The sequence below is a fragment of the Somniosus microcephalus genome, chromosome 21 (assembly GCF_052327205.1).
Source record: "Somniosus microcephalus isolate GS21.2 chromosome 21, FLI_Smic_1.0, whole genome shotgun sequence".
In the NCBI taxonomy this organism is placed as follows: Eukaryota; Metazoa; Chordata; class Chondrichthyes; order Squaliformes; family Somniosidae; genus Somniosus; species Somniosus microcephalus.
In genome coordinates this window covers 55,750,086-55,816,573 of record NC_141007.1, presented here as the reverse complement: position 1 = coordinate 55,816,573, position 66,488 = coordinate 55,750,086, and the positions used below count along the sequence as shown (strand labels likewise).

The window sequence follows — 66,488 nt, the reverse complement described above, 5'->3', positions numbered from 1 at the left end:
AAGCAGTCACTCTAGCTCTAAGGACCAAAGGCCTCCCTATCTCCCGCTGGCAGGAAGTCCTCCCAGATGTGCTCCATTCGATACGGTCGCTATTGTGTACTGCCACTAATGCCACGCCTCACGAGCGAATGTTTGTCTTTCCCCGGAAATCCACCTCAGGCGTATCCATGCCGTCATGGCTCTCCACCCCAGGTCCGGTATTCGTGCGAAGGCATGTGAGGGGCCACAAGACGGACCCTCTCGTGGAGTCAGTGCACCTACTCCACGCCAACCCCCAATACGCGTATGTCCGGCACGCCGACGGAAGGGAGGACACCGTGTCCATAAAAGACGTCGCCCCAGCCGGTAACGACAACAACCACGACAACAATGATCACAGCAACTCTTACCCACCCACTACTCTTTCATCACCCCCAGAAGAACATCGACCAACGGTACCCCCACCAACTACCCCTTCAACAACCCTGGCGGCACCCCCGGCAGAGACCCAGGAGGCCACCGGGGACACCCAGCCGACACCCGCGGCACCACAACAGCCACGTCGGTCGCAGAGGACTATCAAACCCCCGAACAGACTAAATCTATAGAAGGGGTGAATGTGATGAAATATTCCATTCATCACTCATCAGTATTTCTCTGCCTGTGACTGTGATTGGTTTCAGTTTCATTTCCATTGTATTGTACTGTGTGTAGGGCTCCGCCCATACCTGGCTCCTATGTAAGCTGGCCCAGCCTGCAGCACATCCAGTACGGCAGACCTCTGGATGGAAGATACATTCTCCTCTGTGTGTTACCTTCTAAGTCAATAAAAGCCTTGTTTTGTTTCGCTAACATCGAGTCTCGGATTTATTGAGGCACATCATTACCTTTATGTGCTTTTTTAAAGAGTGCAATCTCCTCCAGACCACTAGACAGGTTCTCTGAGTAGTTGAGACAGAGTCCACTCTACCAGTGAAATATTGCCATGCTTGGTGCCTTGGCATATTTGGGGGTTGTCCGCCCCCATCTAAAATGTGTTTGTGCTATCAGCACTTGCCAGGCCTTGTTGTTAAATCAGCATCTTCTTGTTTGTCATTTTCACCCTAAATTGCATACTCCATAGCTGGATTAATATACTTTTTGATATTTATATCAGTTAAGTGGATCATTAGCTGCTTGAGAAATATTTTTGTATTATAGAAGCATCATGATTGGCTGTTAGCTTTCCATTGCCACTAACAAAATTTCTTTCTCAGGAATTGCAGAAACTGTTCCTTCAAGTTCCTGCCTGCATTGTTAATTATTATGTTGAAATATAGGCATTTCTCCAAATTTTAATTAGAAGATGAATATCAAGCTTTTTGTTAGTAACAAGATCATACCACGGAACCTTGGTTTATCTGAAATGATAGGCTTTATAAAAATTCTATTCCAGATTTTTGATCTAAAATGTTATACTGGAGTATATTTTATGGGGATTTTGCAGATTATCAGGAATGTTTTGATGCTACATTGTGATATAGTAATAATGAATGTTGCAACCTGTCTGATACGGAGGGTGTTAGCTAATTAAAGCCAGAGGCAGCCAAATGCTTGTTTAATTCCCATGCAAAATATGGTGCAATAATCATTATTGCCATTAGTAGAATATGGGCATTTAAGGTGCCTTACTGTCTCATCCAACTAGGTCTGCTAATTGATAATAATCATAGCATTCTTTACATAATTAAACAAAATCTAATCTAAGTTTTCGTGGTCTGATTTACTAGTTTAGCTATTAGTTTTTCCATTGTATATCGTAGTGAGTAAACCAGAATTTGTTCTCATAGAGTATCACTTTGCACAATGTGCTTCAAATTGGTCTCATATACCTATATATCAGACTACGTCTTACATTAGCGAACATTTAAACCCTGATTTTAACTTGGGGCATGAATTGATTGAGCAGCAAGCCCCCATGACATTTTCGGCATGATGCTCAGGAAATGTTTACTTCCGAGTCTCATTTTAATATGAGCAAGACACGCACAATTTCCAGAGCGACTCCCGAGGCCTACTTAAGGTGAGGACGCACCTCTTAAAGCAAGGTCGCATTCCCTGCTTGAATTTTGAACTGGACAACTGTTGAACATATTTTTCTCGCAGAGATGAGTAGAAAGATTGCCCTTTTCTTTTCTGCTGCCTTCTTGGAGGTCCTAGTGGAGGAAGCGAAGGCAACGAGCGAGCAACTATTCCCCAGAAGCCACAAGAGTGTTCCCAAGACCACAATGAAACTGGCCTGGATAGAGATGGTTAAAAGGGTCATTGCCACCAGCATCACCCCCAGGACCAGGGTTCAATACAGAAAGAGGTTCAATGATCTCACAAGAGCAACAAGGGTGAATTCAGCTCTTCATCTCTCCACCTTTCTCCACAGCACCTGTCAACACTCCTGTCACCCCTTTCCCCCATCCCTCTCAACAATTCCCTCCCCTCCATCACATCCTTCAGCATACAATCACAACGGCACATTGCAACACCTCTCTTTCTCATTCCAAACTCACTCACCTTTTCCTTAGCTCTCTTCACACCACACACTAACACTATTCTCATTTCACATCCTATCATTTGCACAACCACCAATTGCTCCCAGCACTCCTTCCTCACTTCACATGCCACAAACTTCCCTTTACATTCAGAACCTCCCCATGCTCATTCCATCTTGCTTCTTCTCCACCTCTCAACACATGCACTATCTGCACAAGCCCTGCACATCTCCACTTACCTTTTCAACAGCCACTCAACAGTGCCATGGAGAGGAACAAGATGGAAAAAGAGTTGCCAACATTATTGCCCTCACCCAAGCAGAGCAGGATGCCATAGAGATTTGTGGACGAGGGTGAGCCAGCAACATTGGGGAAGGCGAAGCTGGTGGCATATCAGAGCAGGATGTCTGTATATTACTTTAAACCCTTCATCCACCTCAGCAAATATGGTGCAGCTTCACAACTTCAAGCTCTATTTTTGATTATCAGCTACAAATATTTCACTTCCATCTGCCATCTTAACTCTTGTCCCTTTTCTCTTTTAGGTTCCTGCACAACAAGAGGAGGTGAATCCTCCTGTGGATGCACTGTCACTTGCTCCATCCCCCCCAGGCACCAGCTCAGACATTGGCACTCCGTGTGGGTTAGATAGTGAGCCAGATAGGCCTGCACATGGAAAAAAAAACCAGCATCAGTGAGCAGCAGCAATTATTGGTGGCAGGGACAGTAAAAGGTCCTCTCCCAGACCTGCTCAGGAGGATAGAGGATAGAGATAGAGATGGAGCAGCCATGAAAAGAAAGCTGCTGGCCTCACACAAGCAGTTATATAAGGTGTTGGAAGGCCTGCCAAGGATTTTCAGCACAATGGCTGAGAATGTGGAGGAGTCCACTTTCAGCCTCTGTGGCATCAGCACTCTGCAGTCTACCCTGGCGAGTGTGGTCAATAGGAGTCCATGTTTGCATGCTTTTCAGCTTTAGTGGAAGTTCAAATGGGTGCCACGCTCTAGGCTCTAGGTTCCAGCTCCAGCTTGGAGAGACAAACTGGTGGACTGAATGGATAGGGGCTTGGGAGAAGTTCTCCGTCTTCTGCAGTCTGCTCTTCTGCAGATTAGTGGAAGTGATGAGCCTCAGCCCCACTGCCACAGTGACCAGTGATGTACCTGAGAAAATATCTAGCGCAGACCCAAAATTTGAAACATGCTCATTCAATCTCCTCCAGTGGTTCCGTGTTTCTCCAGGGAGTAACTGAGCCATATAGAGCTGGAGTGTCCCAGGTTCTCTTCTTAGTCTGTGCTGAGTCAGCTGGTCATAGCTGGGGCACTACAGATGGGTGCTACAATTGGCTTCAGTGCCCCTGGGTTAAGGAGCAGAATATCAGCCAAGTTTTCCACTCTCCATCACTTGCAGCTGTAAGTGCATTAATTTGGACACAGGGTGACAGGATCAGGCTTAGTTGTACTGGTCACCTCCATCCCCACCTATTGTGGCCAAATATCCTTCTGACATTCACTGTCAAGGCTCACAGATGCATAATGACCACTTGGGCTACTTACTAGAGAGCGATCATTATTCAGGGCATCGTATTCTTACAGGGAGGAGGGGAGAAAAATTGATGGAAAAAATTGCAAAGAAACAAATTCTCATTTGCACCCGCTCATTTCATACAGTTGGCTCAGATTAATCTCATATTTCTACAGTTTGGGATTTTCTTATCGTCTCTATTTACTGTTATTTGCAAACCTGAGCACTTATCATTTCCACTGTGATCTGCTTTGTGAATAACTGCAAACACCTCAGACTCTCTGTAAAGAGGTGCAAAGCAATTTACCACAGATCTGTGTGATTAGTAATCTGCTGGAAACTAGCTCGGGTAGAACGGAAATAAAACTGGAATGGTTTTAGACCACCCACATATAGAACTAATATGAACAGGCATAAGCTGTTACCATAATTGGGTTTCCTCACATCCTTTCAAGTAGGAATACTTGTGGCTTCAGAATACAAATTCTGATGGCCCTTTCAGTTCCATGTACATTGAACTGGTGTAAATGTTATATATCTATCAGGTTTAACAGTAAGTTATTGCTTTATAAAAATACCTGAGTAGTGACACACCATTTCCAACAATAAATGTTGATATCTGTGATTGTGTTTGAAAGTTCCATTGCATATGGGGAAATGTTGCTCATATTGAAAAGGCAGAGCAGTACTAACCTTAGTATTCATTTACCGAATAAAATTGGTTGAAAATTAAGGGGGAAAAATTCAGTTGTTTGCGCCTCCCGTTAGCGCCTTAAGAGGGCGCTAATGGGGCGCAAATTAACTAGCGCCCGGGTGCAGCGATGTTTGCGTGGCTTGCGAAATTAACTAGACATTTTGCGGCGGCGCTAAACACTACCGCCACGATCTCCTGCGCCGGCAGATTGTGACGTCAGTCGAGTGCGCAACGACCCGTTAGCGCCCCGGACCGGAAATTAAGTGGCGCCCCCTGCCTTACCGCCTGCCGCTAGCAACAACAGGTTGAGGGGAGCGTTATGCTGTCAGAAAGGGACTAGGGGAGCGCTATTTAAAGGCGGCCGCTTCCTGCCTATTTTTGTCGGTGACATTTTTGCACTGCACTCTGAGCTCTTTCCCTGGATCTCTCCATTGTTCTTTCCAGCAGATTTGATGTACAGGTCTCTCCAGGCTGAGATTCAGGCCGAGATTCAAGACTGCAATGAGCAGGATGTGGATGGAGAGCAAGATCAGCCCTCCCCTTTAAGATAAAAACAGAAAATGCAGGAGAAACTCAGCAGGTCAAGCAGTATCTGTGAAGAGAGAAACAGAGTTAACGTTTCAGGTCAATGCCCATTCGTCAGAACTCCCCTTTAAGAATTGGACGGTGCCAGTGTGTCTGTGTTCCATTGCTGACTGACATCACATGAGCTTCGCCAGCGCTGTGAGGTAGTGCCTCGCTCCTCAGCCTTAGTGCCTTAAGAGAGGTGTGGAGCGCCTGATTTAGCGCGCCAATCACCTTCAGGGGCGATAAAAGCCAAGTTTGCCGTCGGAGGCGATAATTAGCGCCAAGCGCTAAACTTTGCGCACGGCCGTTAATGGCGCCCCAATCAGGGCTATACCAAATTTTTCCCCCTAAAAGTTTCATTATTGTTGAACGGCCATACCTTAAATTAAGAACTATTTAAAAATAGTTGGTGTGATTAAAGATTTGACTGTGAATTATTGAAAATAAACAGTTGTTGCAAAATAGGAGGCCACAAATATAAGTAATCGTTTATAAAAAATAATAAAAACAGTAACAAATTAATTTCTCAAAAGAACATTGAAAAATATTAGGCCTCTGTATAGAAGCTACTTCACTTTAGCAGGGAATATAACTTAAGATGAAGCTTAGTCTATGAATGTTCCCCCCAATTTGTTTCTACAACATTAAACCCATCAGTAAATTGCTTCAGAAGTGCCTATGAATAAGTCTTTGTTGTTTTTTCAGCAACATTACATCCCAGTAATGTAAGGTAATTGATCTTAAACCCTCATAATATGTGCCCCATTAATCTTTCATTAGTGATATGTTTTCACATTACAGATGGTTCAATAGTGCTTCTTTGATTTTTGTGTATTAGGTGCCATACCATTAGGGTGCAGTTTGAGACAACTGTAAAAAGGGCAGACGTCACACAAAGTTAAAAAAGATTTGGAGCAATTGTAGAAGGGTTTCAGCAGCTTCCCTTGAGCTAAAGAAACTCCAACATCCCTGTTTCAGCAAGTGGATTTTATCAATACGTGGATATAAGCCTTGTAGATCACTTGTTGATGGTGAGAAGTAGACCCAATCTTTATTGAAGACTCTACTGCTTTAACAACTTTTCCAGCCATCATTACCACTTAGTTGTCCCAACATAAATCAGACACAGGGAAAAGAATTCCTCTGTGCATGAGGTATAGCAAAATTGTAACTGCACTCATAAAGAAATGAATTTGCTGCACCTGGCTCACAGTCTTCCCCATGATTACCAAACCAAGGGACTGAATATTTCTAATGTAAGGGTATAGACATTTTAAAAGGTAATACTGGGCATTGATTTAATTATTTCACATCAGGTCCATGAAATTCAGAATGCCACAAATTGAGCATTTGCTCTGAAGCCAAATTAGCAATCAGCCAACAAATAATATCTTCTCATTCGCCATGGTTAATAACCAGTTCTTAATAGATGAGGTTATGATGCATCATCTTAATTTGGAAATAAACTTGCCTCATATTCTTCCCAGTGAGTTGATTTATGTCAGTTATTAATGTAAAGCTTTGATATTATATTTGTTCACCATAGGATTGATGTTTACATGCATTGCCAGGTAGCACAAGAAATGGTGCCATATCTGCAAATTTCAGACTGAGTAGGGCTCGGAATGCCATAAAGTTTATATTTTTAAAAGTAGCAACAATCTGTAATTGACATTTCCATTGTAATAACAGTCACCAGTGGCAACTTCCTTTTAGCATGAGGAGAGTTTTTCTTTATGGGATCGAAAGTAAAGCCTATTTATTTTGGTGAATTTGGTAGATCTGCATTTAAGACCTATTTCCATCAAAAATAAGTTGAGACTGTACAAAATAATTCTACATAGGACTCACACCCATCATAATGAAGTGTTTCGAGAGACTGGTCCTGGCTCACATCAAAGCCAGTGTTCCCGCCTCTCTTGACCAACACCAGTTTGCCTATCGTGCAAACAGATCAATGGAGGATGCAATCACAACTGCTCTACACTCGGCACTGAATCACTTAGATGGTAAAGAGACCTACATCAGAATGCTGTTCACAGACTACAGCTCAGCATTCAACACTATCGTCCCCAACAAGCTGGCCATCAAACTCCACACTCTTGGCCTGAACACTTCCCTCTGCAACTGGGCCCTGGACTTCCTAACAAACAGACCCCAGTCTGTCAAATTAGGTAACCACACCTCCCCCCCCCCCCCGACCCTGAACACGGGGGGCCCACAAGGATGTGTGCTGAGCCCCCTCCTCTACTCCCTCTTCACCCACGACTGCGTGGCTGTTCATGGTTCCAACACCATCATCAAGTTTGCGGATGATACCACGGTAGTAGGCCAGATCACCAACAACGATGAGTCAGCCTACAGGGAGGAGGTCCAGCATCTCGTGAAGTGGTGCGCCGATAACAACCTGGCCCTTAACATCAAGAAAACCAAAGAAATCATTGTGGACTTCAGGAAGTCTAAAGGCGGAAGTCACACCCCCATCCACATCCATGGGGCTGTGGTGGAAAGGGTGGACAGCTTTAAGTTCCTCGGAGTCCACATCACGGAAGACCTCTCCTGGTCCCTCGATACCTCCTCTCTGGTGAAGAAGGCCCAGCAGCGCCTATATTTCTTAAGGAGGCTGAAGGGATGTAACCTGTCACCCCTGATCCTCTCTAACTTTTACCGCTGCACAATAGAGAGCATCCTGACGAACTGTATCACAGTATGGTATGGCAGCTGTAGCTACTATGACCGGAAAGCCCTGCAGCGGGTAGTCAAAACTGCCCAACACATTACCGGCACCCGGCTACCGACCATAGAGCACATATACCAGAAACGCTGTTTACGGAGGTCACGGACCATCATCAAAGACCCTACCCACCCCAGCCACAGTCTGTTCACCCTCCTGCCATCTGGGAGACGCTACAGATGCATTCGCACCCGAACGACCAGATTTAGGAACAGCTTCTTTCCCAGGGCTGTCATCCTACTGAACTCCACAAATAAACTCTAAAGCCTGCACATCTGCCAATGCACTTTATTATGGTTATGTTTATGTTAATGTATTACAAGCCAAATGAATGTTGAATGTTTAAATGTCTTAATCCAAATGTACACTCTCGGGAGCCGCAAGCCTACATTTCGTTGTACTGCACTTGTGCACTAACAATGACAATAAAGTTGATTATGATTATTATGATTATGATTTACAGCCAACAAAAAGAAACTTCATCCCCTCAGTTTTGGATCAATTTGAACCTAAATCCCAGAAGTGAAAGCTTGTGATAACTCAATCCACCTCCCAATTCCATCATGAAAATTATATCTATCTCACATTTTACTCCGGAAATGAAATCCATCATACATCATATGGTCCACCTATATATGTACCTTCCTGTCCCCCCCATTGCACACAAAAATGTCTGGGTAAAACTTGTGACTTAGTTCAAATCAATCGTCATGTGTTACTGATAGCCAAATCAAACCGGTGTATCAATGCAACCTGTGACAATGGCAGGCAAGTGTGAAAAGATGGCTTAGCTGTGTAACAGGTAACTGAAGGATGAGCCCATTTTGTGGCATCCCCCTATATAATCACGGGTTCCTGATTTGTCATCTTAACAGATACCCCAACTTTCAAAGTCCCATTCCAGGGATATACTACGAGAGCTGCCATTTCCACTGCTCCACTTCTTCCACCTCTGCTGTATGAAATATTCTGCCCACGCAGAGATTCTCAAGGTATGTTTGTGCATATATGTGAAACATTTACTACCTAGAAGCTTAACTATCCTCTTAATGCTGAAACCTGTTTTTCTCCAAAATTTAGGAACTGCATTTGAAATTGCAGGAATATGCAGGTTTCAAATATGCCATTTCTGAGAATGCATTTTTTTTTTTACTGGCAATGAGAAAGCAACAAATCATGATGCACCTGCAATTATGATTCCTCAATGTTTCTCGAGCAGCTAACTAGCCACTTAATTGGCATAAATGTCGTAAAGCTCAACAATCCAGCTATGGAGAGTGCAATTGTTGAAAAAAATTGTGTTGAGTGCCAACAGTGAAAAAGTTGATTTAGGGAAAATGCCCCGAAGATGCTGGTAAGCATAATAAACATACATAGAAACATAGAAGATAGGAGCAGGAGTAGGCCATTCGGCCCTTCGAGCCTGCTCCGCCATTCAATGTGATCATGGCTGATCATCCAAATTCAGTACCCTGTCCCTGCCTTCTCCCCATATCCCTTGATCCCTTTAGCCTTAAGAAATATATCCAACTCCTTCTTGAATATATTTAATGAACTGGCCTCCACCGCCCTCTGTGGCAGAGAATTCCACAGGTTTACCACTCTCTGGGTGAAGAAATTCCTCCTCATTTCAGTCCTAAATGGCTTACCCCTTATCCTTAGACTATGACCCCTGGTTCTGGACTCCCCGGCCATCGGAAACATCCTTCCTGCATCTAGTCTGTCCAGGCCTGACAGAATTTTATAGGTTTCGATGAGATCCCCTCTCAATCTTCTAAACTCCAGTGAGTATAAGCCCAATCGAAACAATCTCTCCTCATACGTCATTCCTGCCATCCCAGGTATCAGCCTGGTGAATCTTCACTGCACTCCTTCCATGGCAAGAACGTCCTTCCTCAGATAAGGCGACCAAAACTGCACACAATACTCAAGGTGCGGTCTCACCAAGGCCCTGTACAACTGCAGCAAGACATCCTTGTTCCTGTACTCGAACCCTCTTGCTACGAAGGCCAACATACCATTTGCCTTCTTAACCGCCTGCTGCACCTGCATGCTTACCTTCAGTGACTGGTGCACAAGGACACCCAGGTCTCATTGCACTTCCCCTTCTCCCAATCTATTGCCATTCAAATAATAATCTGCCTTCCTGTTTTTGCCACCAAAGTGGATAACCTCACATTTATGCACATTATAGTGCATTTACCATGTTTCTGCCCAATCACCCAACCTGTCCAAATCGTACTGGAGTTTCATGACATCCTCCTCACAGCATACCCTCCCACCTAGCTTTGTGTCATCTGCAAATTTGGAGATATTACATCCAATTCCCTCGTCCAGATCATTAATGTATATTGTGAACCGATCCTTGCGGTACCCCAGTAGTCACTGCCTGCCACTCAGAAAACGACCTGTTTATTCCAACTCTCTGCTTTCTATCCGCCAACCAGTTCTCTATCCAAGTCAATACCTTGCCCCCAATCCCATGTGCCTTAATTTTGCACGCTAATCTCTTATGCGGGACCTTATCGAAAGCCTTCTGAAAGTCTAAATACACCACATCCACTGGTTCTCCCTTATCTATTTTACCAGTTACATCCTCAAAAAATTCCAGTAGATTAGTCAAGCACGATTTACCTTTTGTAAATCCATGTTGACTTTGTCCGATCCTGTTGCTGCTTTGCAAGTGCTCTGCTATTACATCTTTTATAATGAACTCTAGCATTTTCCCCAGTACTGATGTCAGGCTTACCGGTCTATAATTCCCCGCTTTTTCTCTACCACCTTTTTTGAATAGTGGGGTAACATTAGCCACCCTCCAATCCATGGGTACTGTTCCAGAGTCTATCGAGTTCTGGAAGATGACCAGCAATGCATCTACTATTTCTAGGGCCACTTCCTTAAGTACCCTAGGATGTAGATTATCAGGCCCTGGGGATTTATCGGCCTTCAGTCCCATCAATTTTCCTAACACCATTTCCCTACAAATATTGATTTCTTAAAGCAGTGATGCTGAGGGAGAACAACCTGTTAACATTCAAAGGGCCAGATTTTGCGAGGGCAGGGCATCTCGCAGCGAGCCCCGTTAATTAGAATTGTTTGTGCACGTTTAGATCTTGAAATTTTTTGCGCACAAAGTTGATGGATGTGCGAGCTTACAACGGCTCAGCGATGGCAACAGAGCATCTGGAACCTTGATGAACAACGGAACAGACAGTGTATCTCTTTAACCAATGAGATTTAAGGATTGAGAAATAAGCAGAGGAAGGACTGAGAAGGAGAGTTAATTAGAGTGAGTGAATTCAATGTCAAATCAGGTACAGAAAGAGAAATAAAGAGAGGGAAAGAAACATTGGAGAAAAAAATAGACAGAAAGGAAAAGTAACAAAACAAAGTAAAATCTGACATTTTTAAAATCTCCCAAAACACAACCCGGAGTAATGAGACTCCACACTTATCATTGTTCACTTTTGGAGCAAGAGAGGTCGATTGGCAGTCATCAACAATTACCCAGTCGTTAAAAGAGTACTTACGCTACTAATAACTAGACTTAACTTTCCGCAGCGAGTTTAATGAGCAAATGCAGCAACTTCATGAAAATCACAGGGAGGTTAAGCATGAAATGGAGGAGCAGCAACTTGTGGCAATTCACAATTCACGGGGTATCACTTCCTCTCGACAATTTGCTGGCTGATTTGCGCATTAGTAACGGCATGTGTCATTCAGACGCCGTTATTGTTTCAGCAAAATCTGGCCCACTGAAAAGCTGGAAGCATGGCAATAAAGCAGCAGACAAGGCCAAGCCTGTCTAGATCACTCGGATGATTTGGCAGAAAGTCCAGGAATTGGAAACTCAATCCTTATAGACAGGTTCATGATTTTGTTACGCATAGTGGACAGAGGAAGCTATTATTGATTGGCATTTTGACTGTAGAAATGGGAGTATGTAAGGGACAGCTGTGTGTTACACATAACAAAATAAGAATCTCCTTTATAAATGGATTTATGATTTTTATAATTGGCATTTTTCTCACTTTTTACTAGCCATTTTAACTCTATTTGTGGAGTGGCAGAATAGTTCACAGCAGCTGTCACCTGACATCCTATCACACTTTTTCAATGTTTGTATTTTTACTATGGTTGGGGAACTCAGCAAGTTTGGGCTCTACATTGACTTCGAGCAGAAAATCTGGCCCAGTTCATGGTGCAGGACAATCAGGGAAATTCAGGAACTATTCTAAACATTTAAAAGTGCTATTAAGTAAACAAAATAACAGTTCGGAGTTGCCCTACCAATGAATACAGCCAATGAAAGAGGTCAGCCACCTGCTGAAAAGTGGCAGTGTGACTTTGTTCCCATGGGTTACCAACATAACATAAATCCTGATTATGCCAGCTGAACTTCCATATTAGTAGATAACCATGTGCAACAGGAATATCATTAGAGTAGATAGCACCCGTTGAGGAGCTTGCACTGGCACAGGTGCAATCGACTGAATAGCCACCTTCCGTGCTATCATTTTGCTGATTACATTTTCAATACTCCCATATGATTTGTTTTATAGTAATCCAGTCTGACCTGCTGAGTCCACTCTAAGTATTTCCCCTTTAATCTGTTTTACTGTCCAGTTTTAAGTAATATTTTTCAGCTTCCATCCTGGTTTTTGTTCACTTGTGTCTTTTGAAAGATCACCCAAGCTTCCAATTATGTCAGCTTTTGCAGTTGAGCTTATGTTTAATGTATTTCACATTCATTTTCCTTTCTTTTATTTCTTTGACTCCTTATTTTATTAATATTTTTTCTTTCTCTGTCCATTCCTGGTTGACTTTTAACTGGTAACTTTGACATTTCTTTGCCTTACCCTGATCCAAACTGGCTAATTAAAACAACAGTTCTCCCACTTCTCAATCATTGTGTTTAAACCCTTCCCATACTAATAGGTGGTTATAAGTATATTTTTTGTGCTGGTTTCCTTTGATCCAGTGCTCCCCTGAAATTTGTACTCTTATGTAAGGTTCTGAATCCTTAAAACATAACCAGAATAGGTTCACTCTATAGACCATCTCATTTCCTTTAGTAGGTCCAAGAACAATACTATATTCCATGACGTAAGAAAACTACTAGGCACTTGGTCTGAGTATTAAACAAGGCTTTAATCAACTGTTTTTCAACATGGAGATCTAGTTGTGTCCTTCACTAGTTCCTGTTAAAGAATGTCCTGAGCAAGCTGGGCCCATGCCTGAGTATTTATACTCTCCCTGGACAGCGCCACCAGCAGGCCGCCCAGTATTATTTCATAAGTCATTTCCACATGAATGACAAGATTCATGTCATTCCATATAATCCATTGGGCAAAACAGAACAGAGTCTGAGGATGCACCACTGAAGTCAATGTTTAAACATAGTTTTCCTCAGGATGGTCGAACTGTCAGGGGGAAGCTGGGAACCCAAGCAGCACAAAGATGGGTTTGTGAAAAAATAGGACTTTTAAATCCGAAAGCCCTTACATTCATTGCTGTAGACACACTTGGATCAGAAGTTCAAAAGGCACTAGAAAGGACTAAGAGAAACAAGCAGACCATGGATTTGACCATATTTCTTTTTATAAAAATTCTGCATACTATTATTTTTAGAGGATCAAACCTTTTCATATATTGCAGTTACTTAAATCTAGTAAATGCCAGTCATTCAGATTTTCATATCAAACGACTGAAGATTATTTAAAAGTAGAGATACTGAAGAACTGTGGATGCTTGATGTGGATAAAAAGGAACTGTAGGTAATTGAGTATTGTATGGAGGGACTGATGAGCATGTCTTTAAGCATAGCTCCTGCATTGCCACTTCTGTACTCAACACAGATGCAGTAATGGCTCAGGTAATGGTTGAATCCACAGTGCATAGGGAAAGGCTTGGCAACACTGCTACACTACTAATACTGCATTTTGTGTGGAATAAATGTGTTTAGGATATTGCTTGTTTGTTTATTTGCCTGCTTGTTAGTTTGTCTTCTTGTATATCCAACTAGAGATTCATAAGATCCCTGTCTAGTTTTAAACTAAAGAAACATTTTATGCAACCGTAACCATATTTTGATCTCTTTATGTGTTTAATGTGAGGGCATACTTCTCTATTCTCAACAGTGAATTAATTCATATACATGAATCTGTATCCCAATTGCCAAACTGAACTCACTCTCTCTTCTTCCCCTCTATGTGTGTGTGTGTGGTATAAGTGTGCATGATCCTGGATTATCAGAATAGCATCCCATGTCTCGGTGTTTGTATATATATAATTTGTGTAGTGTGTTTACCTGCATGTGTCTATGTATGCATACCTATATACATTTTTATTTATAATATTTAAAATATATCTATATATTATGAAATAATCATCTGTATTCATGCACTTCCTGTCATCATGATTCCTGGTCATGCTTTTATGTCAACATTTAACATTAATTTGCTTATGTAAACATTTAGGGGGAGAAATTGGGTGAGTAGCGCCAGCTGTTAGCGCATAAAGAGGCAGTCAGTGGCTGTAGCGCCACTGGCTGCGTCTGCGGCGATATTCAGTAGGGGCGCTAATGGTGGCGTTAGGCATTTGCGCTGCGCCGCCACCAATGACGTCATCGGTGTGCGCAGTGCCCCATTTGTGCCCCGTTCGCGATATTTGGTAGCGAACGCCGCAGTTGCGCCGCTCGCTACCCGCGCCCGGTTCACGGGGCCTTACTGTGCCGGCAGCGGTGCAAGTTAAGGTGGAGGTGCGGGGCGGCCGCTTTTTCGGCGGCCGCCTGCCAGCACCTCCGTCCCCGGCCTCCTAACCGCCCACCCGCAGCATTGCCAGCTGTTTCCCGAGAGCCCGGCACTTCTCCTTGGTGCCGGGCTCATTTGCCGGCACTCGCGATCGGGGATCGCGCTGTTGCAGGCACCTCCCCCTTAACAGTGGGAGGAAGGCCTGCAGTACCGCAGCGTGCCGTGCCGCAGCATGTGGCGCTGCGGCACGTTGCGCTGCGATAATCAGTTTCAGCGCCCTAAGAGGGACGCAGAGCGCCTCGAGCCTCGCCCCGTGTCCCTCGAGGGGCACTGAAACTGAATTTCTGGCGATCGGTATCACTCCGATCGCTGCGCTAAATCCTGCGCTCCGCCGACTTTTGCACCACTTTGGCGCCCCAACCCAATTTCTAGGCCTCAGAATTAAAACCTGGCTGTAAACATTCGCCCGTAACAACTGGCTCTTGCCAGTAGGTGGCTCTGTGAAATAAGAACTCACTGAGCAGCTCCACAGGCCATTCATTACTACAACAACAACTTGCATTTATATAGCTTTTCTAACATTGAAAAACATCTCAACATGCTTCACAGTGGTGTGATCATAAATAAATGGATTTGAGATTGCTGAAAAAGGTGGGTTTTACAGAGGATCTTAAAGGAGGAGATGGCAGGGAGGCAGAGGGGCTTAGGCAGCTGAAGGCCACCAATGGTGGGCTGAAGGTAGGGGAGGGACAAAATGCTAGTGTCGGAGAAACTGGAGTTTGGGGGTGGGGTTATGAGGCTGGAGGAGGTTTCAGAGATAGGGAGGGGCAAGACCATGAAGGGATGAGAATTTAAAATTGGAGGCTGCTCAGCAAGGGTGAGGTTGATAAGTGAGCAGGACTTGGTGTGAGATATTTTGGATGAGCTGAAATTTACGGAGAGTGAAGGATGGGAACCGGCCAGGAGCACATTGGAATAGAATCATAGACTGGTTACAGCACAGAAGGAGGCCATTTGGCCTGCCGGCTCTCGGCAAGAGCACTTCAGCTAGTCCCACTCCCCCGCCCTTTCCCCGTAGCCCTGCAATTTTTTTCCCTTCATATACTTATCCAATTCCATTTTGAAGGCCACGATTGAGTCTGCATCCACCACCCTTTCAGACAGTGCATTCCAGATCCTAACCACTCGCTGCGTAAATAAGTTTTTCCTCATGTCGCTTTGGTTCTTTTGCCAAACACTTTGATGTGCCTCAATGAATCCAAGACTCAACGTTAACGGAGCAAAGCAAGGCTTTTATTAACTCAGAAAGTAATACACAGTGGAGAAGTGTCTCTCATCCAGAGATCTGCTGTACTGCCTGTGAGACACGCTGGGGCCTGCTTAAGTAGGGGCCAGGTATGGGCGGAGCCCTACACACAATACAATACAGGTAAGGAAATGAAACTGAAACTAAACTCCCCTGCTTGTCACAGTCACAGGCACAATCAAACACAGAGAATACAGAGTGCCTGATGAATGGCATATTTCATCACACACTTTAAATCTGTGTCCTCTGGTTCTCGACCTTTCCGCCGATGGGAGCAGTTTCTCTCTATCTACTCTGTCTAGACCCCTCACGATTTTGAACACCTCTATCAAATCTCCTCTCAACCTTCGCTGCTCTAAGGAGAATAACCCCAGCTTCTCTAGTATATCCACATAAGTGAAGTCCCTCATCCCTGGAATCATTCTCGTTAATCTTTTCTGCCCCCTCTCTAAGGCCTTCACATCCTTCCTAAAGTGCGGTGCCCAGAATTGGACACAGTACTCCAGTTGAGGTCGAACCAGTGTTTTATAAAGGTTCATCATACTTTTGTACTCTATGCCTCTATTTATGAAGCCCAGTATCCTGTATGCTTTTTTAACCGTTTTCTCAACTTGCCCTGCCACCATCAACGATTTGTGGACTTATACCCCCAGGTCTCTCTGTTCATGCACCCCCTTTAGGATTGTACCCTTTAGTTTATATTACTTCTTCTTGTTCTTCCTACCAAAATGTATCACTTTGCACTTTTCTGTGTTAAATTTCATCTGCCATGTGTCCACCCATTTTACCAGCCTATGTCTTCCTGAAGTCTGTCACTGTCCTCCTCACTGTTCACAAAAGTGAATAGTCAAGTCTGGAGGCGACAAAGGCTTTGGTGAGGGTTTCAGAAGCAGGCGGCTTGAGGTGAAGGTGGAGGCCAGTGATGCTAGGAAGGTCCATAAGTTCTTTGCTGCTGTGGTTGGAGGTGAGGGTTTGGAGGTAGGGGAGAGGGGTTTAAAGAGATACTTGATAGTGAAGAAGTCAGGGGGTTTCATTGCTCTCCGGAATTATCTTGGAGCAGTTGGTGGTTTTGGCAGAGGAGAGGCCCGGTAGCACTTAATGTAGTCTAGCCAGATCTGATGATGGCTAAATAAAACAGTTGTGCGTCAGATACACTTTAGTCTGTGCCCCTTGGAGTTGAGGGAGCGAAGATGGTGGCCATTCCAGGGAAAAGGAGTAGGATGTGAGAGAGTAAAGGCTTTGCTGGGGACAAGAGCAGCAAAACTGGAGATGAGGGAGTGGTTGAATACCTATATAGTATAGTATGTGTGTGTAATAGTTGAAACCCTAAGTTATCTCTGTGAATTTGTACGTATGCTCTGAGGTCAGTCGTGGCTCAGTTGGTAGCACCCTTGCCTCTAAATCAGCAGGCTGTGAGTTTAAGTCCCATTCCAGACATTTAAACTCAAAAATCTCGGGTGACACTCCTAGTGCCCTACTGAGGGAGCGCTGCACTGTCGGAGGTGCTGTCTTTTGGATGAGATGTTAAACCGAGGCCCCGTCTGCCCTCTCAGCTGGACGTAAAAGATTCCATGGCATTATTTTGAAGAAGAGCAGGGGAGTTATCCCCGGTGTCCTGGCCAATGTTTATCCCTCAATCAACATCACTAAAACAGGTTATCTGATTATTATCACATTGCTGTTTATGGGAGCTTGCTGTGTGCAAATTGGCTGCCGTGTTTCTTACATTACAACAGTGACTACACGTCAAAAAGTATTTCATCGGCTGTAAAGCGCTTTTGGACGTCCGGTGGTTGTGAAAGGCGCTATATAAATGCAAGACTTTCTTTCTCGCCTAAATTTTTTTGCTGTTTTAGTGAAAACCTTATTAAGATATCAGATTTTTCAGGTACTGAGTTGGGCGGGAGGAAGTGAACATACTTTTTTCAAAGCATTTTGAATGATTTGATTGGTTTCACCTTTCTAGCCAAGATATATTATAGATGTATGAAAGCCAAATTTTGAATTATGAATTAACAGACACAAATGTTGAAAGGCACTATTTAAATGCAAGTCTTTTTTTTATATACATATGTATTTGTAGTGCAGGTATGTACGTGAAATGTATGTTTATGTAGAATCATAGAATGGTTACAGCACGGAAGGCGGCCATTCGGCCTGTCGAGCCTATGCTGGCTCTCTGCAAGAGCCCTTCAGCGAGCCCCACTCCCCCGCCCTTTCCCCATAGCCCTGCAAATTTTTTTCCTTCGGGTACTTATCCAATTCCCTTTTAAAAGCCATGATTAAATCTGCCTCCACCACTCTTTCAGGCAGTGCATTCCAGATCCTAACCACCCGCTGCGTAAAAAAGTTTTTCCTCATCTAAAAACAGGTAATGCTGGAAATGCTCAGCAGGTCAGGCAGCATCTGTGGAGAGAAAAACAGAGTTAACGTTTCATCAGAACCAGTTCGCTCCACAGATGCTGCCTGACCCACTGAACATTTCCAGCATTTTCTGTTTTGATTTCAGATTTCCAGCATCCGTAGCATTTTGCTTTTTGTATTACAGTTTTTTCCTCATGCTGCCTTTGGATCATCTGACAATCACCTTAAATCTGTGCCCTCTGGTCCTCGACCCTTCCGCCAATGGGTACATTTTCTCTCTATCTACACTGCCTAGGCCACTTATTATGTAGTGTATGCATATATGCTGAGTGTGCAGCTGTTGAGAGTTCACAGATGTGTGGAATGCATATATGGTGTGTGTGCATAAATGTGCATGCTGCATGTGGTGCCCAGTTATATGTGTGTGTGTGTGTTTGTGAGTTCATAGATGTGTGGAATAGAAACATAGAAGATAGGAGCAGGAGTAGGCCATTCGGCCCCTCGAGCCTGCTCCGCCATTCAATGAGATCATGGCTGATCATCCAAATTCAGTACCCTGTCCCTGCCTTCTCCCCATATCCCTTGATCCCTTTAGCCTTAAGAAATATATCCAACTCTTTCTTGAATATACTTAATGAACTGGCCTCCACCGCCCTCTGTGGCAGAGAATTCCACAGGTTCACCACTCTCTGGGTGAAGAAATTCCTCCTCATTTCAGTGCTAAATGGCTTACCCCTTATCCTTAGACTATGACCCCTGGTTCTGGGCTCCCCGGCCATCAGAAACATCCTTCCTGCATCTAGTCTGTCCAGGCCTGACAGAATTTTATAGGTTTCGATGAGATCCCCTCTCAATCTTCTAAACTCCAGTGAGTATAAGCCCAATCGACACAATTGCTCCTCATACGTCATTCCTGCCATCCCAGGTATCAGCCTGGTGAATCTTCGCTGCACTCCTTCCATGGCAAGAACGTCCTTCCTCAGGTAAGGCGACCAAAACTGCACACAATACTCAAGGTGTGGTCTCACCAAGGCCCTGTACAACTGCTGCAAGACATCCTTGTTCTTGTACTCAAACCCTCTTGCTACGAAGGCCAACATACCATTTGCCTTCTTAACCGCCTGCTGCACCTGCATGCTTACCTTCAGCGACTGGTGCACAAGAACACCCAGGTCTCTTTGCACTTCCCCTTCTCCTAATCTATTGCCATTCAAATAATAATCTGCCTTCCTGTTTTTGTCACCAAAGTGGATAACCTCACATTTATTCACATTATAGTGCATTTGCCATGTTTCTGCCCAATCACCCAACCTGTCCAAATCGTACTGGAGTTTCACGACATCCTCCTCACAGCATACCCTCCCACCCAGCTTTGTGTCATCTGCAAATTTGGAGATATTACATCCAATTCCCTTGTCCAGATCATTAATATATATTGTGAACAGCTGGGGTCCTAGGACCGATCCTTGCGGTACCCCACTAGTCACTGCCTGCCACTCGGAAAACGACCCGTTTATTCCAACTTTTTGCTTTCTGTCCGCCAACCAGTTCTCTATCCAAGTCAATACCTTGCCCCCAATCCCATCTGCCTTCATTTTGCACGCTAATCCCTTATGCGGGACCTTATCGAAAGCCTTCTGAAAGTCCAAATACACCACATCCACTGGTTCTCCCTTATCTATTTTACCAGTTACATCCTCAAAAAATTCCAGTAGATTAGTCAAGCATGATTTACCTTTTGTAAATCCATGTTGACTTTGTCCGATCCAGTCACTGCTTTCCAAGTGCTCTGCTATTACATCTTTTGTAATGGACTCTAGCATTTTCCCCACTACCGATGTCAAGCTTACCGGTCTATAATTCCCCGCCTTTTCTCTACCACCTTTTTTGAATAGTGGGGTAACATTAGCTACCCGCCAATCCATGGGTACCGTTCCAGAGTCTATCGAGTTCTGGAAGATGACCAGCAATGCATCTACTATTTCTAGGGCCACTTCCTTAAGTACCCTGGGATGTAGATTATCAGGCCCTGGGGATTTATCGGCCTTCAGTCCCATCAATTTTCCTAACACCATTTCCCTACAAATACTGGTTTCTTTCAGTTCCACCCTTTCATCAGACCCTATGTTCCCCAGCATCTCTGGGAGGTTATTTGTGTCCTCCTTTGTGAAGACAGAACCAAAATATGTATTTAGTTGGCCTGCCATTTCTTTGTTCCCCATTATAAATTCCCCCGATTCTGACTGCAAGGGACCTACGCTTGACTTCACCAATCTTTTTCTCTTCACATATCTATAAAAGCTTTTACAGTCAGTTTTTATGTTCCCTGCAAGCTTACTCTCATATTCTATTTTCCCTTTCTTAATTAATCCCTTTGTCCTCCTTTGTTGAATCCTAAACTGCTCCCAGTCCTCAGGATTATTGCTTTTTCTGGCCAATTTATATGCCCTCTCCTTGGACCTTAGCCTATCCCTAATTTCCCTTGTTAGCCACGGTTGGGTCACCTTTTTTGTTTTATTTTTATGCCAAACTGGGATGAACAAATTCTGTAGTTCATCCATTCGGTCTTTGAATGTTTGCCATTGCCTATCCACCGTCAACCCTTTGAATGCCATTCCCCAATCAATCCTACCCAACTCGCTCCTCAGACCATCGTAGTTTCCTTTATTTAAATTGAGGACCCTAGTCTCCGAGTCAACTACTTCATTCTCCATCTTAATGAAGAATTCGATCATAATATGATCACTCCGACCCAAGGGGCCTCGTACAACAAGATTGCTAATTAATCCTTTCTCGTTACATAATACCCAGTCTAAGATGGCCTGATCTCTGGTTGGTTCCTCGACATATTGGTCCAGGAAACCATCCCGTAAACACTCCAGGAATTTCTTCTCCACAGTATTGTTACTAATTTGGTTGGCCCAATCTATATGTAGATTAAAGTCACCCATGATGACTGCTGTGCCCTTATTGCACGCTTCCCTTTTAATGCCATCCCCAACCTCTGCCTTACTGTTTGATGGTCTATAAACCACTCCCACTAACGTTTTTTTCCCCTTAGTATTTCTCAATTCTACCCATACAGATTCCACCTCATCAGAGCTAATATCCTTCATTACAATTGTGTTAATCCCTTCTTTAACCAGTAATGCTACCCCACCTCCCTTTCCTTTTTGCCTATCTTTCCTGAATATCGAATACCCCTGGATGTTGAGTTCCCAATCCTGGCCTTCATCCAAATTCAGTACCCGGTCCCTGCTTTTTCCCCATACCCCTTGATCCCTTTAGCCTTAAGAAATATATCCAACTCCTTCTTGAATATATTTAATGAATTGGCCTCTACTGCCTTCTGTGGTAGAGAATTCCACAGGTTCACCACGCTCTGGGTGAAGAAATTCCTCCTCATTTCTGTCCTAAATGGCATACCCTTTATCCTTAGGCTGTGACCCCTGGTTCTGGACTCCCTCGCCATTGGGAACATCCTTCCTGCATCTAGTCTGTCCAGTCCTGTCAGAATTTTATAAGTTTCAATGAGATCCCCTCATTCTTCTAAACTCCAGCGAGTACAAGCCCAATCGACCCAATCTCTCCTCATACGTCATACCTGCCATCCAGGTATCAGCCATCGCAGGAATGCATATATGGTGTGTGCATAAATGTGCATGCTGCATGTGGTGCACAGTTATGTGTGTATGTAGTGGTGATAAGCATGCAGCGTACGTGTACAAGGTTCCGTGCAGCGCCAGCCTGCGCTTCCTCCCCTCCCCCTGCTGGCGGCTGGGGTGGCGCTGCCGAGAGCGAGGCGGATTGACGTCAGTCGGCGCGGCTGGTTTCCGGTGAGAGGTGACAGTGACGGTGACTGCAAGCACTCGTCCCCCCCCCCCCACCCCCTTTCCTCTCCTGTCCAGTCGCACAAACAGACCCCCGTCTTTTCAGTCAGCCAGCCAGCCGGACGGACGAAGGAAGACTCGCCGAGCTGTGTTTCGGGCGGCTGGGCGCCGAGTAAAGCTCGCCGTAGTCCTCGGTGTGCGAGTCAGTCAGCCAAGCCAGCTCGGTGCTAAGATGGCGGCCGCGGGGAGCGGGGAAGAAGAGCGCAGCCTGCGAGAATGCGAGCAGTATGTCCACAAACACAACATCCAGCAGCTCCTCAAGGACTGCATCGTCCAGCTCTGCATCGCCAGGCCCGAGAAACCCATCACCTACCTCAGGGAGTACTTCGAGAAACTCGAGAAAGTGAGTTAGGAGGGCAAGTGGGCTTCATTTTCTCAAGGGGGGGGGGAAAAGTGTCCTTGTTTATATTGGGTTGGGTTGGGTGGTGGGTGAAACATTTGACAATTTAACCTATCGCCTTGGGTGTGTAGCGAGTCAGTAATGTCGTGGGGGTGGTTGATGGAGAACCTGATCATGCAATTTTAATGCAGACGTTAAAAGGTGTCTTGTTTACCTTGGTGCATACATTGTTGAGCCAGTTTATGGACCAGAAACAAAGACAGAGTAAAACAGGATGTAAGTGCTCGCTACATCATGAACACTAAGCCCAGTGATGGTCACAAAATGGTAGGCCTGCATCCTGAACAAATTCGAGAAGGCGAGTACCCGCACATTCAAAAAAGAATCATGCAAAAAGACTGCCCCTTCTGTTTTTTTCGGGAACAAAAATCGCCTGCTATCTAGCTAAGTGCAAAAGTACTATGCATTGTGTAATCCATTACCCATGTCTGGATCGCCAATTGGTGTGTCGTAGCGACCACAGCCTTGCTTCAGAGATCAATGGAACATTGCGCTCGAGGGCTATTGGTGAAAGACATTGAATGTCAGGACTGTTTATGTAAATCCTGATTTGTAGTATACGTATAGTAAAACCACTATCTTGTGATTTAACAGGATTGTAATGAAGTAATATACTGCAGTTATTTATGTAATCGTGCCTATCCAGTCATAGCCAGAGTATCTCCTGCAGTGACTTCTCTTCCTGCCCTGCACTGTTACCTGTGGAGTCCCCCCAAGAATCTATCCTTGGCCCCCTCCTATTTCACATTTACATGCTGCCCCTTGGCGACACCATCCAAAGACATTACTAACATCCGGTTTTACATGTATGCTGATGACACAGCTCTACCTCTCGACCCCTCCACTACCTCTGTGTTGTCAGATGGCTTGTCGAACATCCAGTCCCGGATGAGCCAAAATTCCCTCCAATTAAACATTGGGAAGACTGAAGCCATTTTTTTCTGGCCCCACCACAAACCCTAGCTGCCAATTGGCCACCCACCTCCCTGGCCACTGCCTCAGGCTGAACCAGATTGTTTGCAACTTTGGCGTCCTAGATGACCCTGTGTTGAACTTCCGATCTCCTATTCTCTCCATTAGAGAGCGCCTACTTCCACCTCCGTAACATTGCGTGTCTCAGCCCCTTCCTCAGCCCAGTTGCTGCTGAAACCTTTAAACATGTCTTTGTTACCTCCAGACTCTACTATTCCAAGGCTCTCCTGGCTTGTCTTCCACCCGCCATAAACTTGAGCTCATCCAGAACTCTGCTGCCTGTATCCTAACTCTCACCAAGTCCCGTTCACCATCACCTCTGTGCTCACTGACCTACATTGGCTCCTGGTGCACCAGCGCCTCGATTTTTTTAAAGTTCTCATCCTCATGTTCAAGTCCCTCATGGCCTTGCCCCCCACCCTATCTCTAACACCCTCCAGCCCTACAATCTTCTCGGAACTCAGCGTTCCTCCAATTCTGGCCCCTTGTGCATCCCCCACTTCCTTTACCCCACCATTTGTGACCGTGCCTTCAGCCGTTGAGGCCCTAAGCTCTGGTATTCCCTCCCTAATTGTCTCTGCCTCAACACCTCTCTTTTTGAACGCTCCTTAGAACCTACCTCTTTAACCAAGCTTTAGTCACCTGTCCTAATATCTCCTCCTTTCATTCTGTCACTTTCTGTCTAATTCCACTGAGATGCCGTGGGATGTTTTACTACATTAAAGGTGCTATATAAATTCATGTTGTTGTAATTATCTCTCCAACAAAGTGTAATTTATTGACTTTTTTGGAATTGGGATTTAGCAATCTCTTTTCTGTTTATCTTGTATGTGGTTTACTGTTACTATATTTACTTACAGTACCCTTTTGTCATTTCAAAATGGTAACAACTTTCTTTTCTATTTCTCTATTGGGTTAAGGTGAAATTGGAAAATTCAATAATTACTGAAACGTTAATGTTTTAGAAGTCATCAAACTACAAATGCAGTACAATATTTCAGCCTTTTGTAAGACACAGGTTGAACTTTGGAAATACTATGTTTTGTTCCCCTTTATATTAATCTTCAAACTTAATATAATGCAGTATTGGCACTGAACAAACATAAGTGATTTTGAAGGGATTGGAATGATTTGTTTATTAATCTTTATACAATGTGTAGTTATGCTCGTGAAATGAAGTAGTGTTTTCATTGGCAAAAGTGGATCAGAATTTGATTGATTTGGATCATGGCATTTAGTTTAAACTTGTGCTGTTGAGTTTAAGCAGTGAAACCTAAATTCTAAAACTCATCCTTCTTTCATTTCCTTTCTAACACAAAAATACAGGTTCTGACTTAATGACTTTCAAATTTTGAAAATAAGTATTTAAAAGAAAATTTAAAAATTACATATGATCCTTTTCCATATTTCACTGATCTGGATAACTTGCAAAACTCACTTGGAAAACCACCATGATGGCATTATGTAAACACTTTCTTTTAAAAAGCATTCTGTACATGAATTTTGTAAAGGTTTCAGTGAAATGAGGATTATTATACGGTATTATGTTGGGTGTCAGTACTACTTCCATTTATCTTTCATTTTGTGCTGCAATAGCTCCATGACTATCAACTAGTGGGGTTGTGAATGAAAATTTGAGATATAAAATTCATTATCTTTTCCCCCCTCCCAATCACTGGTTTATGAGGGAAAGTCTGACCAGATTCCTGTGATATGCATGTGATTTTACTGGCATTCTAATAAAGAACTAAAATTAACAACTTGCAGTTGGTACTGCACATTTCTTCAGTGAGGAAATGGTGTCCGAGAAGTGGTATACTTTTTCTTAATAAAAGTTGTTTAGAAAGGAATACTGATTTGGATACAGGTATTCTGATATTAAAGAAAAATATTTAAAAATTTGAGGGACCAGGAAAAAAGTCATGGGAGACAGTTAAGAAACTGAGCGAATGCAGAATTTCTCCACTGAATTGGAAACTTATGGAATAAACTGTCAGAGAGGAATGACTGTTGAACCCTAAGCCAACGGGATGATACTGATTATACCTGTTCTCTCACCTGCGCGCACAGACATAGCTTCTCATTGTGCATCATGTTCTACTGTTAGAGAGCTGCTAAGTCTTTTAGAGCTCTTATTTTGGAATAGATATCGTAAGTTAAGTGAAGTACTGTATAATTTACCTAAATTTGTCCTATTTTGCTTCTATTGAATCTTAATAAACATTAAAGTTGTAGTTTTAGTCTGAGCTAAAGGTATGGCATGTGTTGTTTACTGTCTGAGTGATCAGAGATTTATGGTGATGTCCTGTACTATTTCCTGGTGTACATCTTGATGGCAGAGGATTTATTGTTCACCCAGAGGTTCATTGTCCCAGATACTTTAAATACATGGTTAAATTTTGATTCATAGGCAGGCATGCACTTCCTATGAGAGCTGAATTTTGGCTTGTGCATGAATAAGTATAATAGAGCCTGCATTGTCACAATACACACCAAATCAGCATGATTTGGCTACTCTGTATAAAGATTTTTCACCAAATTCAAATTGTTTCCCATTTGAATTGGTGTAAAAATTCTTGCACAGCAATTTGTGGAAGAGAGATTAGGATGAGCGAATGGTGCTGACTGGATCAGGGTGGGGCAGAGATGATGACGCTAGTTTGGAAAACCAATCCCGAGTGTAGGCTTTCATTTGGACTGAACTACCATTTCTTGCTGTTTCCTAGTTGTTTGTGTTCTTCTAAATGCCTGAAGGCACACAGGCATTGCCTGTAGAATGTCAGACTAGAAACTTTGTCGCAATTGTTAACAATTCCTTTAAATAAAAAGGGATGGCCTTAAATATAACCAAAGTGCTACTTGTCGCACTTTCCCCTAAATCTTATGGAGCATTATGGCTCATCTGACTTTTTTTTGATAGGAGACATAAGTGAGTAACAATATTCTTAGTGGGAAGAAAGTGATGGGAAAGATTAGTTTCAACCTCGTGTGCTTTGGTCCTTTCTAAGCCGTGTAGGCTTTTAAAAAAATTTTCCTGAGGAGAAATTCCACCTTCTCAAGAGTGATGGGGTGGGTTGTGTACCCCTTGCTATTTTTTAAATTATTCACGGGATGTGGGCATTGCTGGCAAGGCCAGCATTTATTGCCCATCCCTAATTGCCCTTGAGAAGGTGGTGGTGAGCTGCCTTCTTGAGCCGCTGCAGTCCATAAGAACATAAGAAATAGGAGCAGGAATAGGCCACTTGGCCCCTTGAACGTGCTCCGCCATTCAATAAGATCATGGCTGATCTTGGGCTCAAAGCCACTTCCCTGCCCGCTCCCCATAACCCTTCACTCCCTTATCTTGCAAAAATTTGTCTATCTCCACCTTAAATGTATTTAATGACCCAGCCTCCACAGCTCTCTGGGGCAGAGAGTTCCACAGATTTATGACCCTCTGAGAAAAGAAATTCCTCCTCATCTCAGTTCTAAAAGGGCGATCCTTTTATTGTCAAACTGTGGCCCCGCGTTCTAGATTTCCCCACAAGGGGAAACATCCTCTCTGCATCTACCTTGTCGTGCCCCCTCAGCATCTTACATGTTTCAATAAGATCACCTCTCATTCTTCTAAATTCCAATGAGTATAGGCCCAACTTGCTCAACCTATCTTCATAAGTCAACCCCCTCAGCTCTGGAATTAACCTAGTGAATCGTCTCTGTACTGCTTCCAATGCAAGTATATCCTACCTTAAATAAGGAGACCAAAACTGTACGCAGTACTCAAGGTGTGGTCTCACCAATACCCTGTACAGTTGTAGCAGGACTTCCCTGCTTTTATACGCCAACCCCATTGAAATAAAGGCCAACATTCCATTTGCCTCTTTGATTACTCGCTGTACTTGCATGCTAACTTTTTGTGTTTCATGTACAAGGACCCCCAGGTCCCTCTGAACTGTAGCATTTTGTAATCTCTCTCCATTTAAATAATAGCTTGCTTTATTTTTCCTGCCAAAGTGGATAACCTTGCACTTTCCCACATCATACTTCATCTGCCAAACGTTTGCCCACTCACTTAACCTGTCTATATCCCTTTGCAGGTTCTTTGAGTCCTCTGCACAACTTGCTTTCCCACCCATCTTTGTGTCATCTGCAAACTTGGCTACATTACACTCGGTCCCTTCATCCAAGTCATTAATGTAGTTGTCGATAATTGAGGCCCCAGCACCGATCCCTGTGGCACCCCACTAGTTACCGTTTGCCAACCGGAAAATGACCCATTTATCCCGACTCTCAGCTTTCTGTTAGTTAGCCAATTCTCTATCCATGCTAATATATTACCCCCAATTCCGTGAGCTCTTATCTTATGCAGTAACCTTTTATGTGGCATCTTATCGAATGCCTTCTGGAAATATAAATACACCACATCCACTGGTTCACCTTTGTCCACCCTGCTCGTTACCTCCTCAAAGAACTCCAGCAAGCTTGTTAAACATGATTTCCCTTTCATAAAACCATGCTGACTCTGCTTGACTGCATTATGATTTCCAAATGCCCTGCTACTGCTTCCTTAATGAAGGACTCCAGCATTTTCCCAACTGGTCTATAGTTTCCTGCTTTCTGTCTCCCTCCTTTCTTAAAAAGGGGTGTTACATTTGCGGTTTTCCAATCCGCTGGGACCTCTCCAGAATCCAGGGAATTTTGGTATATTGCAACCAATGCATCCACTATCTCTGCAGCCACTTCTTTTAAGACCCTGGGATGCAGGCCATCTGGTCCAGGGGATTTGTCATCTTTTAGTCCCATTATTTTACCAAGTACGATTTCCTTAGTGATTGTCTTTAGTTCCCCCCTCCCGGTGGCCCCTTGATTATCCATTATTGGGATGTTGTTAGTGTCTTCTACCGTGAAGACAGATACAAAATATTGGTTCAAAGTCTCTGCCATTTCCCTGTTCCCCATTATTAATTCCCCAGTCTCATCCTCTAATGGACCAATGTTAACTTTAGCTACCCTCTTCCTTTTTATATACCTGTAGAAGCTCTTACTATCTTGTTTTAATGTTTCTTGCCAGTTTACTCTCATAATTCATCTTTTTTTTAGTCATCCTTTGCTGGTTTTTAAAAATTTCTTAATCCTCTGGTCTCCCACCAATCTTGGCAACATTGTATGCCTTTGTTTTCAATTTGATACCATCCTTTACTTTACACAGTCTGTGGTGAAAGTACTCCCACAGTGCTGTTAGGGAGAAGTTCCAGGATTTTGAGCCAGCGACTTAGGGCGGTAATTGGCTGGATTGGATTTGTCCTGCTTTTTGTGGACAGGACATATCTGAGCAATTTTCCATTTTGTCGTGTAGATGCCAGTGTTGTAGCTGTACTAGAAGGCTAGTTCTAGAGCACAAGTCTTCAGCACTGCAGCCGGGATGTTGTCGGAGCCCATAGCCTTTGCTGTATCCAGTGCGCTCAGCCATTCCTTTATCAGGTGGAGTGAATCAAATTGGCTGAAGATTGGCTTCTGTGATGGTGGGGACCTCGGGCGGAGGCTGAGATAGATCATCCACTTGGCACTTCTGGCTGAAGATGGTTGCAAATGCTTCAACCTTGTCTTGCACTCGCGTGTTGGGCTCTGCCATCATTGAGGATGGGAATGTTCATGGAGCCTCCTCCTCCTGTTAGTTGTTTATTTGTTCAACACCATTCACGACTGGATGTGGCAGGATTCTAGAGCTTTAATCTGACCTGTTGATTGTGGGATTGCTTAGCTCTGTCTATAACATGCTGCTTCCACTGTTTAGCATGCAGGCAGTCCTGTGTTGTAGTTTCACTAAGTTGGCACATTATTTTTAGGTATGCCTGGTGCATGCTCTTCTACATTCATTGAACCAGGATTGGTCCCCGGCTTGATGGTAATGGTAGAGTGAGAGATATGCCGGCCCATGAGGTTACAGATTGTGGTGGAATACAATTCTGCTGACGACCCACAGTGCCTCATGGATGCTCAGTTTTGAGCTGCTAGATCTGTTCTGAATCTATCCCATTTAGCACGGTGGTAGTGCCACACAACACGATGAAGGGTGTCCTCATTGTGAAGATGGGACTTCACCTCCACAATGAGTGTGCGGTGGTCACTGCTACCAATATTGTCATGGACAGGCGTGACAAGTAGATCATAGAGAGAGAGAATCATAGAGAAAGCTACAGCACAGAAGGAGGCCATTTCGGCCCATTGTGTCTGCGCCGGCCAACAGAGGGCTATCCTGCCTAATCCCACTTCCCAGCTCTTGGTCCGTAGCCCTGCAGGTTAGAGCATCCCAAGTGCACATCCAAGTACTTTTTAAATGTGGTTAGGGTTCCTGCCTCTACCACCCTTTCAGGCAGTGAGTTCCAGACCCCCTCAACCCTCTGGGTGAAGAAATGTCCCCTCAAATCCCCTCTCAACCATCCACCAATTACTTTAAATCTGTGCCCCCTGGTTTTTGACCCCTCTGCTAAGGGAAATATCTATGCCCCTCAATTTTATACACCTCAATAAGGTCTCCCCTCAGCCTCCTCTGTTCCAAGGAAAACAGACCCAGCCTATCCAATCTTTCCTCATAGCTAAGATTCTCTACTCTTGGCAATATCCTTGTAAATCTCCTCTGTACCCTCTCTAGTGCAATCACATCATTCCTGTAATGTGGTGACCAGAACTGCACTCTAGCTGAGGCCTAACTAGTGTTTTTTACAGTTTGAAGCATAACCCCCCCCCCCCCCCCCCCCTCCGGCTCTTGTATTCTATGCCAAGGTCTCTTTGTTCCTCTGCACTACTCAGTGTCCTACCATTTAATGTGTATTCCCTTTCCTTGTTAGCCCTCCCCAAATGCATTACCTCACACTTCTCAAGATTGAATTCCATTTGCCACTGTTCTGCCCACCTGACCAATTTATTGATATCTTCCTGCAGTCTACAGCTTCCTTCTTCAGTATCACCCACACGGCCGATTTTAGTGTCATCTGCAAACTTCTTAATCATACCCCCTATATTCAAGTCTAGATCATTGATATATACCACAAAAAGCAAGGGACCTAGTACTGAGCCCTGCGGAACCCCACTGGAAACAGCCTTCCAGTCACAAAAACACCCATCAACCATTGCCCTCTGCTTCCTGTCTCCGAGCCAGTTTTGAATCCAACTTGACACTTTGCATTGGATCCCATGGGCTTTTAACTTAGTGACCAGTCTGCCATGTGGAACCTTATCATAAGCCTTGCTAAAGTCCATATACACTACATCAAGCACACTACCCTCCTTGTTACCTCATCAAAAAATTCAATCAAGTTTGTCAGATACGATCTTCCCATAACAAATCCATGCTGACTATCCTTGATTAATCCGTGTTTTTCTAAATGAAGATTTATCCTGTCCTTCCGAATTCTTTCCAATAATTTTCCCACCACCGAGGTTAGGCTGACTGGCCTGTAATTGCTCGGTCTATCCTTTTTTCTCCCTTTTTAAACAAGGGTACCACATTAACAGTCCTCCGGCACCACACCTGAAGCCAGAGAGTATTGAAAAATGATGGTCAAGGTCTCTGCTATTTCCTCTTTTGCTTCGCTTAACAGCCTGGGATACATTTCATCCGGGCCTGGGGATTTATCCACTTTTTTAAAGCTGCTAAACCCCTTAATACTTCCCCTCTCACTGTTTATTTCATCTAATATTTCACACTCCCCCCCCACCCCCCCCCTGATAGCAGTGTCTGCTTCGCCCCCCTCCTTTGTGAAAACAGAGGCAAAGTGTTCATTAAGAACCCTACCGACGTCTCCAGCCTCCACACGCAGATTACCCTCATGCTCTCTAATAGGCCCTACCCTTTCTTTAGTTATCCTCTTACTCTTAATATATTTATAAAACATCTTTGGGTTTTCCTTGATTTTACTTGCCAAGAATTTTTCATGCTCTTTGCTTTCCTAATATCCTTTTTAATTGCACCCCTGCACTTTCTGTACTCCTCTAAAGATTCTGGCCTATTTAGCCCTTGGTATCTGTCATACGCCTCCCTTTTTTCTTTATCCTACCCTGTATGTCCCTAGACATCCAGGGGGCTCTAGATTTGTTAGTCCCACCTTTTTTTCTTTTCAGTGCACATATTTGGTCTGAACCCTCCAGATCTCCTCCGTGAATGCCTCCCACTGCTCTGACACTGATTTACCTTCAAGTAGCTGTTTCCAGTTCACTGGCTAAATCCCCTCCTGAGCTTAGCAAAGTTTGCTTTTCCCCAATTTAGAATTTTTATTCCTGGTCTATCCATGTCCTTTTCCATAACTACCTTTTAAATCTAACAGAATTATGGTCACTAGCACCAAAATGCACCTTCTATCTGCCCAGCTTCATTCCCTAAAACTAAGTCCAGAACCGCCCCCTCCCTTGTTGGGCTTGCTACATACTGGCTAAAAAAGTTCTCCTGGATGCATTTTAGAAATTCCGCATCCTCTACACCCTTCACACTAATTTTATCCCAGTTAATATTGGGGTAGTTGAAATCCTCTACTTTACTGCCCTATTGTTTTTGAACTTCTCAGAAATTTGTCTACATATTTGTTCTTCTATCTCCCTCTCACTGTTTGGGGGTCTGTATTACACTCCCAGCAGTGTGATCGCCCCTTTTTTGTTTTTCAATTCGACCCATATGGCCTTGTTTGGTGATCCCTCCAACATATCATCCCTCCTCACAGCTGTAATAGTTTCTTTAATCAATACCGCGACCCCCCTCCCTTTTTACCTCCCTCTCTATCCTGTCTGAAAATCCTGTAACCAGGAATGTTGAGCTGCCATACCTGCCCCTCTTTCAGCCACGTCTCTGTAATAGCTATAATATCATAGTCCCAAGTATCTACCTGTGCCCTCAGCTCATCTGCCTTGTTCGCTATACTCCTTGCATTGAAGTACCATTTAGTACAGGCAAACCTCCTTGTTGACTACTATCTAGCCCTTGATTCCTCTGTCCTTCCAATTTACTTTCTACGTTTTTGTTTTCCAATTCCAGTTTTTCTTCCCTCCCCATTGACTCTTTTTAGTTTCCCATCTCCCTGCCAAGCTAGTTTAAACCCTCCCCAACAGCACTAGCAAACCCTCCCGCGAGGATATTGGTCCCGTTCCCGTTGAGGTGCAACCCGTCTGGCTTGTAGAGGTCCCACCTCCCCCAGAAACGGTTCCAATTCCTCAGGAATCTAAAGCCCTCTCTCCTATACCATCTCTCCAGCCACGCATTCATCTGCTCTATCTTGCTATTTCTGTACTCACTAGCACATGGCACTGGTAGTAATCTGGAGATTACTACCTTTTTGAGGTCCTGCTTTTTAACCTCTTTCCTAGCTCCCTAAACTCTGCCTGCAGGACCTCATCCCTCTTCCTACCTATGCCGTTGGTATCGATAGAGACCACGATCTCTGGCTGTTCACCCTCACCCCTCAGAATGCCCTGCAGACGTTCAGTGACATCCTTGACCCTGGAACCAGGGAGGCAGCATACCATCCTGGAGTCACGTCTGTGGTTGCAGAAACGCCTGTCTGCTCCCCTAACTATTGAATCCCCTATCGCTATTGCTCTCCCTCCTCTTTCCCCCCGGCTGTGCAGCTGAACCTTCCATGGTGCTGTGGACTTGGCTCTGGCGGCACTCCCCAGAAGAACCATCGCTCTCACCAGTACTCAGTACCGAATACTGGTTGGTGTGCAAGATGGGCTCTGGGGACTCCTGCACTACCTGCCTGGACCTCCTCTTCTGTCTGACGGTCACCCATTCCCTCTCTGCCTGCACACTCCTAAGCTGCGGGGTGACCACCTCCCAAAATGTGTTATCCACGTAGCTCACAGCCTCGCGGATGCACAGCAGTGACTGCAGCCGCCACTCGAGCTCTAACCCGGTGCTCGAGCTGCTGTAGCTGGCGACACTTCCTGCACATGTGGTCGTCCAGGACATCCCACATGACACAGTGTGCATTCCATGGGTGTGAGCTGCCCTGCCATACCTCTAATTATCAGACTATTTACTAACCTAGCTGGAAAAAACTTAAAACTTTAAGAAAGCCAAGTAAAAACACTTACCAGTCACCAATCAGCTCCCTCTTTTTGAACGTTTAGTTTTTAATCCCAGCTCTTAATTTAAACCAATGCCCAAGATAGAGAGAAATACTGACCAACCAATCACTTCCTTGCTTTCCTGTGACGTTACTCCTTGTTTTTGTTGTCAGGTCCGCGGCCTCACTCTGCCGCGCTCTTTATCCTCAGGCTCCGCTCTCTGGGCTCGCTCTGCCGCGCTCTTTATATCCTCAGGCTCCGCTCTCGGGGCTCGCTCTGCCGCGCTCTTTTATCCTCGGGCTCCGCTCTCTCTCCCTCTCAGGTCCGCTGCCTCGGCTCTCGAGCCTTGCTCTGCCGCGCTCTTTTATCCTCGGGCTCCGCTCTCTCTCCCTCTCAGGTCCGCTGCCTCGGCTCTCGAGCCTTGCTCTGCTGCGCTCTTTTATCCTCGGGCTCCGCTCTCGCTCCCTCTCGGGTCCGCTGCCTCGGCTCTCGAGCCTTGCTCTGCCGCGCTCTTTTATCCTCGGGCTCCGCTCTCGCTCCCTCTCGGGTCCGCTGCCTCGGCTCCGATTGGTGTGGACCAGGTCAAGTAGGTTTTTCCCCCGTGTTGGTTCTCTCACCACCTGCCGCAAGCCCAGTCTGGCAGCTGTGCCCTTCAGGACTCGGCCAGCTCGGTCAGTAGTGGTGCCACCGAGCCACTCTTGGTGATGGACTTTGAAGTCCCCCACCCAGAGTGCATTCTGTGCCATTGCTACCCTCAGTGCTTCTTCCAAGTGTTGTTCAACATGGAGGAGTACTGATTCATCAGCTGAGGGAGGGCGGTAGGTGGTAATCAGCAGGTGGTTTCCTTCCCCATGTTTGACTTGATGCCATGCGACTTCATTGGGTCCGGCGTCAATGTTGAGGACTGCTAGCACCACTCCCTCCTGACTGTACACCACTGTGCTGCTGGTGGGACAGGAGGAGTCTGGGATGTTGGCTGACAGTTATACTCTCAGAATCTGTCAGGCTGTTGCTTGACTAGTGTGTGGGACAGCTCTCCTGATTTTGGCACAAGTCCCCAGATGTTAGTGAGGAGGACTTTACAGGGTTGACGGGGATGGGCGTGCCTTTGTTGTGCCCGAATCCGATGCCTAGGTTGATGCCGGGTCCGTCCGCGCCCAGTATTATTATTCTTCTATTTATTCATAGTGGTTTGGCACAACTGAGTGGCTTGCTAGGCCGTTTCAGAGGGCAGATAAGTGTCAACCACATTGCTGTGGGTCTGGAGTCACATATAGGCCAGACCGGGTAAGGACGGCAGATTTCCTTCCCTAAAGAACATTAGTGAACGAGATGGGTTTTTACAACAATCTGGTAGTTACATGGTCATCATTAAAGATACTAGCTTTTTATTCCAGATTTATTTAATTAACTGAATTTAAATTCCCCAATTTGAACTTGTGTCTGGATTACTAGTCCAGTAAAGTAACTATACTACCATACCCGCTGTCTGATTTAGATTGCAGTAGGTCTGCTTATAACGTGTACGTAGTGGATATGACTTCAGCAACCTGTCATGCTAGCCTGATGTTGAATTTGGATGCGATATTAAATAGAGGACCTGTCTGTCTATTCAGATGTGCGTAAAAGATCCCATGGCACTATTTGAAGAAAGCGGGGAGTCCACCAAATTGATTGAGTGTTCATTCATCTCGTGGCTGTGAGCCATTGCAGACACATGGGCTGCTTGTAACGCTCATTCCTTTTAAAAGTAATTTGTCGTGTAATATGGTTTTAGATGCTTTGATTTGAAAGGTGATATGTAAACACAAGAATTGCAGATGAATTCAATTGCAGCTCTATGGTCAGGAAGAATGCCAATTCCTGGCTAGTACAATTCGAGATGGCCAAAGATAAATCTGTTGCGCACGTCACCAAGTGATGGCTAACAGCAGGAAATGCTGATGTGGCAAGCCCCCAGCTGGCTCCTTTCCTGCTGCAAAGATTTGACATTTCTGCTCATTATGTGGAAAGATTTTTTTTTTAATGTTGCTTTTTGTATTTGTTTAGGGAAAAAATGTACATTTTGAAAGAACTTTGCACCTTTAAAGTTGTAATGTCCCTTTATTAATAACTTGTAGCTTGCCTGTAAATTGCTTCCTAAAAATCGGTCACTTCTATATCATGCATGTACTTCTTTCCCCGAATTTTAGCAAGCAGTTTACTGTAAGATTTCTTTACAACGTGATGTGAGCCAATTCAGTTTGTATGACAGCCTGAATCAATGTAGAATTCTCTGGAATTATTATTGCATGCTTGACACTAAATGTCTAGCTTTCTAGAAGGTAAAACTGAGTACTGCTTATACTGATCCGCTATACATTTTGTTTGCTTAGGATATTAAAACCTTATTCGGTGTTCACTATATGAATGTTTGGACATCTCCCTGTTCATAGTCTCCAACGTTGTTGGTGATATCATTGGTGGTGGGAGAAGAATCGAAGATTAGATGGGGTGATCAAAAACTTGGTTGAAGAGTTGGGTTTTAAGAGGATCTCAAAGGAGGAGGGGAGCTGGAGAAAGGAAAGGGCTATGCAAGGAATTTCAGAGCATGGGGCCTAGGCGCTTGCTTGAAGGCATATCTGCAAGTACTGGGGTGAAAGAATGTGTGGATGCCGAAGAGCCTGGGGCTTTAAGCTCTCCATTCCTCTGAATTTACAGCACTGAAGAAGACCAATCCACTCATGCCTGTACCAGCTTTTTGCAAGAGCAATCCAAATTAATCCCACTGCCCTGCTTTTTCTGTAGCACTGTATTTTCCTTTGCTTCAAATGTTTATCTACTCTTCCCTTAAGATGCAGTGATGTCCTTGTGTGCCTGACTGGTACAAAGATAGAATGATATGACTGATGCAGGCTTCTCCGTGGCTGAAACAAAGTTTGTGCTTTTTTACTCTTTCCTATATGTGTAATATAACAATCTCTAATCTGGAGAAATGTATTTTTTGTTTGCCAAATGCTTATTAAAATTGTTATTCTTTTAGACTGAGGTGATGCTTCTATTTTCAGAGAAGTCAAATTTGCTACTTCATGTGATAGACAGGAAGTTCCAAACGGTTACATTTTTATGATTAGCCTCTGCAATTGAAGGGAATATTGGCCTGGAATTTCCTGAAAACTTGGGCTGAAACAATGTAATGCCAATTTTCAGTATAATCGATCATTACGCCCGAATTCACTCGATCTTTTACCCTGATTCTACACAATCTCTGCTGAAACCATCTGCCCTGCCCCATGCAAAAGTGCAGCTCTCTCAAATTTCCTGAATTTACATGCCAGTTCTGAACAGGATCCAAAGTCTCTCTTTTATGTTTTGTGGTTTTTTGTTTTTTTTAAAGCGATTTTTACATTTAAAAAGAGAAATTTGAGAGAAAAGGCTATGGGCAGAGTTGGGGAGTGGGACTAATTGTTCTTTCAAAGAGCCAGCGCAGACACACGGGGCCGATTGGCTGCCTCCTGTGCTCTTATGATTCCATGATTTTTATTTTTCTCCAAGTATTTTCTGTTTCTTTGGAACTTGTATAATATAATAAAGACATCACTAGCTAGAATGTTTTAATTTTACAACTAAAATACCAGTGATAACAGGAGTCTTTGAATCATGAAAGGCATTCTGTCTGCTTTCTTTCTGTCTGCCTCACCTTAATATGGTTTCTGAAGCTAATAGAATATTAATATTTCAAGCTACGAGTATGAGATCCATACAGTGGTTTTTTCTCACTCTTGAATCCCTTTCTCACTTGCGCATTCATTTCTCTCACTCATACCAATCCTCTCCTGTTTTGAAAAACTCCAATATAAAATATACCTAAATGAAGTATTTGAAATTTGTCCTAGCTTTTCTTCAAATAATTAGACCAACATCCTTGGATATGGGAGGGGTGCTAGAGGATAGGTGGATTGCAAATGTTACACCCCTGTTTTTTTTTTTAGAAAGGAGCGGGATAAACCTGGTAAGCAAGCCAGTCAGTCTAACATCAGTGGTAGGAAAACTACTAGAGACCATTGTCCAGGACAAAATTAATTCTCACTTGGAGAAGCATAGGTTAATAAGGGACAGCCAGCACGAATTTGTTAAAGGCAAATCGTGTCTGGCTAACCTGATTGAGTTCTTTGATGAAGGTAGTGCAGTAGATGTGTGTGTATATATAGACTTTCAAAAGGCATTTGATGAAGTACCACATAACCGACTTCTTCAGAAATTAGAAGCATATGGTATTAATGGGACGGTGGCAACTTGGGTACATAATTAGCTAAGGGTTAGGAGGCAGAGAGTAGTGGTGAACGGATGTTATTCTGACTGGAGGGACGTATGCAGTGGGGTCCCCCCGGGGTCAGTATTGGGACCATTGCTTTTTATTTGTGCATATAAACGACCTGGACTTGGGTATAGGGAGTACAATTTCAAAGTTTGTGGATGTTACAAAACTTGGCAACTTAGTAAATAGTGAGCAGAATAGTAGCAGACTTCTGGAGTACACACAGACTGGTGAAATGGGAAAATGCATGGCAGATGCAATTTAATGTGGATAAGTACGAAGTGATGCACTTTGGGAGAAACAACATGGAGAAGCTGTATAATCTAAATGGTGCTATTTTGAGGGGGGTGCAAGAGCAGAGGGAGCTGGGGGTGCAAATTCACAAAAGGTGGCAGGGCAAGTTGATAAGGTGATGGGATACTTGGCTTTGTAAATGGTGGGGTGGGGGAAGGTGGCATTGAATACAAAAACAGTTAAACACAAGGCAGTCATGCTAAACCTTTACAAATCACTGGTTAGGCCTCAGCTGGAGTATCTTGTCCAATTCTGGGCATCACACTTTAGGAAGGATGTCAAGGCCTTGGAGAGGGTACAGAGGAGGTTTACCAGGATACCAGGGATGAGAGACTTCAGTTATGTGGAGAGATTGGAGAAGTTAGGATTGTTCTCATTAGAGCAGAGGAAGTTAAGGGGAGACAGAGGTATTCAAAAATATGAGTGGTTTTGGTATAGCAAGTAGGGAGAAACTGTTTCATCCAGCAAGTGGGTTAGTAACCAGAGGTCAAAGAATTAAAATAATTGGCAAAAGAATTCGAGGGGAAATGAGAATGTTTTTTCCAGAGGGTTGTTAAGATGTAGAATGCACTACCTGAACGAGTGGTGGAAGCAGATTCCATAGAATGTTTCAGAAGGCAATTAGACATGTACTTGAGCACTAATTTGCAGGGTTATGGGGGGGAAAAGCTGGGGTGTGGGACTAAATTGGACAGCTTTCAAAGAGCCAGCACAAACACGACAGGCTGAGTGGCCTACTTCTGTGCTGTAAAATTCAATGATTCTAAATGGAGTCCCAGCTTTGGGCAAAAATATCACATTCAAACCCATACTTTTCAGAGAAGCTGATGCCTTCAGGTAAAAACTTAGTGAAACTATTTAAATGCAAAAAAGACCATTCAATGGGTAAATTTAATCATGATGTGTGTGTATATATAAAACTGACTAGCCGGTGTGGCTCAGTTAGCAGCACACATGCCTCTGAGCCAGAAGGTTGTGGGTTCAAGCCCCACTCCAGAGACTTGAGCTCAAAGTCTAGGCTGACACTCCTGGTGCAATGCTGATGGAGCGCTGCACTGTTGGAGGAGACGTTAAACCGCGGTCCAGTCTGCCCTTTCAGGTGGACATAAGATTCCACGGTACTATTCGAAGAAGAGCAGGGGAGTTCTCCCTGATATCCTGGCCAATGTTTGTCCCTCAAGCAATACCACTAAAACCAGGTTATCTGGTCCTTATCACGTTGCTGTTTGTGGGCGGGACTGTTGCACGGTCAGAGGTGCAGTCTTTCGAATGAGACGTTCAATCGAGATGCTGTCTGCTTTCTCAAGTGCACTTAAAGATCCCATGTCCCTATTCGAAGAACAAGGGAGTTCTCCTAGTGACCTGGCCAACATTGGTCCCTCGACCAACAGCACTAAACATTATTTGATCATTTATCTAATTTGTGGGACCATGCTGTATGCCAATTGGCTGCCACGTTTCCTACATTACAACAGTGACTACGCTTCAAAAAGTACTTCATTGGCTGTAAAGCGCTTTGGGACATCTGGTGGTCGTGAAAGGCGCTATGTAAATGCAAGTCTTTTTCTTTTTGAATCTTTTTTGATGTTTTAATGAAAACCTTATTTGTGTTTTGAATGATTTAATTGGTTTCACCTTTCCAGTCAAGATTTAATATTACAGATGATCTATTAAAGCCAAATACTGAATTATGAATTAACAGACACAAATGTTGACATCGTATAGATGTTGACATGTAATGCTTGGCTGTAAAAATTATGATTTAGGAAGTACGGTTAACATGCGCACAAACTTTTTGCCATATCCTGGAAGTACACACGTAACTAATCGGGTAAGGAGGGTCTGTATTTGTATATAGTGGGGCAGGCACATATTGTATCAATGTTAGTATATCATGGCCGTCACAGGCACTAAGTGTCACTGCTCATTAATAGGTATGGCGCCATTGTGTCCTTGTTCTGATTTTAATTGACAGTTCTGTAGTCAGAAATTGCCTGGACTTGGGAATAAAAATGCTAGCCAATACTTTAGATCACATTGTTCAACAGCATAGCTCCACAACACAAGTGTGTGCCAACATTCCACATTGTTTGGCTCGTGTATCACTTATAATTTTGTTGGAACATTCTGAAGGAGCTTCGTTACTTGCTTTATTGGACTTGGTGTATACATTACTGTACATGTGAAAGTGAAGTAATACATTGCTATCTAATCAACAACAACTTTAATTTATAAAGCACATTTAATGTAGTAAAACGTCTCGCTGCGCTTCACAGAAGTATAATCGGACAAAAAAAATGACACTGAGCCAAAGAAGACATTAGGACAGCTGATCAAAAGCTTGGTCATAGAGGTAGGTTTTAAGGAGTGTCTTCAAGGAAGAGAGAGAGGCGGTGAGGTTTAGGGAGCAAATTCCAGAGCTTGGGGCATGGACAGCTGACGACACTGCTACCAGTGTAAAGTAACAAAGCAACAAAGGGACAAAGTAAGTCGCAGATGCGCAAAAGGGCAGAGCTGGAGGATCGCAGAGTTCTTGGAGTTGTAGGGCTGGAGGAGGTTACAGAGAGGTCGGGGTGAGGCCATGGAGGAATTTAAACGCTTGGATGAGAATTTTAAAATCGAGCCATTAGGGGACCAGGAGCCAATGTAGGTCAGTGAGTATGAGTGATGGGTGGACGGGACTTGGTGCGAGATAAGATATGGGCAGCAGGGTTTTCGATTAGCTGAAGTTTATGGAGGGTATTGGAATAGTCGAGTCTCGAGGTAACAAAAGCATGGATGAGGGTTTCAGCAGCAGGTGGGCTGAGGCAGGGGTGGAGATGGGCAATGTTATGGAGGTGGAAGTAGGTTGTCTTAAATTGACCATTTTTGCTTCAAAAATGATGAATATTTGCTTCTATACAATCTTGCTACTTACTAAACCTAATTTATAGTCTTTAACCCAAGTTATATAGTTTGTCAGTGTGTTTATCACCAGTTTAAAGAGAGCAAGAGGTGCAGCCTGAATGATTTTCAATGTATACTTTAGTGGTAAAGAGGGCTCATGGTTCATCTGGTGACGTGCTATTCAAGTTACTTTGCACATACGGTCAAGTCTTGGTTTGCAGGAAGCATTGGCTTGCCTATGGAAGCAGTCTTTTCATTGTGCATAAGTCAACAGTATTGGGAAGAATCCTAAATTGCACATCCTGAAAACATTCTAGTATTTTCTTGTGCAGAATTACCAGACTGGCTGTTGCACAGTTCCTTCAAATAATTAAGAATGGGCAGTTTTTTTTTTCTTTTTCATATCCAGCTTTGTATCTTGCAAATGATTTATAAAGTTTATGTTGCATTGAGTTTACAGTTGTCGTGCTGTACTGGAAAAAGAATTGGGCAAGGACTTGGCACAAACCATGCTAGTTAGTTGATTGCTTTCACTTAACCTATTTGTTTATTAGAATCATAGAATGATACAGCACAGAAGGAGGCCATTCGGCCCAGTATGCCTGTGCTGGAAATGAAAATAACATTTCTTATTTCTTCCCTCTTCATTTAAAAACAAAAAGGAGGAGGCCAAACAGATGCACAATCAGCAGAAATCGGGTTCTCGATCTGACTCGCGTGAAGATGAAATCTCTCCACCTCCACCCATGAACCCGGTAGTGAAGGGGCGACGACGGCGTGGGGCAATTAGTGCTGAGGTTTACACGGAGGAGGATGCCGCATCGTATGTGAGAAAGGTAGAAACATACCCTGTCCAGATTATAGGATGTTTAGTATAATTCTTGACAAATAATTCACTGGTATTGTAGACAGTTCTCCAGTGCATAGTTACTCCAGGTTGTACACTAGCTAATTACGCCCTTTTCGCTGGTCATGCAGTGAAATTACTTCTTAACTGTGACATTCGATTGCAAGACACAGGGTAGAGTATCAGCTAGTAATATCAGCATAATCAGGGTGGACTCTGCCATACCAGCGCAAAAGATTGGAGAATATTAAACGTAAGTGAGTTGCGCCCAAAACTACTTGCGTCTGTGTTTTCCGCGAACGTTTACACTGGTTTAAATTAAATTCACCGGATCAGGTCCTGCGGACAAAACTGGCCACGCCCCCAGGTCAAAATTGTGAGATTGGGCTGGTTAGGGAAGGCTTTTCAAATTGTGCTCATTTTCTTAGAGGCACATTTAAAATGTTTTTTCATATCAAAAAATATTTAATTTACTAAGAAACTGACTAGTGTACACCAACTACACTATTAAATGGTTCAGTATTGTTTTTTAAAGTCATTTTCAGTGATTTTAAATCTGGTTACTCTCAGGTGGAGGGCTGGGTGCTTAATTAAAAATGCTTACCACTTTTAAATACATCAAGGAATATTTTTTAATGCAAAGAATAAAAAACACTTGCGTTCTATTATGCTGGTTCATTGAAGATATTACTTATGTGATTAGGAAAATGATTTTATCGAAACTTGAACTGTAACCCAACCAGCGCAATTTCCCAATTGCGCCCAAAGCGGAAACTTTTCCCCAGCCTTTTAATCTTTTGTTATCGACTACCTATTAAAAGCAGTACATGTTTATCTTGTAACTACGTAGGTAATTCCTAAGGATTACAAGACTATGGCTGCTCTGGCTAAAGCCATTGAAAAGAATGTGCTGTTCTCACATTTGGATGACAATGAAAGAAGGTGAGGAGTTTCTGATTTAAGAGGTTATGACTGATTGCAAAGATTATTTAACCTGTTTTCTTTGCTATACAATTGTGTTGTCTCAGTGTCCGCTTTACTTGGTTGATAGAACTCACTTCTGAATCAGAAATTTGTGGGCTGAAGTTCCACTTTAGATCTCAGGACATAATTAGCCCTTCATTATAGTACAGTGTGTTGTATTATCTGAGATGTTAAACTGAAGCCCCTTCTGCCTGTTCAGGTGGATGTACAAGATCCTGCAATATTGTTTGAAGAAGGATGTGAAGTCCTGGTGTTCTGACCAACATTCTTCTTTCAACCAACATCTCAACACCGATTTACTGGCCATTCATCTAAGTTACTGTTTGTAGAACCTTCTTGTGTGCAAATTAACTTCATGTCCACCTGCATAATGCTTCAGAAGTCATTCTTTGGTCGATTGTAACGTGGTTTGAGATGTCCTGGGGATGTCGTATGGTTCTATATAAATGCAAGGCCTTTTTGGTGAGGGAATGGGAGATTTTTGGATTTAACAATGAGAGAGACAGTTCTAGGAGAAGAATATTTGTTCAATCTTTTGATGTCCAGAGCCTACGCAAACACTTCAGGTCAAGTAGATCACTAATTAGAGACTACTCCAGCAATGCGCTTTGATCTTGACTTCTGAAGAGCCTCCAATACTGAACCATTTTGCACATGGATTCGTTTATTTGGATGATGAGGTTTGTTGTTATTTGCATATTTTTGTTGACATTGGGGACTTGATAAGCAGATTTGATCTGCACAAATTCTCTCCTCCCTCTCTCATCCCATTAATTAGTCTTTGGACACAAGTGCTGCTTTGAAATTGTGTCAAAGCACTGACACATGGTTTCTGTGGCTACTCGAAGTTAATATGCTGTATTGTTTCTGATGGGAATGGATACCAATGGGGTGAAAGCATGGTGGGCTTTTTTGACAGAGAACTTAACCTTCCGTTCATATTAAGAACCTTCACCTGCTATCTATATCTACCGTAGCTATGTTTATTTAAATAATTTTTTTGAGAAGCAAGTTTTGACATTATTTCACTTTTATTTCTTGTAGTGATATTTTTGATGCTATGTTCCCAGTCACATACATCGCTGGCGAAACAGTCATACAGCAAGGTAAAAATCTATCTGTGTGCGACCATTGGAAGTAAACCAGGTCTGAATTTAAGACTGGTTGTTAACACCTATAGTGGGAAAAGGGGATTCTTATCAGCTTGTCCTCCGAGCTTTCCTCTCCGTACCAAGTTATAGAGTGCGATACAATAGCTCAGTATTGCTTCTAGTTCTGTCCATAATTGGGTGCCATCATAATTACATGTAGCACTGTTTGTCTTGGAATGTGTTTAATAAAGGTAAAATTTAAATAAAACAAGGAACGTAGCATGCGAATGGTATAAAATCAGGAGGGAGGAAAAATATAGCGATGCATTAGAGGGAAAATAAGTGGTACATTTGATGGCCATAAATAGGAAGGGTGAACTAGATAGTCAAAGCAAAATTACATATTTTTCCCCTTCCACTTTCTTTTACTATTTGAATTTCGGTTCAGCTTTCTTGCATTGACAGTACGAAGAATATTAAGAAACGCGCAGCTATAATGCACACTCAGTAAGGCAGTGTTACAGAAGTCAGTCCTACATGTCATTCATTACTTTTAGTGCACTCATTACTAGTTGATCTCCTGTGGTGTTGCACATGGATAGTCAAGACCAATTTGAATTTCTCAGGACAAAAGGGGGGGGGGGGGGTTGGTGATGGTAGGCAACTTGCTTTGGGGGTGAATTTAAATAAAATTAAAAAAAAAAACTGAATAGCTCTGACTTTGCATTTGGATTATTGTACTGTGTGGTGGTTTTGACATTGTATATTTTTGTTCTTGTAGGTGATGAAGGTGACAATTTCTATGTCATGGATCAAGGAGAGATGGATGTAAGTTTGCAGGCTGCTCAATGATTCAGTACAATACAGTAGGATTATATTTTATATCTGGCACTACTGTTTCAAAATGGGTGTACAGAGTTATACCCATTGTATCTCTTTATTGTAACATTTTGCTTTCTGCTTATTTATGAAAGTTGGTGCAAGTTGGATTTCTTCATTTCAGAGACATGCTTTATACTGACGTACAAGGCAAATTAATGCCCTGGTGCCAAATTGATACCAAGCTGTAAATCCATATCAAACTGGTGGTGTATAAGTGTAGAAATCTGACAGCTGCTTGCTTACACTCTGTCGAAACACAGCTGGGTTTGTGACCTTGTGCTGTAGTAGTGTACAACTCCAGTATAACAGTTGGAGCTAATACACTGCTCAAAAAGCATCAAGTATTGCCTTGTCAGTTAAACATCAGAGATTGACTACACATTTTTCCCTTCCCCAAAAGCAGGTGAGTAAACTGCTGTTGGTAAATAGGCTTTGTGTTTCTGGCTGAGTGAAATGTGTGAGATATGTGCACAATAACACCCCAAAATTAGGGGAAACCAGTGCTCCACTGTCTGTGAAGTATGCTAGTCATACAAATTCACTCATGCCAGTTGATCATAAGTGTAATATAAGTGGTAAAGCTGTGTGTGTTGTCATTATGGAGAAAATAGGGATCTTTTACTATGGGTAGCATCTCCATTGCTTTGGTAACTATTATGCTTGAGATACCAATGTTAGTCACAGTTTTGGTGCCATGCTGATATCTAAGGAAATACAGTTCCAAAAAATATTGGTACCAGCTTAAAAAATATGCTAACTATTTCCTGCCACCCCCAGCTTTATAGAAATGCAGACCTAGTGTAACATTTCTCAGCAAGCTAGTTGTACGTGTTAAGATTTAACTAAATAAAATTCTAATTTTCAACACTAGAATTTCTGAAGTGAGCTAAATTACTAACAATGGTGTTATTGCCCGGATAGTGCTTCTAAAATGTTTTCCACATGTCCAATAGAATTTAAAATGTTAACTTTCATCTATCTTTTGCTGTGAATACTATACCTGATAACTTCTCAAAAATCCATACAGTTGAACTTCAAATGGTGATAGTTGAAACTAGTTTTGAGTCTAACTATTTTTGCTGAATCCTTCTGTTTTAGGTTTACGTTAACAATGAATGGGTGACCAGCATCGGGGAAGGTGGCAGTTTTGGAGAACTTGCACTGATTTATGGAACCCCAAGAGCAGCAACTGTCAGAGCAAAGACCAATGTGAAATTGTGGGGTATTGACCGAGACAGCTATAGGAGAATCTTAATGGTAAGAGTGATTAGTTCATACATTTATACTATCTGGCTTACTGTAAATAACATTTTTGAATTTAATTATTTTGGCCTTTCAATGTCTTTTCTCGCCAACATGTGCTTGTCGCTTGGGTTTGACGGTTGCAGCATGACTACAAAACAGATACTGCATTTGTAGACATTTCTGCAGTCTGTACAGGAAACTTTGATATCCGGCACCGACGGGACCGAGCTGTTGCCGTCCCATCAAAACTGCCGGACACTCCAGCGCTAATGTTAAAACATACGGAAGCTTTTGAGCTCCGTATCTAGCAACAAACCTCTAAGCAGTCGGCTGTAGCTTGCAAGCGTCTCTGTAGCTAAGCAACAGCTTTAGCTAGACCTTGCAGAGCCTGACTGGTGGGGGAAAAAAAGCAACAAAAAGAAAAAAAACTTACTGAACCGACTCCTGAATTTTGCCGGTGGCTCGAGCATTCCAGCCAGTTAACCTCCGGATAAACCAAAGTTTCCTGTATATGTATACATCCATCCCAAAATGAAGAATCAAAGAAGATTACAGCACAGAGAATCCATTCGATCCAGCATTGTCTGTACTGGTTCTTGGCTAGAGCACTCCAGAACTAATTGTTTAACGGTGCTGTCTCTCCATTGTCCTGTGTCTTCCTCTGCTTCAAATGCTTACCTACTTTCTCCTTAAAAGATGTAATGGTTTTTGATTAAGCTACTCCATGTAGCAAACAGTGTAAGTAAATGACTTCTAACCCTTCGCACTCTTGACTATGTTAACTTGATGACACCTTATCTCATGATTCTCCAATTAGAGGAAATGGTATTTTCCTATTCACATTATCAAAAACCTTCTTCATTCTAAAACCCTTATAACTGCCATATTTAAAACTATTCATGTATTTCAAATTACTCATAATTTTCAGGCCTCAATTGATTGCTTCTGTCAGATTGGTGAAGTCTGCCATCTCTCACGTGCTCTCTCTTTCTCCCCCCCCCCCCCCCCCCCCCCTCCCCTTTCGGAGATTTAAGTTCACACCAATTTGGAGGAGTCCATTTATTCAGTTGATATCAAACCAGTGTTGCATTACCCCTGATGTGTTGCAACTACAGGAAACTTTGTGCCATCCGGCACCGACGGGACCGAGCTGTTGCTGTTAGATCAAAACTGCCAGACAAACCAGCGCTAATGTTGAAACATACGGAGATTTTGAGCTCCGTATCTGGCAACAAACCCTGTTGCTTAGCAACAGCTTCTAAACAGTCGGCTGTACCTTGCAAGCGTCTCTGTAGCTTAGCAACAGCTTCAGTGAGACCTTGCAGAGCTTGACTGTTGAGGAAAAAAGCAACGAAAAGAAAAAAAACCTAAACGGCTCCTGATTTTTGCCAGTGGCTTGAGCTTGCCGGACATTTAGCCTCCGGATAACACAAAGTTTCCTGTAATTCAAATTGGTAAGGACGATTCTACTGTCCCCATTGGATCTCCCAGCAGGCCTGTTGCTCCTCAGATGATTACAATTTATTATCTATTGGATTTCATGCAAGATCAGGTAGATATATTCTGGCGTGCCATGGGAATAGGGAAGGCAGAGATGCATTAAGCCAGGTTAACCAGTAAGAACAGAAAGGCTTCCTTCGGCTGAGTTACGGGGAAAATCAAACCCCTGGCATTCAGGAGTTTAAAAAAAAAAAAAAAAAAAAAAATTGGTTTGTATATCTTGTTAGGTTGGAGATTGAAAGAGAGGACTTAAATATAACAGCTCATTATTGTACAAACTAAACTGATGAACGATTTAATAATTTTATATTTACTTATTAATTTCTTTGAAACGATTGCAGATCTCAAAGATTTTAGATAGCTGTCTTAACAAACTATATGAATTAAGATCTGTTCCAGAAATTGTTAATTTATTTTAGGGTCATTAAGATTTGTAAAGTGTAATTCAAATAATCAATTTAAATTGGCAAATAAATTTCAATATAGATAAGTGTGAGACTGTGCATTTTGCTAGGAAGAATGAGACCGCAAACTGCTTGGATAATAAGAGTCTAAATGGGGTAGAGAAGCAAAGTGATCCAGGGACACAGATAGCCTGCAGCACTACTTTTAGTGATTTGTGCAATATGGCCATAAAAGGAAAACCAAGCGCTGGGGTTCATTTCTAGAGGGATAGAATTGAAAAGCACAAGTTATGTTAAAATTGTATCAAACCTTGATGAGATCACACTTGGAGTACTGTGCACAGTTCTGGTCTCCATATTATCAAAAGTATATAGAAGCATTGGAGAAGTTGCAAAATGGATTGACTAGAATGATACCAGAGCTGAGAGGATATACTTGGCAGGAAAGGCTGAACAGGCTAGGGCTCTTCTCTAGAAAAGAGAAGCCCGAGGGGTGACCTGATGGAGGCCTTTTGAAAGGGTTTGATAGGGTAGATGTAGAGAAAATGTTTCCACTTGTGGGGGAGTCCCAAATTAGAGGTCATAAATATAAGATAGTCACTAATAAATCCAATAGGATATTCAGGAGAAACTTCTTTACACAGAGTGGTAAGAATGTGGAATGTGCTACCACATGGAGTAGTTGAGGCAAATAACATAGATGCATTTAAGGGGAAGCTAGGTAAGCGCATGAGGGAGAAAGGAATAGAAGGATATGCTGGTAGGGTGGGAGGGGGCACATGTGGAGCATAAATGCTGGCATAGACCAGTTGGGCTGAATTACCTGTTTCTGTGCTGTACACTCGATGTAAATTGCCTGTTAGCCCCCTCAGCTGTAGTAGAGAGAGCCCCCTGCTCATAACTGTAGTTCCACTTGTCAAATCCCGCTAATCAGAGAATGCTCCTTTATCCCTAGTCTCTGTTTCCTACCTCTCTCTGTTCCCAATGCTGAAGTCCGAATCGTATACTTGCATGCATGTTGTCTGTATATATAAATTCTCGCATGTGCTTGCATTTCCTGTCTACAAAACCTGACTTCCTGTTGTCATATTTCTCACTTTTGTCAACTTTTCCATTAAACTCCTGTATCCACATTTATCATGTAAACTGCCTATGTAAACTTGTACTGTAATTATACCCTCCCATCAGTTGTATTGCCTCATTTTTGCACCGCTCAGCCTGGACTGCAGAGAAATTTCTTGTTCTAACCAACTCTGTTTCTCTGCTTTCCAAATTGCTGTAACTTTTGCTATTTCACTCTAAATAATATAAAAATGTGGTCAAATTATCACCTCGACCCTGCTTCACCTGAAGACTGTACTTGGTCTTGACTCCATGTGCATAACACCACAGGGGATTGCCTAGTACATGCAAAGGAGAATGTGCAGTGTTGGTCTTTTAAAAATGCAGATACAGGAAACTTAGTGATATCCGGCACTGACGGGACCGGCGTGTTGCCGATCTATCAAAACTGCCGGACATACAAAGTTAATGTTGAAGCATACGGAGGTTTTCATCTCCGTATCTGACAACAAACACTGTTGCTTAGCAACAGCTTCTAAAGAGTCGGCTGCAGCTGCAAGCGTCTGAAGCTGTTGCTATAGCTACAGACCTTGCAGTGGCTGACTGGGGGGGGGGGAAAAAAGAACGCGATCTTAAAAAAAAAAAAAAAAAAAAAAAAAAAAAAACTTACAGAAAATGGCTCCTGATTTTTGCCGTTAGATCGAGTATTCTGGACATACAACCTCTGGATAAACCAAAGTTTCCTGTAATATTTTTAAGGATCTTTTATGTACTAGTAATTCTCTTGGAGAATTGCAATTTTAAGTATTTTACGGAGTAAAATTGCTGAAAAGTGTAGAGTTTAGTTAAATGTTGGGTGAAACTATTCTGGATTATTATTAAAATGCTTACTTTTATAGGGAAGCACACTGAGAAAGAGAAAGATGTATGAAGAGTTCCTCAGTAAGGTCTCCATTTTAGGTAAGCAGAAAGAATACTCTAATTGTTTTCCTCCTTTACGTGCAAAAACTTGCCCAGCACAGAGACTTTTAAAGCACATTAAAGAAAGAAGTTGCATTTATACAGTGCCTTTGGAATTGTCAGGAAGTCCCAAATTATAAATTACTTTTTAAAGTGCAGACACTTTTGCTTTCTGGGCAAATATGGCAACCAATTTGTACACAACAATGTCTTACAAATAGCACTGAGGTGTATGATCAGTTAACCTGTTTTGATGAATACCTTGTCCTGCACACTAAGAACTCCTGCTCTTCTTTGGAAAAATGCCACAGGATATTTTATCCACCTGAACAGACAGTTTGAGGTCTCATCTAATTAGATCACTTGACCTGCCTACTTCTATTGTGGAACTGAAGACTTCTGTGGGCCATTCTCTCCCTGAAATGGAGCATTCTGCCACGCTGCTTAGCACTCTGGCAAAGAATGAGCAAAATTTGTCTGGGTGCATAGCTATATTCTAATGTCAGGCAAAGCTATAACTTGAGTAAGACTGGGATTAATGCTATATTGCAGAGATTATTATATCAGTATTTTGTCCAAGAGCTTTGTATGTAAATTTTAGGGGTGTGTGTATATCATATATATATATTTTTAATTTATGCTGTTCAAAATGTAAAGGAAAGTTCTCCCTTGTAGAATCCCTGGATAAATGGGAGCGTTTGACTGTGGCTGATGCATTGGAGCCGGTGCAGTTTGAAGATGGACAGAAGATTGTGGTGCAAGGAGAACCAGGCGATGAATTTTTCATTATTTTAGAGGTATTAATAATTAAAATATAGAAAGAAAGTAACCCATTTGAGGATGGAAAAATATTCTGAGTAAACTACAGGAAACTTTGTGCTATCTGGCACCGACGGGACCGAGCTGTTGCCGTCCTATCAAAACTGCTGGACAAACCAGTGCTAATGTTGAAACATACGGAGATTTTGAGCTCCGTATCTGGCAACAAACCCTGTTGCTTAGCAACAGCCTCTAAACAGTCGGCCGTACCTTGCAAGCGTCTCTGTAGCTTAACAACAGCTTCAGCGAGACCTTGCAGAGCCTGACTGGTGGAAAAAAAGCAACGAAAAGAAAAAAAACCTAACGAAACGGCTCCTGATTTTTGCCGGTGGCTCGAGCATTCCGGACAGTTAACCTCCGGATAAACCAAAGTTTCCTGTAATTGTTTATTGTGCTAGAATGCATCTGTACATCATACATGTCTGCACAATCCTAAGTCGCTGCATAACAGTTTGTTATGGCGACTTTGCTAATCGCTGCCTGTTCAACATGGCAGGAAGTAATTCTTCGGTATACTGCCTAACTTGTTGGTAAAGTAGTTGATTAAATCAAAAATCTGGAGGAAGTCGATCCCTTTTAAGAATTCAGCAGACATACACGACCTTCCCAAGAGTTTTTCTCTTGATCAGCGTCTATTACCTTCTACTTTTCTATACTGAATGAGAGGTTTCTCTGCTCGCGTATTATAGAAACATAGAAGATAGGAGCAGGAGTAGGCCATTTGGCCCCTCGAGCCCGCTCCGCCATTTAATGAGATCATGGCTGATCATCCAAATTCAGTACCTTGCCCCTGCTTTCTCTCCATATCCCTTTAGCCTCAAGAAATATATCCAACTCCTTCTTGAATATATTTAATGAATTAGCCTCAACTGCCCTGTGTAGCAGAGAATTCCACAGGTTCACCATTCTCTGGGTGAAGAAATTCCTCCTCATCTCAGTCCTAAATGGCTTACCCCTTATCCTTAGACTGTGACCCCTGGTTCTGGACTCCCCCGCCAACAGGAACATCCTTCCTGCATCTAGTTAGTATTTTATAAGTTTCAATGAGATCCCCTCTCATTCTTCTAAACTCTAGCGAATATAAGCCTAATCGACCCAATCTCTCCTCATACATCATTCCTGCCATCCCAGGTATCAAGTCTGGTGAATCTTCACTGCACTCCCTCCATGGCAAGAACATCCTTCCTCAGAAAAGGCGACCAAAACTGCGCACAATACTCAAGGTGCGGTCTCACCAAGGCCCTGTACAACTGCAGCAAGACATGCTTGCTCCTGTACTCACATCCTCTCGCTATGAAGGCCAACATACCATTTGCCTTCTTAACCGCCTGCTGCACCTGCATGCTTACCTTCAGCGACTGGTGCACAAGGACACCCAGGTCTTGTTGCACTTCCCCTTTTCCCAATCTATTGCCGTTCAGATAATCTGTCTTCCTGTTTTTGCCACCGAAGTGGATAACCTCACATTTATCCACATTGGGCAGATGCATGGCAAAGCAGTATAATCACCCAACCTGTCCAAATCGTACTGGAGTTTCTCTGCATCCTCCTCACGGCACACACGCCCACCCAGCTTTGTGTCGTCCTCAAACTTAGAGATATTACATCTAGTTCCCTTGTCTAGATCATTAATAGCTGGGGTCCTAGCACCGATCCCTGCGGTACCCCACTAGTCACTGCCTGCCACTTGGAAAAAGAGCTGTTTATTCCAACTCTTTGCTTCCTGTCTGCCAACCAGTTCTCTATCCAAGACAGTACCTTACCCCTAATCCCATGTGCTTTAACTTTACACGCTAATCTCTTATGCGGGACCTTATCGAAAGCCTTCTGAAAGTCCAAATACACCACATCCACTGGTTCTCCCTTATCTATTCTACCAGTTACATCCTCAAAAAATTCCAGTAGATTAGTCAAGCATGATTTACCTTTTGTAAATCCATGTTGACTTTGTCCGATCCTGTCACTGTTTTCCAAGTGCTCTGCTATTACATCTTTTATAATGGACTCTAGCATTTTCCCCACTACCGATGTCCGGCTTACCGGTCTATAATTGACACTTTTTTTCTCTACCACCCTTTTTAAATAGTGGGGTTATATTAGCTACCCTCCAATCCATGGGAACTATTCCAGAGTCTATAGAATTTTGGAAGATGACCAACAATGCATCTACTATTTCTAGGGCCACTTCCTTAAGTACCCTAGGATGTAGATTATCAGGCCCTGGGGATTTATCGGCCTTCAATCCCGTCAATTTCCCTAACACCATTTCCCTACAAATACTGATTTCATTCAGTTCCTCCCTTTCATTAGACCCTATGTTCCCCAACATCTCTGGGAGGTTATTTGTGTCCTCCTTTGTGAAGACAGAACCAAAGTATGTATTTAATTGGTCTGCCATTTCTTTGTTCCCCATTATAAATTCCCCTGATTCTGGCTGCAAGGGACCTACGCTTGACTTCACCAATCTTTTTCTCTTCACATATCTATAGAAGCTTTTACAGTCAGTTTTTATGTTCCCTGCAAGCTTACTCTCATAATCTATTTCCCCCTCTTAATTAATCCCTTTGTCCTCCTTTGCTGAATCCTAAACTGCTCCCAATCCTCAGGTTTGCTGCTTTTTCTGGCCAGTTTATATGTTCTCTCCTTGGATCTTATGCTATCCCTAATTTCCCTTGTTAGCCACGGTTGAGTCACCTTTTTTGTTTTATTTTTATGCCAAACTGGGATGAACAAATTCTGTAGTTCATCCATGTGATCTTTAAATGTTTGCCATTGCCTATCCACCGTCAACCCTTTAAGTAACGTTCCCCAATCCATCCTAGCCAACTCGTGCCTCATACCATCGTAGTTTCCTTTATTTAAATTCAGGACCCTAGTCTCTGAGTCAACTACTTCACTCTCCATTTTAATGAAGAATTCTATCATATTGTTCTGTTATCTTTTAAGTTATGCTAACCCTAATTTCTGCTTCCTTTTACAAAGACTGATTTTTTTTCTGGATGATCTTCTGCCAATGATTGGTTTTTAGTGCAGATTGTTTAAATTTTGTCAGTAAATCTAAAAGCTGAAATAATTAAAACTCCAATGAATCCAGGCTGTGGTGATTGTTGTCAGTTTATAGAAATCACGATTTGTCAGCATAGAGATCAGTCAGACCATACATTAGAAGTCTCCTACAGCCATTTATCTTTAGGCAAGAAGGAGCTTGCATGTTTTTTGAATGAGAGGTTCTTTTGCATTGGAAATCCACTTGTACACCCCAGCATTCAAAATACTTTCTCTCTTTCCAGAAGGTTAGTTATTTCAATTAAATACACTCAAAAGCTGAACAAGTTCCTGGGTATTTTTTTTTAGACAATAAGTGTTGCTTTTATAAAGCTATTCACAATGTTACAGGACGAAGCCTGTTGAATAGTGTTCAGTCGTTCATCACACAAATGATCCTTTAGATATATTTGCTATGCTTTTGCATCCCAAAAATTCTTTAGAATCTCCTAGAATCAACAAAAGAATATGTATTGCGTCAATGAAGGCTTGATTCTCTGTTTTACATCTTTGGCATCTGAGTGTTCAGAAGCCACAGCACATTTAAAACCAGGCTGTTTCCTTTTGAAGCTTTCCATTGATATTTTGACTTCTGAGAGGAACCAAATCTTTTACCTCCTACCATTGCCCTATTTTGCTGGCAGTCAGGAAAATCTGCCACTCTAAAGCCAATTGGAGATTAGTTCTGTAAAATTCCTCAGCAATATTTACCTACACTTCATTTGATTTGAAGTCTTAAATATAACTCAATTAGAATTTACTTTGTGACCATTGCACATGGTTCAACCTTTAAAAAAAATAGAACAGGTGACCGAGTGATCAGGAGAAGGGGCCTGCGTTTAAGCCTTTTTAAAAATAAAAAAAAATTCTTGACACCGTTGTAGAATCTTCTGCATAAATGTGTGTTTGCTCCTTTCCAGTGTATCATTTTGTGGTGTTCAATTTTTATACATAACGCAGGCACACTCCTGGCCATAGTGGGTTTCAAGTTTCACGGTAATCTGCCATGTTTTACCATGTGGATCAAGCTATTCTTGGACATCATCTGAACTTTTAACCTAAAAAAATCCGAGTTTCCAATTTTAGAGGCTGTAGTGACCAATTTTTTTCTGCCAGTGCTTTCCTTGAATCGAATGTAGATTCAATGGCATAAATGTCTTTACTGCTATAATGGTATAATTGGTATAATTAAGAGCACCAAAGATACCCATGAATCTAAATATTTTCACTAACCCCCATTACTAAGCAGTGTATTGCCAGATAGGTTTTGAACTCTATTTCTAGTGGTTATTGACCTACCAGCTCTCAGAATTAAAGTTGAGAATATTTTAGGAATATGCAGGACCATTGGTAACATTGCTTCAAATGTACTTTATATTAAAATTTGTGTTGTAGGGTACAGCGGCTGTGTTACAGCGCAGGTCAGAAAACGAGGAGTTCGTAGAAGTTGGAAGACTGGGGCCATCGGATTATTTTGGTGAGTTTGTCATAGCTTAGAAAGCTTAAAAGGTTTAATACCATAAATAACATTCCTTTTAATACTTGAAGTTGTTAAAAGTAAAGGTAACTGGGAAGTTAATTGATGGATTTTTGACCATAAAGCTCTTCAATTGTATAGGAGTTGAAAGAGAGAACATTGGCTGCTAAAATATGATTACCCGTGTATCAACAGTAGGATACTGAAGTGACTTGTAGTTTCACTGCAGCTTAGATTGGCTATTGGCAAACAACTGAATCAAACCTGGAAATTTGTCTATAAACCTTCGTGTTATATTATAACGTGGTACCTTTACCTGCTAAGCCATCAATGGCACAGGGGCTTAGTTCTGCATTTCATAGGTTTCAGTTTTTCAATACTATAGATGGATTTGAAATCTTGTTTTTTTTTTCCCCCTTCTCTCAGGTGAAATCGCCCTTCTGATGAACCGTCCTCGCGCTGCCACAGTGGTAGCCCGTGGTCCGTTGAAGTGTGTGAAACTGGACAGACCTCGATTTGAACGTGTCCTGGGTCCCTGTTCAGACATACTCAAACGAAACATCCAGCAGTACAACAGCTTTGTATCGCTGTCTGTCTGAAATCCTCCTTTCCTCTGCTGCAGCATCCGCCAGAGCAAACTGCCTCATGTCTGTCTAACATGCCGCTTCCTGTGGCAAGACCACCACCAGTCCCACAGCTTCCTGTCCAACAGAGAAAGCATTCCCTTTGTAGCATTCAATGCCACATTTGCTTTGCGTCTTTCTCACTGCACCGGCTTTCTGCAGTCAATCCAGCTTCTGCTAAAGATTTTTTTTTGCTTTGATGCTTGCGTGTAGAATTCTTCCCATTGGTTCTTGTTTATAAAAATTAAAACACTGTTGTTTTAACTAAACAGTGTGATTAATACCCAGATAATTAAGCTTTAGTTCGGTTACATGAGCAGAAGATTTTTGAACCCTTTAGCTTGCTCTGTTTCAAGGTATGTTGTAGTGCATTCATGAGTCTTGAATCCCATGAATGTGTACTAATGGAAAATCTTGGGTTTTTGGCTGGGGTGGGCAGCTTCAAAATTATTTTGAGGACTCTTCCAACCGGATTACCACAGACTATGTTTACTTTAATGTGGCTAGGACTGAAAAAGCTTAAATGTAAACCCGCTCTGAAAATATCATTTCTGTGTACAGTTTGCACCTGGCAACACAATTTGAGGGGAAAAACAACCAAATTGAGATGTAGACTTTTTGTAGCTCACATACATTTTAGTTTTGAGATAAATGTTGCCTTTTAAATTTTTTTGGAAGCAGTTTGAAAAACTATTTAAAATCTAGTTTTTTTAATAGTTTTAGGCCTTGCTTAGTGAGGATCCTATTGGCCTGTGTGGTTTTGCCAAATTAATATATACTCCATTTGCACATGAAGTTACATTTGGACCTTTTTTATTTAAAAAAAAATCCATAAAATAAAAGCCCATTTTAATTTTTGTTGGCAATTTCTGATTCATTTAGTAGTCTCCCAAATATCAATGAATAACTGCTTATCTCTGCAGTGGGTGAGGCAGCCAAATTTTTGCTTGAGGAAAGGTTAGTTAGTGTACACTTTATTCATATTTTTTATGTACAGAATATACAATACAAATTGGTTTATTTGGATTCAAACAAAACAGAACAATATTGCAGCATCATTATGACTCAGTGATGCTTTAGTTGATGGGGTTTAGCTAAAGGGTCAGCTGCTTGTTTTGGCAACCAGAAGTTCCATTGATGATCAGATATTATTTTTGTGGGCACAGGCTTTGGTAGTGGTAGAGATTTTATAGGTATGCCTATTATTACAAGATTTCTGCAATATCAAGTTCTGAGCCCATATCAAAACTTGCTTTTGTGAACTGAGAATTAGTGGAGTCCTTTCTCATTAGCCTCCCTTCCTAACATAACAGTAGCTGAGTACCAGTAGCCTTGGGTGTATTTGACTTGTAGCCAGAAGATTACCAGTTCTGAATCTCTGAGCTGTGTGTCGCTTGAGTTTGCTTTCCTCGGGTGAGTTTTGTCAGTTCTGATGGAGCACTGCATGGAGGCGTAATGTGTCATTCCACCTCCAGCAGCAGGAAAATTAAAATTGTCTTGCTACACTTGAACTGTGCTTCCTGGTGGCCAATTGTGGAGTTATATTGGCATAAGCTGTGGAAACGTCTACAGCCTAAATTGAGAAGGATATACAGTGTTGAATGCTGTAGAGAGGGATAAACAGAGCCTGATATATTAGTCTGTTCTGTGCCAGGCAATAAATGTTTCAAATTTGTTTCAAAGGCTTGTGTTTACTCCAGGCACAAATTTGAAATTTACTGACATGAAGTCGTAAAGTATAAATTTTACAGCTCAGTCTCCCTTGCTTATGATATAAAAGTTATTGTCCTTTCTTGAAGTAGGACAGCAAACTCTGTACATGTCAATTGTTGCTATTTGCTGGAGAAACATGATTGGAAATAGCAACTTCAGCCAGTAACAATCACATAATGAAAAAGTTAGAAATATAATGTATTCTTTTGTAGACGTGGGTAATATATTGACACTGCTAGCTGATTTTTAACATATGACTTTTCTACAGCAATTGCAGCAAATTAACCCTGCTAGTGAACATGAGAACTAGTTAGCACAGACTAGATAATCTGTGGATTTACTCCCTAACTTTACATACCATTGATTTTCAATCTGTTGCTGACACAGAGCTAGTGAAAGGGTTACAAAATGAAACCTTATATATTAACCAGATGTAATTTCATTCCAAGGGCAAAAAAAGTAAACATTCCTTTTAGTAGCAGGTACTTTGTGCACTAGTGCTTGATCAGCACTGGCAGCACAAGGTTGGGCGATGGCATCACTAAATCCACTGCAGTCCTGACCCAGTTTATAAACTATCCACTGCTTCCTGGTTCTATACTAATAGCATTGGACACGTATAGATATTAAATAAATGTCCTGCACTAGACTAGGGTGGTGCAATGTGGTACCTATTTAAATGAAAATTAATAGTTGATATTTAAGTTGGTGCAGTGCTGTAGTGCCCATGTTATTTTGCGTTTAATCATAGTTGCACTTTCCTGCAGCTCACAGTAGCTGGCGCTGTGGTTCCATTCTTGGCATACACCAGAGCTCAGCTGGTATTAAACAAATGTGCACCCAGACACACTAGTAAAAGGCAGAAACCAAAAACTGGATGATTGATCCCTGACTAGCCGATGCGTCGGCATTCTGAAATGTACTACAACAGCTTTTGTGTAAGGCATGACATGCAATTTTATTTTGAGGCTTTCAAGAAAGGGGGAAACTCATTGCTGAGTCTTAATGGCATTTCAGTATTTCACAGCTTTGTGTTATATGTGCATCCATTACACACACATTTTACAAATTCCACACAGCTGTAATTAGATGAAATTATATCCATTATTCTATATAGAATGACTTAGACTAGAATTATTGTTTGGATTGTACAGCAAGCTAAAACAAAATTGCTTGGAGAGTTAGGTTGGGCATAGGCTGCCTGTAGATTTTGCTCTGCCAGTATGTCATTTCCATAGAGAATTAAACCAGATTTATTATGTATTAAATATTGCTCTAAGCGAGATACCTGATGAAAACTTGCAAAACCACTTCAGCTATCTCTATATGATGCGCACAGTACAAACTTTTAGATGTAACGTGTATGAGTTTGTCAGTGCACTTCCCTTAAGATGCTGTGTAGGGTGAAGAAAATGCTTGCATAAAAATCCATGAAGAAAGACTAGTTATGTGTTGAGGGCATGATGACTTTCACTTGCGTAGGAGTTGACGTCGGCATTGGTCAATATTTTATTGAACAGTTGAGATGTTATGAAAGAATTTTCTCATTAACCTTTTTTGCTTGGGGTCTAAGTAATGCCTCTTGAGTAATCGTGGTATGGCGATCATGGAATGCCATGCCCAATTCTCCTGGTTGTGGCAATGAATTGCATCTATTGAGCTTTTTTAAAGTCTAATTTACAGTCTTCTATTACGAGTAGCTTTTAATGCCTGATGTTGAATTGGAATTTACTTTCTAATAACTAATTCCTGTTTCATCAATTTAAACTCCATGGGAAATTGAGTCAAGAGTAAGGTTGAGATGTTTTGGTCTAATTTGTTTTGATATTCCTGGCATGGACAACATTAAGTCAGCTGCTTCTTATGGGAGGTGTCCTCTCCATATATACCAGTATGTTGTGCAAGTGAAATCTGGTACTTTATGTTTAATTTTTCTGTTATCTTGATAATTGGACAGATTGACAGAAAATAGATGAAGGTCATTCCAGGATAGCATTTACCAGTACCTTAGATTACCAGTAAGAGTGAGATTAATGCAGTATTCCAGTAATAAATTTCGATAGATTTTGAAACCATTCTCATTTTATATATAAAAAAAAAAAATCCAACTGTGACAATCCTGGCACCTAGCAGATTGGCTTTGGCTTGCTGCACATTCTTAAGGTTTTTATTTACCTAAATGATTTTATTATAAAGCAGCTGATAATGAGTTTATTGAATAATCTGATGCAGTTGAAGCTTTACCTATTGTGTGCAATCAGAACTGTATGTACAAACGACCACGGTTTGATGTAGTTTGCCTTAGCTATCTTATATGGGGATTAGAGACATTCTCAGCTAGCTCACCTACAAAAAAAATTTGTGAAGTGAGACTACAGCGTGATAATATGTAGATTATCCAAGGACCATTTTTTGTATTGTTCCCAATGACTGTATGAGATCAGATTTACTGTATGTGCTAAAATAATCCTTTTGTTATAGAGTGTCCTAATGACAGGTCAAGCAATAAAAGTTAATTCTTAAAAAGAAAACTGTTTCCCTATTTATTCATTTTGAACTGATGAAGCAGGTACACAACTAAAGCACTGATGTTCTTACTGTAATATATTTATATACTCAGTAAGGTCTCTTTACATTCTACTAGGATAAGCTGACATAAGTCATAAAAGCAAGCTCCTCCCAAGGTAACTGCCGAGATATAAGAATTTAATAAAATGGATCAAGAGGGGGAGTCATTCAACCTATCAAGCTTCGCCAAATAAAAGATTTCCCTCCTGGATGGTATTGGTGCGTTTTCCTGTTAGTTAGCTTGACTCTGACTGTGTGAACATGTGTTTATTTTTTGTTTGTAACTATGCTGCGACCTGGTTTCAACCAGTGTTTGGAACTTGGCTCTTAATGTACATTCCTGGCATAACTTATGTATTTTGTCAAAACCTGATGTGGAGCCATGTCCCATCTATTATAATTTTTTTCTTAGGTGCTGCATTCACTGAGAGTTGATCCTACATGGCCACATTACTAGGTGGACTAACTAGAAAATCAGGTAGTTTGGCGTAATCCTTAGTTCTGTCTCACTAGGCCATAACAGGATTTCTTTGGATGTGATGCAAGTTGGAACTAAAGGGAGGGGTTAATTTGGCTTTTTGGTGGCTGATTCGGTTGTGTTTGGCAATAATGCCAAAATGATCATTACTGCCTGCACAGGCACAAACCTTGTCTCCAAATTTCTAGACTGATAGTTGATATCCAATATTCCTTATCTGCACATTGGTGTTGCCATTAAACATTCATGATCAATCTATGCTACCCATTTTACTAGCAGTTGTGGGGCTGAACGAGATTACACAAATAGGGAGGGGTGAGGCCATGAAGGGATTTGAAAACAAGGATGAGAATTTTGAAATCGAGGCGTTGCTTAACCGGGAACCAATGGAGGGCAGCCAGCACAGGGGTGATTGGTGAACGAGACTTGGTGCGAGTTAGGACACGGGCAGCCATGTTTTGGATGACCTCAAGTTTACGTAGGGTAGAATGTGCGAGGCCAGCCAGGAATGCATTGGAATAGTCAAGTCTAGAGGTAACAAAGGCATGGATCAGGGTTTCAGCAGCGGATGAGCTGAGGCAAGGGCAGAGATGGACGATGTTATGGAGGTGGAAATGGGCATTCTTAGTTATGCTGCGGATATGTGGTCGGAAGCTCATTTTCAGGGTCAAATATGACACCAAGGTTGCGAACAGTGTGGTTCAGCCTCAGACAGATGTTAGGGAGAGGGATGGAGTCGGTGGCTAGGGAACGGAGTTACTAGTTCATAATATTGAGATGAGGTGTCTGTGACAGAGCAGACAATAGTCTTATTTCTAATAATTTTTAAAAATAATTTAGGCAGTATAGGTTGGCCGTTTAGGAACGTGGGAATGGGAGTAGGCAATTAAGCCCCTCGAGCTTGTTCCACCATTCAATGAGATCATGACTGATCTGGATCACTGCTTGGTGACGAGCTGAGTTCCTAAAGTACACTTTGTCTCCTATGTTAATGTAACTTTTAAAGTGGAGGGTGACTGTTATGAATTTGGGACTACTGTGGATATCTTCTCGGGCACAGTGACGTTAGCCACTCCCATAAGCCATCTGAGTGGCTACTTTTTAATGGACATTGATTCTCACTCATTTATTTGTGTGGTAGAGGGACCCAGGAGTGTGAAAATGAAACTCCGTGATCTGGATTGGATTTCTACGTCTTACACCGTGTACTCCTTCATCTCTCCAAAGGCAGACCTAATTAACACTGAAATGAAGTTCGGTTTGAGTCAGAATCAATCATACAGCACAGAAGAAGGCCATTCAGCCCATGTCTGCTGGCTCTTGGAAAGAGCTATCCAATTAGTCTCGCTCCCCTGCTCTTTCCCAGAGCCCTGCAAATTTATTTTTGAAGTATATATCCTATTCCCTTTGAAAGTTGTTATTGAATCAGCTTCCATCACCTGTTCAGGCAGTGGACACCAGATCATAACTCACTGCATAAAAATATTTCTCCAATTTCACCCCCCCTGGATTTTTTGCCAATTATCTTGGATCTGTGTCCTCTGGTTACTGACACTCCTGTCAGTGGAAACGGTTTCTCCCGATCTACTCTAAATACCCCTCATAATTTTGAACACTGTTAAATCTCCCCTGGACCTTCTCTGCTCTTAAGTGCAGTCCCAGCTTCTCTAGTTTCTCCATATAACTGAAGCACCTCATGTCTGGTACCATTCTCGGAGAGGAGATTTCCAAGGCCTTGACATCCTAAAGTGTGGTGCCCAGAATTGGACACAGTACTCTAGCCGAGGCCTAACAAGTGATCACAAAATACTGCGGATGCTGGAGATCTGAAATAAAAGCATTTAAAAAGGTTTACCATAACCATCTTGCTTTTGTACTTCATGCCTCTATTTATAAAGCCAAAGATCCCGTACACTTTTTTTTAACTGCCTTATCAACTTGTCCTACCCCCCTTCAAAGATTTGTGTGTGTGAACCCAAGGTCACTTGGTTCCTGCACCCTTTAAACTTGTACCATAATTGTAAGCTGCTTTATTCTACAGTAGGTAAAGCACAGAACAATGAAAGCAAGAGATGCTTGATAGGTTTTGTACAATTTCTATTCACATTACAAAAATGAACATGCGGGTACAACCGCACTTGGGTGGGCCGTCTGGACTCCATTTTAAAGCACAATCTCTGCTCTGACCTATTCTCTACACAGCCCTCTGCTGCTCGACTATAAAAGTTTGTCTCAAACCCCAGAGATCAAAAAGAAGGTTTCTAACACCAAGGTACAAAGTGTTTTTCTGAATAACCAGACATGACTTAACGAATTGCCATCGCTTGGGTCTCTGAAACAACTTCCCATCTCTCTTTATAATTAACATTCGTCTGCCTACCGATTTACAACTCGACGTAGGATGCCCTGGGGAAACTTGAGTCCTTTTAGTCAAGGTTTTTCCTGGGGGAAAAAAACACAACGTAGCTAAATTCCCAAGTCCCTTCTGTGGAAAAAATGCCCAAAGAATCCTGAACTGTGATGTTGAGTAGCTGTCTGGGTGAACTGCCCAATGAATGTTAATTTCTAAGCCTACATAGATGGCAGAAGCATAATGTTAGTGATAAGGCTGTAAGGAGACTGCTCATTATTTGGATCACCAGCCCACCAGGGTGGAAAAATTCAAACTTGCCCCGAGTTGCTTTGTTTCACAGGTATAAGCATTGTACAGACCTGGTACGGCTGATTGTTTTGCCTTTGAGCCTTATGTTGATCACAGCTTTGTCTATTGTATAAGCATTTCTGATCACTTTCACAATTTGGCCTTCAAAGCCATAAAAGGGTCAAATTGGAAGTCCCATATAGTGTCAGCGCAGTTGGTAGCACCCTTGCCTCTGAGTCAGAAGGTTGTGGGTTCAAGTCCCACTCTAGGGACTTGAGCACATAAAGCTAGGTTGACACTCCAGTGCAGTACTGAAGGAGTGCGGCACTGTCGGAGATGCTGTCTTTTGGATGAGACGTTAAACCGTCTGTTCTCCCAGGTGGATGTAAAAAATCCCATGGCACTATTTCGAAGAAGAGCTGGGGAGTTATCCCCGGTGTCCTGGCCAATATTTATCCCTCAACCAACATAACAAAAACAGATTATCTGGTCATTTTAACATTGCTGTTTGTGGGACTGCCGTGCGCAAATTGGCTGCCGTGTTTCCTACATTACAACAGTGACTACACTTCAAAAGTACTTCATTGGCTGTAAAGCGCTTTGAGATGTCCGGTGGCCATGAAAGGCGCTATATAATGCAAGTCTTTCTTTCATATCAAGGCTCTCTTAGTAATTATCTGCCAGTTAATTTAGTTGAGCTGATTGGGAACACTGTCCGATTTCATGTATAAACTTTTTCTCATCGATGTGTTCCAAATGAGAATTATATAAGTTTGAAGATGTTTTTATTTTGAAGCAGATTTTGTAAGTTAAGCAAAAGCTTTTTATTACTTGTTTTTGGGTCCGAACAACATTTGCAAGGCCGTATTTATTGCCCAACCCTGGCTGCACTGAGAAGGTGGTAGTTGGCCATTGATGTGAACCTTTGCAGTGCTTATGGTGATGTTGTTTCCACAGTGGTGTTAGGAAATTTCAGGACATTGCCCAATGATAATGATGGAATGGCAAATATGTTGAAACCTGGATGGTGTGCAACTTGGAAGTGAGATTGCTGCTCTTGTGATTCATCTTTGTTGTTTGACTTTTGCTTCAGCTAATTTTCTTACTTTATAACTTAATATATTGGTCTCAGTTATTTCTCCATGAGTTAGAGAGACCAAGAGAGTATGAGGCTTATACTATTACCAGTTAGCGTATCAGCTTAATAAAGGGAATATTGTTCACCACGAGCATGCTACGTTCACAAATACATCATTGTGCATAATGTCATGCTTTGGTTCATAAGAGGGTGGGGGTGGTGTCTTATGGGAGTTAAAGTATATGTTAGGAGCCTGCATTGCAACAGAACCTATTGGAATATAAATAAATATATATATATATATATATATAAAAAATAGAATTTTGTGTGTGCATACTTCAAATTGTGTCACGGGCTTGATTTGTATTTGGTACTGTAGATATATATGAATTCCATTGGCTTCATCTCACTATTGAGGGGAAAAAATGAATTTGGCCAGTAAGAACTGTAAATGTGAATGGGCCTTGATTTATCTTTAGTTGAATCAGCAAACTGAAACCATTGCTACGACAACAAAAAAAATCCCTTGCAAGCCAAACTGTTCAAAAAGTGTTATTTTCTAGCAAGATGTTGATCAAGGATTAGGCCTAGTTGAGGAACTGTATAAATCAAGTTATTGCCTATGGTTGGGTCCAGGCTGTTGGGAATGTTCTCTCCTATATTTTTTCCCTCGTGTTTGCTGATATGGTGATGAATGACTTCGACATACTGCATATATCTTTTTAAAGATCAGATAATGTCTTGGTTAGAGCATTGCAGGTATATTTGACTCCATTCTGCTATTAAAGATGGTGTTCCCACCCTTCCTTCTCAATAGATTGCTTCTTAGACAATGGTGGTGGAGAGAAACAACTACAGCTGGAAGACAAATGCTTGGATTCTAGCTGCAGCATATCCACACAGAGCATTTGGGCATCTGTTTCAGCGTTAGTCACCTTCAGCTAGCTGTAATCTTGTCTCTCTTCCCAATACAGGTCTTATGTATAGCTCACATCTTTGTCCTGTGATGGTTGGAAACACACTAGTTCTGTTGGTTGTGACTTATGACTTCTGCAATCTTTGCTTCAAGGTACAGTCGTAAACTATGTCAACAACAACTTGCATTTATATAGTGCCTTTAATGTAGTAAAGCATCCCAAGGCGCTTCGCAGGAGTGTTATCAATCAAAATTTGACACTGAGCCACAAGATACAGGAAACTTCGCGATATCCGGCACCGACGGGACCGGCGTGATGCCGATCTATGAAAACTTCCGGACAGACCAGTGCTAACGTTGAAGGATACGGAGGTTTTCATCTCCGTATCTGACAACAAACACTGTTGCTTAGCAACAGCTTGTAAACAGTCGGCCCGTACCTTGGAAGCGTCTCTGTAGCTTAGCAACAGCTTCAGAGAGGCTTTCCAGAGACTGACTGTTTAAAAAAAATGTTAGGAGAAGAAAAAAAAAGAAAAAAAACCTAACAAAACGGCTGCTGATTTCTGCCATTAGATCGAGGTTTCCGGACATACAACCTCCAGATAAACCAAAGTTTCCTGTACTAGGACAGGTGACCAAAAGCTTGGTCAAAGAGTTAGGTTTTAAGGAGTGTCTTAAAGGAGGAGAGGCACAGGCAATTCCAGAACCTAAGGCCCAGGCAGCTGTAGGCACTGACGGCAGTGGTGGAGCGATGAAAATCAGGGATGCTCAAGAGGCTAAAATTGGGGTGCATTAACAAACGGAATAAATGAATGAGGCCTTTTCTATTACTAGTTTTAAGACGTCATGTAGGCTTATACATAGAAATGCATTTGGACCATTCAAAGATGAGTATGTTACTGAATTGGCAGTGGAGCAATGGAAAAAGTCTGCCACAAA

At 42.4% G+C, this 66,488-nt stretch overlaps 1 protein-coding gene across 2 annotated transcripts; it reads left to right on the top strand.

Annotated features, from left to right (window-relative positions):
* Positions 1 to 22,194: 22,194 nt before the first annotated feature.
* Positions 22,195 to 60,399, top strand: LOC147102822 (cAMP-dependent protein kinase type I-alpha regulatory subunit). 2 transcript variants are annotated; one of them, XM_085963673.1, is made up of 10 exons: positions 22,195 to 22,675; positions 41,879 to 42,052; positions 42,914 to 43,005; positions 44,092 to 44,153; positions 44,920 to 44,966; positions 46,119 to 46,277; positions 50,131 to 50,191; positions 50,867 to 50,988; positions 55,451 to 55,532; positions 55,959 to 60,399. In XM_085963673.1, exons 1-10 carry the CDS (start codon positions 22,505 to 22,507, stop codon positions 56,129 to 56,131), a joined length of 1,143 nt encoding a protein of 380 aa, XP_085819799.1. In that variant the 5' UTR covers positions 22,195 to 22,504; the 3' UTR covers positions 56,132 to 60,399. The 2 variants fall into 2 exon arrangements, with proteins under 2 accessions (XP_085819799.1, XP_085819800.1); XM_085963674.1 differs by lacking the exon at positions 22,195 to 22,675 and adding an exon at positions 36,574 to 36,655.
* Positions 60,400 to 66,488: the final 6,089 nt, after the last annotated feature.

Excerpts from the sequence above, each read along its gene's own strand:
- LOC147102822 (XM_085963673.1), top strand. The coding sequence starts at position 22,505 with ATGGCGGCCGCGGGGAGCGGGGAAGAAGAGCGCAGCCTGCGAGAATGC. Across the intron at positions 43,006-44,091 it reads TTGGATGACAATGAAAGAAG|TGATATTTTTGATGCTATGT; the intron begins GTGAGGAGTTTC and ends TATTTCTTGTAG. Across the intron at positions 44,154-44,919 it reads CGAAACAGTCATACAGCAAG|GTGATGAAGGTGACAATTTC; the intron begins GTAAAAATCTAT and ends TTGTTCTTGTAG.